Source organism: Lytechinus pictus, chromosome 12 (assembly GCF_037042905.1).
Source record: "Lytechinus pictus isolate F3 Inbred chromosome 12, Lp3.0, whole genome shotgun sequence".
Lineage (NCBI taxonomy): Eukaryota > Metazoa > Echinodermata > Echinoidea > Temnopleuroida > Toxopneustidae > Lytechinus > Lytechinus pictus.
In genome coordinates this window covers 25,841,975-25,894,879 of record NC_087256.1, presented here as the reverse complement: position 1 = coordinate 25,894,879, position 52,905 = coordinate 25,841,975, and the positions used below count along the sequence as shown (strand labels likewise).

The 52,905-nt window shown below is 37.5% G+C and overlaps 4 protein-coding genes across 6 annotated transcripts in view; 3 read left to right on the top strand and 1 right to left on the bottom strand.

Moving 5' to 3' along the window:
- The first annotated feature begins 1,483 nt into the window (after positions 1 to 1,483).
- LOC129272333 (methylated-DNA--protein-cysteine methyltransferase-like) lies at positions 1,484 to 8,343 on the top strand. Its single transcript, XM_064107249.1, has 4 exons — positions 1,484 to 1,648; positions 3,013 to 3,159; positions 3,942 to 4,084; positions 4,567 to 8,343. Exons 2-4 carry the CDS (start codon positions 3,014 to 3,016, stop codon positions 4,827 to 4,829), a joined length of 552 nt encoding a protein of 183 aa, XP_063963319.1. The 5' UTR covers positions 1,484 to 1,648; position 3,013; the 3' UTR covers positions 4,830 to 8,343.
- A 696-nt stretch (positions 8,344 to 9,039) lies between these two features.
- LOC129272332 (small ribosomal subunit protein mS26-like) lies at positions 9,040 to 18,361 on the bottom strand. The gene is made up of 4 exons (XM_054909482.2): positions 17,982 to 18,361; positions 14,078 to 14,224; positions 13,501 to 13,624; positions 9,040 to 11,866 (listed from the first exon to the last, which is right to left on the bottom strand). Exons 1-4 carry the CDS (start codon positions 18,221 to 18,223, stop codon positions 11,642 to 11,644), a joined length of 738 nt encoding a protein of 245 aa, XP_054765457.2. The 5' UTR covers positions 18,224 to 18,361; the 3' UTR covers positions 9,040 to 11,641.
- A 148-nt stretch (positions 18,362 to 18,509) lies between these two features.
- Positions 18,510 to 33,078, top strand: LOC129272331 (N-acetyl-D-glucosamine kinase-like). 2 transcript variants are annotated; one of them, XR_010295206.1, is made up of 11 exons: positions 18,510 to 18,697; positions 19,254 to 19,338; positions 20,919 to 21,017; positions 22,029 to 22,170; positions 23,152 to 23,262; positions 24,961 to 25,073; positions 26,088 to 26,175; positions 27,308 to 27,408; positions 28,724 to 28,802; positions 29,899 to 30,908; positions 30,981 to 31,929. XR_010295206.1 is itself a non-coding variant. In XM_064107248.1 (10 exons), the coding sequence occupies exons 1-10, from the start codon at positions 18,657 to 18,659 to the stop codon at positions 30,078 to 30,080; spliced, it is 1,041 nt and encodes a 346-aa protein (XP_063963318.1). In that variant the 5' UTR covers positions 18,510 to 18,656; the 3' UTR covers positions 30,081 to 33,078. The 2 variants fall into 2 exon arrangements, 1 of the variants encoding a protein (XP_063963318.1); XM_064107248.1 differs by having other exon boundaries at positions 29,899 to 33,078.
- Positions 33,079 to 38,756: 5,678 nt separating this feature from the next.
- Positions 38,757 to 52,905, top strand: part of LOC129272330 (NFX1-type zinc finger-containing protein 1-like) — an 18,800-nt gene continuing 4,651 nt past the window's right edge. Inside the window, exons 1-5 of one of the 2 annotated variants that reach the window (XM_054909479.2) lie at positions 38,757 to 38,944; positions 46,237 to 46,753; positions 47,529 to 47,957; positions 48,831 to 49,080; positions 49,747 to 52,905. The exon at positions 49,747 to 52,905 is cut by the window's right edge and continues 807 nt beyond it. In XM_054909479.2, coding sequence (XP_054765454.2) covers positions 46,282 to 46,753; positions 47,529 to 47,957; positions 48,831 to 49,080; positions 49,747 to 52,905 — 4,310 coding nt within the window. In that variant the 5' untranslated portion in view covers positions 38,757 to 38,944; positions 46,237 to 46,281. Of the gene's footprint in view, positions 38,945 to 46,236; positions 46,754 to 47,528; positions 47,964 to 48,830; positions 49,081 to 49,746 lie in introns of both variants that reach the window. The other variant, XM_064107523.1, reaches the window with a different exon arrangement.

The following is a 52,905-nucleotide window of genomic DNA, read 5'->3' as shown; positions in this document are numbered from 1 at the left end:
AATTATGACCAGTATAAGGAGGGCCCTGTAATGATCATGATGGTGGTATAGTGCAGATCAATACGCATGGCACCTCATTTTTTCTGGTAATTTATCTATATGTTTTTTTTTTTTTTTTTAGTGAAACCGTTCCTTTCGAAAACTGTTATAAACAGATGGAAGGGGAAAAAAAATCCACGATGAACGAGAATGAAATGCTATAATGTTGACGTTTTAATCATCTCGATCTACCCTCCCCGGGGGGGGGGGCACTCAGTATATAATGCATAGTGGGTATGTGCCGCGGAGGGGACCCCCATTTTTACACTCAAATTTCCGTTCCAAGGCATAGCATTTTTGTCTTATTGAGAAAAAGAACAAAGAAAGCCGCTCCAAAGCTTCGCATATTTTTCGTTACGCCGTTCCGGTCGCATTGATCCGCTACAATTTTGGTGAAAAGCGGCCGTAGAGCGCTTTTCGACCAGCATCGGCTAAGCGCGAGCGCACCCGGCGGAGGCCGCGCTAGCTGCGTTATGCACGATTGCCCGTTCCATATGGATGCATACGCACTCACAGAGATACGGAGATCCGTTCCGAGGACCCCCGTTTTCACAAACATTTGTAGTTCCGAAGCCTGTTCCGAGGACCCTCCTTTTTAAAATAAGCCCGCTCCAAGGCCCCCGTTTTTTGCCTCGCCCGCGGCACACCCCTACCACTTTTTTGGTCGAGTGCATGCCCCCCCCCCCCGGGCTCCCCTCCCTGCAAACAAGCGCATGTGGTAGGCCTACTTGTGCCCCCCTTGTGCCCTAGCTGGCCATTTACCAATTTTTAAAATGCATTTTGCCCGACAGGCCTGCCTCCCCCCATATCATTTGTTTTGCTCATTACATCACTGAACCCCCTATAAAACCTTTAAAAAACCTTCCCACTGATGAAAAGAACAATATTTGTGTAAGTCATCTCCGCCAACCACGATTGTCAATCGACACGGGATCGACACCCATGTGTATACCTCTAAAAAAACACGCCCATAGAAAAAAAAGTCCGACATTCGGCTTATACAATATATAGAGAGTTCCCATGAGCAAGACATGTTGGAGGGCAAACAATAAGAAACCTGTGCATAAAACCATATTAAATCGTCATTTATGTTTTATCACTATTTATTATATACCCCTCCTCTATTACACACAGCAAAAAAATATTTGTCCCTATTTGCTCTCCATAGCTGTATGTTGTTTTTATTTTTGATAGGCCGACATAGGAATGGTTAGTTTGATCGAAGTCCATTTGATATATTTAAAATAATCTATAAATCTCTTTGATCAAATCAGAGTAAAATATACTGATGCATGGAAAAAGATGATAAATTGAAATTTATTTATCACACCAATAATTACTCGATATTATCTATGCATTTGTTAGAGAAAAAGTATGAATGTTGAATACCTAGATTTATGGACACAAGACTAAAATATTTAATAAACAAAACAAGCCAGCATGCATGATGATGCAGTGCCAGTGATGGCGTATGTATCGGTATCAGACCCAACGTGACTCTGATTAATTTTTGCAAGGCTTAAAATCCGCAGTCGATTCAACAGCTTGTTGTTCATTCATTGATAACTAATAACTGAAGTCGCTACCCGATCTCGAGTAAACAGACAAGGTAAATCGAGTCAAACTTTAAGTCAAACTAGCTCATTTTTTTCACACGCCACAGACAGTACGAACAGGCGCGATCGCTGACCCCCCGCGCCCCCGGGCTGCCCACCGCTTAATTCCGACCCGTGGCCGTATACCCGACCCCAGGCCCACTCAAACTCAATTAGGCATAATTTAACAAGTTAGTTTATGCACTGTTTCGTTACTAACCAATACTCAATAGCCTGTAACACTGGTTTGTTTCGCACAAGATGGGAATATATTACAAACATGCAATTGCTTGAGGAATAAATCTGACTTGAATGGATATTATTATATCACGACACATTTTCCTGCATGCGTTTCACATCCCATCATTCATAATTCATGTCCACATAGACTGATAATTCCGCTGTTTCGGAGGAGTTTTTCAACATTTTCTGATTTTTTTCCCTCCTAGTCCTATTGACGGAGGGGATGCCGCAGAGCCAGACGAAGTCTCAGCGGAGCAAATCCCTGATCTGACAGAAATACATGTAGACCTAATGTCCACACTGCCTGAATAATTAATATTTCTAAGACAAATGACTAAAGCCTAAAGGCCAGTGGCAGTGATTTTATCCATTCAAATAATGATGTAGATCAAGAATATTTCAATATACCATCAGCGTCGTCAGATCAGGCATCATCCAATTAAATGTATCTTTGACAGTAGACAAGTTATGCATGGTTGGATTATTAAAGGTCAAGTCCACTCAGGAAAATAGAAAAATCAAACTAGCATAGTGCTGAAAATTTCATCAAAATCGGATGTAAAATAAGAAAGTTATGACATTTTTAAGTTTCACTTATTTTTCACAAAACAGTGATATGCACAACTAGGTGAGTCAGTTGATGTCCATCACTCACTATTTCTTTTGTTTTTTATTGTTTGAATTATACAATATTTCAATTTTTTTAAGCTTTGACAATAAGGACCAACTTGACTGAAACATATAGTATTAAACAATGCTAATTCCACATGTTCAGGGAGGAATTAATCGCTGTATCACTTGACAATGAGGAGAAAATTAGAATATTTCATATTTCGTATAATAAAATACAAAAGAAATAGTGAGTGGATGACGTCATCAGTCTCCTCAATTGCATACCAACCAGGATGTGCATATACCGGTAACTGTTTTGTGAAATCAAGCGAAAATTTTAAATATCATAACTTTCTTATTTTACATCCGATTTTCATGAAATTTTCAGTGTTATGCTTGTTGGATTTTTCTCTTTTTATTCAAATCAACTCTTTGTTGGGGTGGACTTGTCCTTTAAATAATCATTTTTAATTGTTTTCAACTTTCTTTTCTTTTTCTTTATTATTTTTTTACATTTTTACAGCATGCCTTCCCTTAAGAAAGTAGCCTGTGACATGGCAACAGTTGTCCTGTCAACACCAATTGGTCATGTGACAGTGACCGGATGTGATGTCGGTGTGCACAAGATTAGTTTGACAGCTGCAAAGACATTGCCAAAACAGAGCACAAAGTGAGTACGGTATTACAAATTGTGGGAGCGGGGGGGGGGGGGCTTTGCTATTGGTGTGCTTTTGAATTTGCATGCCAAATCATACTATGTTTTCTCTTTGAATGTGATTTCAGCGGAAGAGTTGTGAAAAAAGCTGCAAGTTAATGTGCTAAAGAGTAAAATTAATAAATGATCACTTCTGAATCAACAGGGCAGCAACAGGGGCCTTATCAAGCTGACCCCCCCCCCCCCCCAATTAAAAAATAAAATATTTGGCTTGATTGTATGCTTCGTATCTTGTATTTTGTGTTCTAGGCATAGTTTGTATCTCAGACTTTTTTAGATTTGTTTGATAATATTAATAATCCTTTCTCATGAACAGAAGGATCTGTAACTTGGTACTTGATTATTATAAGACATTGTACAGTAGTTTGAAACGTGTGCATATTCATTTGATGAATCGGTTGTCAGAGTAGACTCATTTTCATGAAATAATAAAAGCATCATCACAGTTTAACTGTAGTGTACCTTAAAAAAGTAAATGACTTCAGACATTTTTTGTGTGAAATTTTTCCCCAAGAATAATAATTATAAAAGAAAACAAATATTAGGGGGGGGGGTGGGGGTATACCGGTAATTATGGATTTCAAAACATCAATGATCATTCAAAAAATTAATTTCATGCCACCATTTTAATGAATTTTTAAATAAGATTCTCTACCCATTTGGAAATCTTTAGATCTCCACACCACAAATCTCTGCAAAATAATCATTTTATTAAAATTTCCATACCTTCTGATCAGAATAATTGAAGTATTTGAGGAACCAAGCCATTGGTCAGCTTCCCTGAAGGAGTGCTCTGATTGGCTGAGAAAATATTTTGAAGATGCTAGTTCTATCACGAGCCTTCCCCTTCCTCCTCTGCATATTACAGAATTCAAATCAGGTAAATTGTGATTCATCTTAAAATCAGATTTATGTTTGAAACTTGTCCTAATCAATATAAAAACCTGAAGATGAAGTGCATGAATGATTTATTATGCCAGTTGATATAATTCAAAATTGCCGCAGTTGACTTCCAAATTAATTTTTTAGCCGTCCTCAAAGACATTTCCTAAAATCTTCCCATGTTTGACAAACAAAATATCAGAAATATTGTTATGTTAAAGTATCTTTTTTATAGAGATTTTTTTCCTGTAGAATATGTTAGTAAGATATAATTTAAAATTGCAATTTATGTGATGGTTAAATCTTTGTAAAACAGGAACTGTATTACCAAAGTTTACTGGTATGTTAATTGTACGAGAAAGAAGTTTTAAACATATTGTGCAAATTAAGAATGACTTAGAAATTAGGCTTACCACTAGTATCCTCTGTTTATGGTTTACTTGTAAATTGATGAAAGTCCACTTTGTTTGATTATTACAGACTCTTTCTCATCTCAAGTTTGGAAGAAGCTTGCATCCGATGTCCGAGCAGGACAGACCGTGACCTACGGAGAGCTCGCCGCTATGCTAGGCAATCCTCATGGTGCTAGGGCAGTGGGCGGGGCAATGAGGCACAACCCCACCCCATTGGTGGTACCATGTCACAGGGTACTGGGAAGCGGAGGTAAGCTGGGAGGCTTCATGTCTGATAAGGGGATCGTCCTGAAGGAGTGGCTCTTGAAACATGAAGGAGCTAGTTATTGAGCGTAACTTCATCGAATTATGATATTTCAGATGATATGTTAATGGCTTTGGTTCACCCAAACAATGAGTCGATTGAATAGAGATAAGAATAAGCACAACCCTGAAAATGTCATCTAATGCGGATATGAACTAATAGAGTAATGATATTTTAACGTACATGTATTGCTGACTGGTAAATAACAGCACAACACGTGGTGGATGCTCAAAATGAAAGATTCGATGACGTCACCTGCTGTTAATTTTTTGTAAAAATTCTGAATTATCAAAATCAAACATGGTCTTATTCCTCCATGCTCATGTGCCAAATTAAATGTAGAGCTTCTGCATCTTTAAGTCTACAAAATTTTGTAAATTTCTTTGAAATATCATAACTTCCTATTTTACATCTAATGTTGATGACATTTCATGTGTTTTGTTCACAAATGTTTTTGTGCACTACTTTGAACAATGTAAACTTTTCTGTCTCTTTGAGTTTGGACAAAATTTTGTCCTGTTCCTTTTTTAATTTGACTTTACGTGTAAATAAAAATGAATGATCTTCAAAAGTTAACTGAAATATTAAGTGTAGTTGAGAGAATTTATGCCTCTAGACTTGTTGTTTATTTGTTTGTTCATTTCTTTAATATTTCAAAGATTCAATTTTGAAACCAGATACTTGTACTGCCGAGTTGTTTTATCATTTGATAGATATCAACTGATTACTGTATCTTTTTATTGTTTAAGATTATTAACTTACAGATTGGGTCTTGGTGGACCATGGACCATAAGTTCCACAACCAAGAAAAAGAAGGGGGGGATGATTAAAAAGAGGATAAAATATGATATAATATTCTGACAAATCTATCACAAAATTGGAATTTCATTTTAAAACAGGTGATAATTTTTGCTTGCTCACTACTAATACAGATCTTATTCTGTATAAAGTGGTGTGGCCCTAAGTTTTTGGCTTGTTATGCCACTGTATAAGATATATTGGCCGGTGTTATGAACTCTGGTTTAACTTTGGACATGGTGTACATGTAAGTCTGGGCTAAAGTTATGGAAAGCTGTAAATGTCAAACATTTGTTTACACTGCCTGCTCTCTTGTGAGTTAAAGGAGATCTTTCCAATGATTTAACGATTATGAAAATAATTGTATTTATTGATAATTTGCAATGCTTAGAGTGTGAGACCAGAGTAACAGAGTTAAAGGTCCTATGAAATACAGCAAAGATGCTGGTTTATTCGTTAGCTTAGTGGTTACTAATAACGATTCCATCAAAATTTTACCCGAAAAACATCCCACATCAGGTTCAAAGGCAGTTTTATATTGAAAATCGAGCCAAATTCGCCACGCCCACAAAAAATTCAGCCCGATATGGTTTCGTATATCACGGGACAATTATGACGTCAGGGGAAGAATCTGCTGAGTGTTGTTGACGTTTGGAGCATGAAGTGCCTATTGTGGTTGCACGTGTGGATTCAAAGTAAATAAATTGAACTGCTGGAATAATATTCAGAACCTGAATCTTCAAAGTCTGAAGAATATCAGACGTAGCTGATGACGATGCTGCAGCCATGATCAAAACCTCATAAAAATCTTTAAAATCTGTTAAGGATGAGCTCGGTCGAAACAGCAACTACACGAGAAACATGTGCAATAACTAGGGGTACGGCTGCACAGATGAGAAAGCTTTCTTTCGATGACGTCACAATGATTGACAGGTCGATCGACCGACTTTTTCTAAAATTTTAGTTGGCGTTATCGTTGTAGTTCATGTCCATGGAATAACTCAACACCGGTTCGTCGTACACAGAAACAGATGGCAAATTCGTATTTTTCAAGTAAAACTACCCAAGAATAGATATATATCCAAAATAAGATGGTTTTTGTGTCATAGGACCTTTAAACTAATACAGGGCCCTGGGAACGATTTTTTGACTGGGGGTGCCGATGTCAATTTGACAAGAAGAAAAAAAAAAGGTTTCACCTCAAAAAATTGTAATTTTTGTCCCGAGCAATTTGACAAGCAAAAAAAAAAAGGATTTCTGTACAAAAAATAGGTCCTTTTGGTTACATTTCTCCATTTTTTGTCACACCGTCAAGAATTCCTGGGGGTGCTGCCTAGTGGAAAATAATACACACAGCACCCCCAAGGAAATAGGCCATTGATTTGTAATTTCTTGCTTGAAATTTCAGCAGAATTATGGATCTTGGGGATTCTTGGCTACTGCTTTCTAATGACTGAAAGAGTAATTTTGGAATGGTATACTGGAAATGAAATCACTGAAAGGAAAACATGTGTCTCTCTGTAGTATTTATATCAATCATGTCAGCCCAGATGCTTTCCATCAGTTCACTGTCTACTTGGAAGTCTACTGTTCATTTATTTTGTTTTAAAAATTATCATATTTTACCGTTGTCTCAAATCTAAGGCTAAGCCATTCCTGTGGTCCATAATTGCCCCACATTTAATAGGTACATGTAGAGCTGAAATTTCTTGTAATGTGTGAGAGTAGTACTAGAGAGAAGGAACCATTGTTCTCTTCTGTTTTTGTAATCATACAGCTCCTGCCTTATTCCTTGCTGATAATTTTGTGTATGTGATCATTCGTTGGTGATCTTCGAGTACAATTATAGGTTCAATGTTAGAATTTATCATTTTTTGTTCAGTACAGTACTAAATGATCTTTTCAACTGTTTATCAAATTAGCATGTTGTAATTAAAAATTAGCAAAGGATTGCTCCCCTCTCACTCTCCTTTCTCTCTCACTCTCCTCTCTCTCTCATCCCCCCTACTCTTGCTTTCCTTTACCTGGTTTATTTGGTTATGATAGAAAGTAGATACAAGTTCTACAAGAATTTGTCATAGCCTAATCACTTTGGGCAAACGGGTCAATAAACAGTACATATAATTTTTCTCATTTTCATTAGATACATTTGTAATGAAAATACAGGATACTTGTAACCACTTTAAATAGAAAATAGAGAACATTTTTTTGTGTAATAGCTGGGCAAAATTTTTTTTTTTCATTTTCTTCACTTTCTGTAATATCCTTTTATGATACATACAGTATAAGAAAGAAAAAAATAATGTGCATAATGAATATTTAATCTTCCCAGACTTTTTCATTTATTGGCTGCTGAGCTGTGATGTCTTCTTGCATAAAATATGTACTTCATGTTTTCAAGAATGTGTAAAATTCAGGATTTTATCTAGTAAACTTAAAATCCGGATTTATTACATTCTTTTCATTGCTGCACTTGATTTTATCAGCTGATGATATGCTACCCCGAGATACTTGTAAAGGTAGCCTTTTGACATTGTTTTTTGTAGATGAGTGTTCAGAAAGATTTGATTTATATTTTGTATGATACCAGATGTGTAATATTAATGTAAAATGTTCATAATTCAAGTATATGGAGACAAAGTTTGCCAAATAGAACATATTCTTATATTCAACCTTTCTTACATGCTATGTTTCTTAATTTTCATGTACTTGATTTCAGAATAAATATTTTTATATTGGAAATAGTTCTATACCTGTAATTCATTATTTCATGCGTTTTTTTTTTTTTTTTTACAATTTTTTTTATTATTTTCTACACAATTCAACCGTGATAACTATTATGGTAGCTTGTTATCACAATGGGAGCCCAAAGCTATGCAGGTCCTAAAGCTACGCACCACTCATCGTGCATACAATTTCAATGGCAAAATGCGCACTCTGTGTGTGGAACTGTGACTGCAGAGTGACGAACGATTCCTATTCAATTATTCTAGAGGCTGCAATAAATATCTAAATGCAGAGAAAACTTTCCCTTTAAGAAGGGTTTTTTAGTTCTAGGAGGATGGGACAGCAAAAGAAGACATGGAAGAGGAAAGCGGAAGAGAGTAGGAAGGTTGGGTTTCAGATGGGAAATGCACTGATTTTTTTAAAATGAAGGGGTTCCATGTGATTGCCGTGAGTGATAGGTGAAAACGGCCACCCCCTTTCTAACGGACAAAACTGGATTTAGTTCTTTGGACTATTGACTGAGTGACTGACTGCAGTTTCCCACTTTAATAAGCCAAAGGAAAAACAACTTGATTTGCGTGATTTTAACCTGTATGAAGCCTAGACTAAATAGGAATTTCATTTTCAGTTAGTCCACATCTCTATTGAATGTTACATGAAGAATTCAGATAAACCATCTTCCATATTTCATATTCAGGACCAAGAGAGTTTACCAAAGAATTCACCGAAATTCAATTTATTGTCACATCTTTTTTTTTTTTCATTTAATTACAATTCATTTTTCATGCACTATTTGCAGAAGGATAAAAATAATCTGTACTTATATTGGATGGCAACAAACTTCATGATAGTGCAGTTTGAGAGATAAGTTATCAGGGGCCCGTAGAAGAAAGAGTTGCAATCAAACGCAACTCAAAAAATCTTGCACAACTTGATTATCAGCCAATGAAGCACCCGTATTCGGGACTTGCGCTTGATATTTTGACTTGCGTTTAAGGACGTTCCACAGTTATGTTTGTGCGCATTATGATCTGCGCATAGTTTACACTCTGCGCGCTGACGTCACAATGGATGAACAGGTGATTAATTAGCTGCGGGTATGAGCTGATTTTTCTCATCTTCTGCACTTTAACTGCAGATCCGATGCGTTATTTCATGAAGATAAAAAATGGAATTATTCCATGGACCATTCAAAAAAATATTATCTACAATTTCAAAATACTTTACTCTGCAGGGCTGCCAAGAATCACGAATATTACCCCGAGTTTGAATAAATGGTAGAGTGGTTTTGATTTTTTCTTCACATAGATACTAAGCATTCGGCGCATTTTTGGTGTTTTAAAAAGCACATTTGCTCTGATAAAAATGCTGATAGTTTAAAAACAAGCACATGAACCCCTATTTTTTAATGTTTGTACCTCTAAGGTATACCTTCCTCTACAACTCTGCAAATTTTGGTGAAAATGACATGGATTTTGAATAAAGTGCAGCATTTATTGTACGTTTGTAGTTTGTTACTGAAATTTTACATTTTTTAGATTGGGATTTTGTTATCTTTTACGCCATTTTTAAGAACTGACAGTGCTGTTAAACTTAAATTTGCAAACAAATAGCACTATAAATAGATTCTCCATTCTAACGATACAATTATTAACTCTCTTGCGAAATTTGATGACTTTTTCATGTATTTTTACTGAGTAATAGAGGTTTAAACTCATTGTAGTAATCTTGGGCGGTCTAAAAATGCCCAATTTTTTTGAATGCGCAATTCTTAAAAACGTCAATTTGGGTGAACTTTGAAGCTCTGTAGCAAAAAATCAAGCACATGGACCTATGTTAATTTTTGCATATTTCGAATATTATGGTTCTTAAGTATCTATGTGCAAAGTTTGGTGAAAATGACATGGATTTCACTTTAACTGTGGAACGTCCTTAAACGCAACTCTTTCTGCAACAGGCCCCTGATAACATTGGGAAATTGCAGTTGAGTTTACATAAATTATGGCAACTACCAAGGAAAACTTAATTGTGATTGGCTGCTGTGACCTGATACCATGGTAGTAAGTAGTCATAAAAGCAATGTTACCTCTGTGAAAAAACAATTATGAAATGGGCCTCAAATTGTGCATATCATGTGACATATCCCTTAAAGATCAACATTCCTTGACACTTTCATTATTTTTTTGGTCACTTTTATTTAAAGGCATCATTCACCGACAATTTTTGTCAGCCCTTATGATTGGCTGCACAGTTTAGAAGTTCATGTTACTATGGTAAATGTGGCGTCTTGAAAGAGATGACAGTTATAACAAGTGCCCGGGTACGCAGTTACGAAATGATGCAACATTATGTAAATGCATGTCAGACCCAAAACTGCTCAAAAACGTGAATTCATGTACAAATCTAGATGGGTCCAAATAACCCGGCTCTTTTATGGTTTAACGCAACTCTTTGTGTAACAGGCCCCAGGTCCCTCTTGCAGTGCCTGGTCTCATTATGTGCTTCTGCTATAACATTTTTTTAGTGCTGACATCCACATCTCTGGGCCCTGTTTCACAGGGTTGTCATCCCTGACAAGGAGCCATTCATTCAACAGTTTCAGTATTTACCTTGGTTCCGATTGGTTGAAGTGTTATTATCCCCTCCCCAGGGCTGTTGCATAAAACTATTTACAATAAAACAAAACTCAAGAACATACAAGTTGAAAACTCATTGTGGCAAATTGGTAATGCCATTGACTCTAACACATGAAGAAACTAGTATTAAAACTAGTGTTTATAATGAGGCTTCTGCAGTTTAAAAAGATTTACACTACTGGGGGCAGATCTCTCATTCAAATAAAGTACAAAAATTTAGTGTTAATCTCACGATTAACGATCCTGATTCAATTACATTAATGTAAGTTTTCTGTCACAAACCATTAACTTTTTTCACCCATTTCATTTCCACCTATAGAAGTTCAATCGCTCACATTTTGAACAGAAATATATGTTCATCTCCCAAAATACACAAAATGTGATACGATACAACTCTTTCACAAATCAGCATCAAACTTCTTCAACCGTCAATGTTTTGAATAGCAGACCAAAGGTGGGATAGAACAAAAATGTGCCTTTTTCACTGTCAATGAATTGGGCTTTTTCGGTATGCTCTGTTCCTTGGTTCCTTCAAAAGTCTAAACCGAGAACACGATCCATAAGCCAACATTTACCCACGGATACAGAAAACAGTGTGATCCCAACATGACGCCTGTGGCACTTCTCCAATTCAGAAGTCAAAGAGGTAACGTATCGACAGGGCCGAATGTCAAAGGTCAATTCTCTGCTGATTTGACCTGATTTTCATCTCCTCCATCTGCTACAAACTCCTCATCCTTGGCTTTCATTGTCCTTTCTTTGAAACTTTCCCAAGCGGTATCCTCAGGCAGGATGGGTTCTCCGCTCTTCTTGATGAGGAAGTCGTAATTCTTGGGGTTGTCTAAAGCCTCGTTGATGGCAGCTTCCATGGTTTCCATGGTAATGAACGTCTTACTGGCCTCCTATAAAACAGAGTGAGATTAACGTGGGATGAGAATATCAGTGATCATAAATGGAGAAGTCATTCCATTAAAATTCAGGTGAATCATGCCACAGAAATTGGACTTGGAAGATGTACCAGTAAATGACATTTAATCTATGCTCTGTACATTCTGGTCTGAAAAAAAAAATCTACTAATGAAGACTAACTGGATATTTTGGGGTTATTCTTTAATTAAGTTATCACAAAATTTCCAGCTGATTTGTATGAACTGTCACTTGTTTATCACAATGGGTGTAAGTAAAAAGGCTTCTTGAACATACATCCTAAATTAATCATTAAATAAAGTAATATATATATGAAACACCCCCATCACACTTATTCCGAATCAAGCAGAATTGGCCAGAATGAAAGGATTATTGTTCGATCACCAGTTGGTGATTAAAATTTACTTTGAACACTGTTCGAAAATACCCCTTGAATGTTTTGAACATGACCAAAATCTTTGGGACAGCTAAAAGAAATGACAAAACTATTTCGAATGCAGTCAGAATATTTAGAATGTCCAAGAATGTAGCACAAGTTATCAATCTGACTCCATTGCGATTCATTTTGACTAGTGTATGACGATTCACCTGGTCAATTTACTGAATTTCAACTCCAGTTTGGTGAATTCATAAGTTCCTCCTAAAAATTTATAGATTTTTTCATTATTTTTTTCGTTCCAGCTTCTGCTTGATTCCTGCTGATTCCGAATAAGTGTGATGGGGGCTTAAAATCAATGAATGAAATGATATAAAAAGTGGAGCGCCTCCAGCAGTCTCACCTGCATTACGCGATTCAATATAGCAAAAAAAAAAAAAAAAACACCATTGTATAATAGTATAATGATACAATACGTTCATTGACTCTAAATGACATTTGACCTTGATCATGTGACCTAAGACTTCTCAGTGATACTTGACTACCCCTACGTCCACAATTCATAAACTATATCCATAAACTTTGAAAGTTATGACAGCAATTTAATAATTACCTCCAACATGGCCAAAGTTCATTGACCTTAATGACCTTTGACCTTGTTCATGTGACCTGAAACTCGCACAGGATGTTCAGTGATACTTGATTACTCTTATGTTCAAGTTTTATGAATCAGATCCACAAACTTTCAAAGTTATCATGGTAATTCAACAAATATCCCCAACTTGGCCAAAGTTCATTGCCTTTAATGACCTTTGAACTCGGTAATGTGACCTGAAACTCACACAGGGTGTTCAGTAATATTTGATTACCCTTATGGCCAAGTTTCATTATTCCATATACTTTCCAACTTATGATGACATTTCACAAACTTAACCTTGTTAAGATTTTGATATTGACTCCCCCAACATGGTCTAAGTTCATTGACCCTAAATGACATTTGACCTTAGTCATGTGACCTGAAACCCAGGCAGGATGTTCAGTAACACTTGATTAACCTTATGTCCATGTTTCATGAACTAGGTCCATATACTTTTTAAGTTGTGCTTCATTTCAGAAACTTAACATTCGGTAAACCTTCACCTATAGTCTCACTCTGCTATGCAGGTGAGACAAAAATTGAAGAAAATAATTCAAGAATAGAAAAAATAATTTCAAAAGGATTAAAAATTGTACCTGTTCCTGCAATACAAGCTGTCGCATTCTTTCAATTTCTTCTGCCTCCTGCTCTTCCTTTCTCAGCAACCTCTGTAGATTTTCTTCTTCGATCTCCTTAGCCTTAGCAGCAAGTTTCTCTTTCCTTTAATAAGATGATATTACAGAATATAGTTTTACCCCAGAATTACATACATCTGCCAAAGTATGGGACCACAGTATTCACCATAAGCAAAATTTTACTTAGAAGTTCTATATAACATCCTTGCATACTTCTAGCCTAAAGGCCTTTGGCAAATATTCAAATTATAGAAAGTTTACTCTTAAGTCTTCTACATCTCATATATTAACTCACAATTGTTGCAAACATGATACAACCAACCAAGCCATCTTGCCATGTGAAGACAAATAATTAAAGATAAAAAACAAACTGCATTTGTCATAAAGACTCTTGAATGTTAATTTCCTGAAATGAGGATAAAAAGGGGATATTGCGTCCTCAAATTTGACGATTGCTCTCTTTTCCTTGAATTCATAATTTGTCCCTGCGAAATACAGAGTATTAGCAAAAAATCACTTAGACACCAATGGTAATTACCTTCTTGCATTAATCTTGGCATTCTCCTGTTCATTCCACTTCAAAAGTTGCCTAAACTCTTCTTCCTCTTCCCTTTCTTGTTCCACACTTGATAGACCCTCTGCCGTTTCATCCTTTTTCCTCTCAAGTTCCTCATTGAATAAGTGCCTACAATTAAGTAGATAAATGTATCAATGCAATAATGACTTCTTTTTCAAAGCTATCTTTAAAAAAAGACAATGCAAGAAATGACACATCGACATTTTTATTGATTTGAAAACCCAATTTTATTTTGAATTTAATATAACTAGTCATCTACACAGTCTAAGTCAGGGATTCTCAAATGGTGGCGCGCGCGCCACTTGTGGCGCACCGAGCCTTGCGGAGTGGCGCTTGGAAGCCGGTATAAAAAGTAAAAATAAAGAAAAATTAGGGAGATAAAAATGTATCTACCAGTAACCTGGAAATAAGGATTTGGGGATCATTTCAATTCAAAGAGAAAACAAAAACTCTTTACTTGACACTTAATTGATTTCCTCAAATTTTGTCCAATTTAGCACTCGATAACCTCTATTATAGAGGATCAATGTTGTTCTTTTTTATTTATTCTATGCTGTACAAAGTTTGTGCCACACAAGTGATTTGAAAACCCCGTTTGTAGGATTTCTATTTCAATGGCGAGAAATTTTGCATTTCCAGAGTATCCTTTTTGTTTAAGAGTTAAACATCAAATAATGTGATATTCAAAGAGCATCCTGATCATAAAAGATTATGAACTTGGGACATAACAAGCAGAAACTTTGTTTCCGAAGCCGATTAAAATCCGAAGTTGTAAAAGTGAAATACATGTATGCTCAGATGTATTGCCTGCCGTGATTGCCTGCATGCACTCTTGCTTAACACAAACTGAATGAATGATACTGCACTTGAGTTGTAGAGAGAGAGGGGCAGTTTGGGGCGCTAGTGCAAAACAACGCCTAATTTTCAGCCCTTGCAAAATCGGGGAACGTAACTTTAGCCACTGGCGTACAGATGGGGGCGGGATTGGGGCCCCCAAGTGTTTCACGGCCAAGAAAACAAAAGGAGAAAAGGAAAGGGAAATATTGTATTATTATCTTAATATTACGTCAAAATATAGATTTTTGTATTGAAAAGTTCAATATTTTTGCTTCAGCTGCCATATCTAGCCCCCTCATTTTTTTTACTCATTACGCCACTTGCTTCAGCCAATAGATCTGGTGCAGAACAGTCTGAACTAGTGGTATGTTGTGAAAAAGTCACTGGTCATTTTTCTTTTAATATTGTGTAGTTTGTTGGCATTTGTATTTCTTCTGTTGATATTAATTAGAGCCCCTCTGGCCAATTTAAAAGGCCTCATATTCCAACTTCTGGGGGCTCTGCCCCCTCGACCCCCACCAGGAGCCTCTGGGCCACCCTCCGCTGATACATTGCTGGTTTGCGTAATGGATAGTGGAGCATTACAGATTCTCAACAAGAAATGTGGCACAATCACTCAATCACCGTCAGCGCAGCTACAGCTGAGCGTACAAATGTGCCAGCCTATCTGCTGGCGCGTCCGCACTCTCAGCCGTAGCTGACGGCAATCGAAGAAGAACCTGGCTGATCCTGATCTGTTTGTCATCAAAATTTGTTATTTTCCAGCATACTTTTTTGAAAGGTGGTATAAAGCTGATTGTATTTCATATAAATGTATCTTTTTTATTTCTTCCTTTTTCCCGTCAAAAAGCAATATCCAAAACAAAACCAAAGATGTTATACTTCTCTTCTATACACAAAAAGATGAATGAAAGATGAATGAGCCAGGCATTTCGGGGGCAAAATATGACCAAAGAGGTATATCAGACAAAAATTTTGACATTTTCATTACAATTTATACAAAGATTGAATTTTGGGATAGATTCTGACATAATATTCAGAAAATGATATCATTTTTTGGAAATGATAACTTTCCGAAAAACTTCCTGGAATTTCTCACTTCCCGAAATGATCTTGGAAAATAGCAAAACTTCCCGAAATTTCCTGGATTTCGGAAAGAGTGGGAGCATTGACTTGTTAAGCAAGGTGGGAGTCAGTGTACCTCGAGTGAAGTTCGTGCAGGCTCCACTCCACTTCACTACCGCTACACTACACTCCACCTACCCGAACTTCGAGAGGGTGAACTCGATCGAACATTCAGAGTCACAAAGGTGGGATGGAAATCATGTTTATTGTAAAAATGGAAATCATGTTTATTGTAAAAATTAAAGAAAAAAAATATAACGAGAAAGATAAACAACTTAATATCTTACTCATCACCCGTATTTCACTCCATGTCCATCCTCCGGTTATCCTCAAAATTGGTGATTTGGGGCCAGTCCTAGTATCTTTTTCCTTACACGTATCATTCACGGCTGATTTAAAAACATCGCATCGCGATCGGTCGCAGGTCAAACCGTTCGCGATCACATGCGATGTTTTGAAATCAGCCTTGAATAATAGTTAATACGTGTGAGGAAAAAGATACTGGCCCAAAATCACAAATTTTGAGGAAAACCGGAGGATGGACACGGAGTGAAATATGGGTGAAGAGTAAGATATTAAGTTGTTTATCTTTCTCGTTATATTTTTGTCTTTAATTTTTACAATAAACATGATTTCCATCCCACCTTGCTCGGAATGTTCGATCGAGTTCTCCGTCTCTAAGTTCGGGTAGGTGGAGTGGAGCCTGCAAGAACTTCGCTCGAGGTAGAGTCGGTGTATCTTGTATCTTAGAATCTCCAAAACAGTGGAGGGATCACCTAAGAGAGAGAGAGGTGGAGCTCCATCATTTACGAGCGCGAGCACAATGGCCATCATCCGTCTGTGTACTGTAGGACACATAAAAAAATCAGTAAATGTTGAAAAACTCCTCTGAAACAGCCGATTTATCGTATCAGCAACAGCAACAATACGCAGCCCATCATGTATGGTGAGACTACCATATATCGACCACCTCGCGTGCGTTAAAATTATTGCGTATTACAAGCGATACGCGCGGGAGAGTAGCCAGGAGGCTTCTAGAGAGTAAAAATCATTTACTAACGTAAGGTTACTCTCATACGAAGCCAGGTCTTCCTTCCTATACTTTTGCGTGTACCACCACAAAAATTGAACCTTTCGCCCACGAGATTTCTACTTTCTTTCTAAAAGATCTAGCCCTAATTCATCATGTACATGGGATACAACTTCATTACCGACATTTCTACGCTATGGATTTTATTTCTAGACAAGAATTCATTTTTAAAAAAATGAGGAAAATATCATGAATAGACGGAAGAGACTTGCCCGATGTTTACGCCGCCATCTTGTTTTCTATTGTTCTTCACCCACGATACGGACGCTTGCGTCGCGAAACGTTGGGGAAGAACAATCTGCTCAATTTTCTGCACAAATGAGACGAAAACTGGGTAAAATTGATGAATATCTTCGCAAATATGATGCTTAGAAGATTAGGTTGTCGATAAGGGGTAGTTCCAACCATATCATTCATATCATGTTATTCGACTCTATTTCGAGTAGGATGGGGGATCGGGTGTCCGGACACTTTATATTTTTGAAGCCTTCTTTCTTGTCTTTGGATTACACTAAAAATATGAATTCAATAGTTGTAATCATCTTCCATTTTGTTCTCCATAATATTTCCTTACATTTTGTACAAAAAATTGATGAAACTTAGCTTGTAAATTTTTCCAAATGACTTTCTAAAATTGATCGTCCGGACACACAACCTGTCCGGACACACAACAACTGGGTATACTGAGTAGACCCCCCGAACCACTCACCAACACCAGTTCCAGTATGTGGGACCACGGAAATTGCCAAAAGTTTTAAGAACATCAAGCAACATTTCCACAGTTCGCATGGCTAGAATATGAATACAAATTACCTAACAGCATTCATTGTTGACCTATAATGAGGCATTTTCTCTACCAAAAAATCACGCTCCCATGGATCAAAAGGTGTGGGTTCCCGAACCCTTCCAATTTTCGATTTGGCCTTCGGATCCGTTCTTCGTTTTCTCCATCTGACTTGCTGAATTTGTAGAGATCCTGTGGCATTAATTGGCTCCCACGACCGCTGTAATGCTCTTAAATATGGCGAGTAAGTTCTTACAATACCATACATCATTTATCTTTGCTGAAGCCGTCTCTCGAATTATAAGTCCAATCAGCAAAAGAGAATATTTGAACCGAAATCCAAGATAGAAGATCCTTGTTCGGATTTACAACGAGGTAACGTCAAACGTTAATGAGGGCGGCGTTTTGTGCGGAAATACGGGCTTGAAAACGCCACATCGGGCCCTTTGTAAGCCAGAGTAAAATTACCGTTTGTGCACATACGAACGAGGAAGGCGTAGACACGCCCACTTTTTGCGTTTAGCTCCAAGCCATTTATCGCCAAATAAATTGCGCATGTACACTGTGTTATGAATATGAGATGAGCTGATGATTAGACGAAATGAGGAATTTCCAGCTGTTGTTTTGACTCAATTCAACTTGTTAGTTCAGTAACAAACAAATAATCAACCCTTTTCATTTTCAGACCTTTGGCTACAGCTAAGATGGGTGATTCTGGAAAAGCATATTATGGAGGAATAGAAGGGTGAGTCTAAGCCAAATACAGAAAGAATTTAAGGTTGGTTAGCCAGATTTGTGATGTCAGAACTCAGATATTCCTAAAAATCCTAATCCAGTAAAAAGTGTCATTTTAATTCATCATCCATATTCTATCAAACTTCAAAGATTGAGAGTTGTCAAGACTAGAGTGAACAAATATACCATAATATATTTTGCATTTTATAAGTTGAAATAGAAAGGCTGCAGATCTTACTAAGGCTAAGCTGATATGCAAATAAATTAGACCTAAATAGTACGTAAACGGTTAGTGTTGAGTGTTTAATTTGCTGGTTGGAATCACAATATTTTTTTCAAAGCCCATGGCATAAATTAACTTAAGTCTTAAGTTTCGAGTTTTCTTGCAAAGTGAAAAATGATGCTTGCCTTTGAGTAACATGTATAATTTTCTGGCTATACATTCATGAGTTAAAACTGAGTCACGACTCGAGTGTTGAGTTTTGATTGCAACAAATAATACTTTTAATAGGATAATCAATTTGTTAAATTTTTTTATTCTTGTTTTTTCTTTTCTTTCCCTGAAGAGGGGCCACCCACTCAAAGATGGTGATTATGGATGAAACTGGATCCATACTAGCTTGGAGTGAAGAACAGAGTACCAATCACTGGGTGAGATTAAACTAATCATGACAATTTGAAAAAACTTGATGTTCATTCTAATAAATAATTGTCACGGTCATAAAGTAAAAATTACTATAAATACCCGGTACTTATCTTAGCTGATGATGAAGAGGAGGGGGAGGTGGAGGATCAAGGGTGGTGATAGTGATGATGATCCTAATGATGATGATGGTGGTGGTGGTGGGGGTGGTGATGATGATGATGGTGGTGATGATGATGATGATAATCATAATGATGATAAATGCTGCTGCTGATGTAGACCAAAAGCCTCGGTCTCTGTTATGTTGGTTGTTCAGCTGAACTCCGTTGGCTTCACTCACCAAATACAGAGACCGAAGTTCTAGCGCGATCTGTACAGGGGACTCAATGGCCATATGTTTATGTATTATAAGTTCGGATAAAACAGGGAGGTGAAGTTGCGCGACAGCCGAGGTAAGTCACTGTTTTTGTTCCTTTTAATTTTTCCCCGTTTTTTGGCAATTAATGCCCGGAGGGAATATTAATTTGCATTTCGGACACGTTAATTTTCAAAAGTTTGATTCATTAAAGACAAAAATTGAAGAGCCCCGACGGGGGGATACTGCATTGTAAGTCCCCTAATGGTGGCTGCCGGATAGCGAGCAAAATAAAAAAACTCCTCGAAACAGACAGCTGCCAGCTGTCTACTGCTGATGATGATAATGGTGATGATCATGATCAAACATGATGGTGATGATTGATAATTGGGATGATGATGTAACTTGTGATAATAATGATGGTGATGAACATGATGGTGGTGGTGGTGGTGATGATGAGGATGATGATGATCGATGATGATGGTAATGATGATGATTGATGATGAATATGATGTTAATGATAAATATTGTTGTGATGCTAATGATGTTGCATGATGATGATTGATAGTGATGATGATGATGATGATTGTGGTGATGATGTTGATGATTATGATGATATTGATGATGATGATGATGATTCTAATGATGATTATGATGATGAGTAATGTTGCATGATGATAATATGATGATGAACAACATGTAGTAATTTCTGAGAAAACCAAATTATTTTATCAATTATTTGTAGTAGTAGTAGAAGAAGTAGTAGTAGGAGTTGTTGTATTAGTTAGTTGTAGAAGTGGTGGTGGTGGTGGTCACAGTAGTAGGGTAGTACTGTAGTAGACGTTGAAGTAGTTGTAGTATTATTACTACTACTACTAGTAGTAGTAAAATTAGTAGTAGTAGTCGTAGTAGTAGTAATAGTAGTAGTAGTAGTAGTAGTAGTAATAATAGTAGTAGTAGTAGTAGTAGTAGGTAAGTAGTAGTAGTTGTTGTTGAAACAATTTCATCAAAATCATGCAAGAATTCAGTTTTTTTTTCATCTGATTTTGATGATTTTTGTGTATGTTTTTCTTGAGTTTGATTTTACTCTGTTTATTAAAAAAACATATTACCTTCAGCCTCCATAATCCCTATAATATAGCTCTCACAATGGACCATAATTTCCTACATACATTTCATATTAAAACATGTTACTTATTCCAATCTTGAACATATTTTCTTTTTTTTTACCAGTTGATAGGTATCAACCTGTGTCTGGAAAGAATCAACAGCATGGCAGAGGAAGCGAAGAAGAAGGCCGGTATTGATACTCAAACTCCACTTGAGGCACTGGTAAGAAGAAGAGGGAGTATTTCACAAAGACATTGGTTGGGTTTACTTCTTCCCATAGGAATGCATGCTCATAATGTAGATCCACTTTCATGAAGTATTATCAATATATCTTGAGGTTTCAAAACCACACTCCGGGGCCCTGTTTTACAAAGAGCTACGATTGATCCAATCGATTTCAACTTATGGAAATCCATCTACATGTATACCATAATTTTTTTTCTACAGGAAATTTACTCAATTTCCTTAGTAAACAAAAAGAATCACACTGAATCTTCAAGAAAATAAAAATAATGAATGTATGACTATACATCATATCTAGAAAATATTTTTAACAAACATGCATTTTAGATGATGACGTTGCTGGCCGTCCATTGTTGTGGTTGATCGAATCAATCGCAACTCTTTGTAAAGACGGGGCCCGGATGATTCATTCACCTGGAAGGAGAGGTCGAGTTGTGATGCGTGCTTCTTGTACGGAGTATTCTCTTGTTTTACTCAAACAGGAAATGCATTTACGCATCAACATAATGTGAATGCATAAACAGAGTTGGTGTTGCTTTTAAGCATCGCTAGAAACATTTTGAATGTAAATTAGCAAGGACACGGCTGGGTTTTGAACTAAAACATAACAAAAGGATAATTGTGGTCTGAAAAATGGAAACATAAGCCAAGCTGTACCGGAAGGGCTCGAATTAAGAATTAAATTGAAAACACAATTTTTTAATAGGGCCCTTGGGGCATCCAAGGCCATTAAAAGGGGCATCAAGAGTAAAATTTACTTTTCAATGGGACACTATGGATTACCATAGTGTACCAAGGTTTTCGTTAAAAAGGGCACTTATTTTGGCCTGTGTAGTCTATTTAGAAGGGTATCAAGGCCATTCTGGGGACACCAGAGGCCATGGCCTTTGGTGGCCTTGTGTTAATAGGAGCCCTGTACCGGTATTCTATTTTCTTTCTTTTTTTAGCCTTGATTATTCTTTGACTTATTGTAATATTCCTATTTTTTAGGGTCTTTCTCTGAGTGGTGGCGAGCAAAAGGAAGGTCAGCGTAAGGTCATCGATGGAATGAAGGGAACCTTTCCGTATGTCAGCAAGAATTATCACATGTGCACTGATACATATGGAGCCATCGCCACTGCTTGTAAAGCTGGTGAGTGAATAAAGTCATAGGCCGGAATTCAGGGTCCAGTGTTACAAAGAGTTGCGATCGATCCGATTAATCACTACTATGACAAGCCAGCGATGCCAGGTAACATCTAGAATGCTAGATGTCTGTTCAAAGTATTTTCTAACTAGGGTTTGTACGCGTGCTTTCATTATTCTCTTGATAAATCTGTGTTCCTCCTTGTTTCCAAATGGACATTGTATTTATTTTCTGTACATGTGAAGAAATATGACCTTGTTGGATTTCCATAGTTCGGATTGACTGGATCAATCACAACCTTTGTAAGATGGTGTCTTGGTGTGGCCTAGAATTTAAATTCTGATCTAAAGTTGGGGGTAAATATGGATATAAACCAACAATGACACAAATCTCTAACAGTACAATTTGTCACACCACATTTTGGTGCTCATTTCAATCATAACTGTCCAGGGGGCCGTTTCATAAAGCTGTTCGTAAGTTAAGAGCGACTTTAAGAACGACTGGTGATCCTTTCTTACGCACTAACCCATCGCCAATTAATCTACCATTTACAACAAGAAAGGATCACCAGTCGTTCTTAAAGTCGCTCTTAACTTACAAACAGCTTTATGAAACACCCACCGGGAGTAGTAACTAAAATAGTTCTCACTGCTAGCTTATCAAACCTGATGAAATATATGGTCTGTAGTTATTGTTTAGTCTCTCAAAAGTTTTCCCCCTTATTTCACATTGTTCCCTGTAATGTAGTCTCTAATTTACCTACCGCATGTCAGTGCCATTGTATATTTTTTCACTCTGCGTGAACTGCAAGCACACACTATACACTGTTAGCTTATGAACCCTGATGGACGGAGCGCTCCATACATGTAGCTACTCTTCCTAAAGGCTAATCTGTCACATGTAAGTTCAGTATCTTATCCTTTTTCATCCTGTTGTTATAATTTATTTATTTTTTTTTTTTTCACTCTACATGAATTGTCCACACAGGAGGCATAGTGCTAATCTCTGGTACTGGTTCGAACTGCCAGCTGATCAATCCTGATGGAACGGTCCATGGCTGCGGAGGATGGGGTCATATGCTTGGTGATGAAAGCTCAGGTGGGTAAAGATTAACTTTTGAATCTGAAAAGGGACTTGACCTGTGTTATTGTATGTATTCTTGTTGCGTTTTTATTGGATGTGAATAAACAGAATTTGACATTTGAATTCAATGAGTTCATTTGGAGATTAGTGAACAAAACTTCACAAAGTAAGCATAAGATATGCCAGTAAGCGTCTCTTTTAGGGTCGCATCTTTTTGTATTTCACCCCATTCTTTCTGCGCAACAGATTTGGCATTGATTTCTTCAACTCTTCTTGCTCATCATTTTATAAACTATTCATATCATATTTGGCATCAACATTTTTATGATGATGTGAATGAGAGACCATAAATTATTTGGCTATGTTAAAAAAAAAAAAGACTGGGAATCCTGGTTACCTTTTTTGTGGGATGCTTTTCCAACTATTCCTTCTCCTTCTCACCTACCCTCTTTCTTATATGCTTTTCACACTGCATTTCCTTAACCCCAATATTTTTATTGGTATCACACTGTCTTTCTTAACCCCATACTATTTGCTTAGCCGGGGTTAACGCCTTAACCCCGGACTATCGCGCAACTCATGAATATTGATGATTTTGCCACACAGAGCGTCATTAACATGCAATTTTGACTGTTGTGATTGGCTAACGCTTAGCCCCACTTTTCCCTAGCCCGGTTTCGTTTCACACTGCATCTCTTAGCACTGCAATTGTGGTGCTAGCACTGCAATTAGCCCGCTAACCCTGCTTTTTGTCAGGGCTAGATAGTATTGTACTATTTACCGTGCTAGCCCACTTTGCTAAAAACGTAATGTGAAAACAAAGTGGGCTGAGACCCCTCCCCCCCTTAGCCCCACCAATTTCCTGGGGTTAAGGAAAATATATGTGCAGCGTGAAAAGCATATTAGTTTCCCCACTGTCCTCGATCCTTTTTTACTCTAACTTTCCTAATCACTTCATGCCAGCAACACTGCTTTTTAATTAGCCATAATTGAGGCATATACAGTAGTCATAGTTATAGTTTGCACAATTTTTCAGGGAAAAAAAATTACTAGCAGGACACTTCAGGGAATTTGTTACCCCATCCACAAATGTGAAACAAATCTTTCTGTCACTTCTGAGTGAGCCTGCAACACTCCAATAGTTCTTTCAGCCATGTCATGCCAAAGCTCAGCCGTAGTATTTCATGTTCATTTCATATTTCAAAGTCAATGGAAAAGGAAATGTAAAAATATGTGATACAAATTATGGCTTTAAAAAAAATATTTTGTGATACTTGTACGTCTAAAAAAAAAAGCAACCAAACAAATAAGATTAAGACAAGATCATTTTCCAGAGTTGCACACACAAACTTGTGATATCCAATAAACAAGGTTTAAACTTTCATGGCTAATCTCATCCATTAACCCTAATTTCATCAATCTCAACAATGCAATCCGGGCCTGTCTTACTAAAGCAGCGTTATTTATTTGACTTGATCTATGGAAAGCCAGCATTCTTGAATTTCATGTGTTTACATATTATGGCATATTACATATTATGGCATTGCTGGCTCTCAATAGTTGAGGTTAAATCAAACAAATAACACTTCAGTGGAACAGGCTCAGATTGATGAAATATATTTTCATTTGTATTTCCTATTCAGCATACTAGGTATCACATCAAACTGTAAAGAATCATTGAATTTTCTGTATTTCGTTACATTTCCCATTTAGCGTATTGGATATCACAGAAAGCTGTTAAGACTGTCTTTGATGCTCTAGATAATCTAGCACCACCACCGCATGACATAGCATACGTTAAAAAAGCCATGGAGGAATACTATGGGGTAAATTGAATCTTTCTCTCTTCTGAGATCAGTCTTTGCTTAAACTTACGCCATGTTTATGTGTAATTAAGTGTAGTGGTTAAATGTCTTTTATCGGTAGTGACCTTACTCTACCATGTGCTATTAGCCTTTAATCTACGCAGATTCTAAGGCTATATCTTTGCTGTTACGCTAAGCGTTAGCGATACGCCTGATGCGAAAGAGTACAAACCGGACTTTCAATGATAAAAAAAACAACTATAGCAAGATGGGAGTGAATGGGCAGCATGTTCGCAGTCTTCCGTATCAGACGTATTGCTTACATTTCATGTGACATCATCAGACTTGTAAGAGCATAGACAAAGCTGTAGGCTCCATCTACGTAGATTATAGGCTATGCACCTATCAATTTGCTGGCGATGCAGCGTTCTCCTCTACCGCACCCAGGCTGTAAAGAATAAGCTCCCTCCTCTTAAATCTTTCAAATTTAAACAAAATAAGACCTACCTATTCTGATGTCCTCTCTTATGCACTGTCTAGTATTAATCTGTATTGATATTCTGTATCCCCTATGCTGACCAGGAATGGCATCTCAAAGTAGTTTGTTTCTTGTTAAAAAAAAAAGTTCATGCCCTTGCATTTTCATAAAGAGTTACAACTGTTGTAACTTTGCCATTATGGCAACTACCATGGCAACCTTGATTTTGATTGGCTGCTGAGCCCTGTTACCATGGTAGTTGCCATGATGGCAAAGTTACAACAGTTGCAAGTCCTTTATGAAACGGGCCTCAGGAGTTTTGAGGTCTGCCAGAATTTTCAGATGGTTTAAATAAGTAGAATTGGCAACATGTTAGGGGGATTCAGCAACTAGCCATGAGTATACAAGTGCATGAACAGAAAGACCAAAACACTCACACACACAAGATTCAGCCATAATATAGTAAGGGCGCCTCATAGTTTTTGTATATTCAATTTATTTTTGTATCATTCCATTTGTAACCATTTTCAGTCTCTTGTTTACTTTTCCTTTTTCAGATTTCTGAGAGATTTGGCCTTTTAGACCAAGTTTATACCAACTTCGACAAATCAAAGTTCGCTGGCTTCTGCAAGCGGCTATCCGTAGGTAAAGACACATTCTGTTCATTTTTTCAGATTTCACTACATGTTTATGGCATAAAAAGTTGATTTCAGTCAAAAATTGAATCACCACCCCCCCCCCTCTTCTTGATCTTATGCAATGTTTCCTGGTCCAGATGAATCTGGATACCCCTCTTATCTTCCAAAGACAATCCAGTATTGATATACAGAAGGAGTACCAGATTTAAGGTATCTGCCATTATTTGCATTTCTCTGTAACTCTCACTATGGCCCAAGATACACATACGTTTAAAGTGGACTGAGGCCGGCCCTGGAGGCAGTAACATCACCTCACTATTTTTGATTGCCAGACTAGACTGAGTCCACCTTAAATGCGATGCGAGTCTTGCAATTACCCCCAAGGCGGCTTAACCACTGAACTAGATAAAGGGAACGATTTTCATGGCTAACAAACAATAGAAAATATTGATGTAAGAAGACAGGCACATGAGTCACTTGAAAAGGCGACATGGATAAAGAATCTCAGAGGGTTTCAGTCTACTCCAGTCTACACCTGGTGGGTGTTTCATAAAGCTGTTCATAAAGTTACGCAAGACTTTACGCACGACTGGTGGCACGACTTGTGCCACACTATCCCTATGTAGCTCACTTAGCACCTTAGATCATGTTCCAGTCGTACGTAAAGTTGTGGGTAACTTTACGAACAGCTTTATGAAACACCCACCTTGATGTATGTGTAACACCACCCAAATAACAGGGTTGAGGCTGGCTTGAAAGCCCGCGTTGGAGAGGGATTCAAACCCGACACATGTGTGTCTCTGGCGCATGTCAAAATTGCCATTTGGCCCCATATAATAATACGCATACATGAATAAGTCGACAATATTTTTTTCATTTCCAAGGGGGATCCATACTTTACAAGCTTTGCTTTTAGTGGACCCCCATCATTTCCATTTATGCTCAATTTTATACTGTTTTTTTTTATGAAGTAAGAATGTTCATCTGTAAAATTGTATCTGATTTATATTACTTTGTATTATGTTTTGAATGGAAATGAAATAAAGAATTGAATTGAATAGAATCAACGTAATTCACATTGAGCTGTATAGGATTCTTCCGACATAATAAGAGTAAGCCTTCGTTGTCACATCTTTCAGGAGCTCGAGATGACGCCGACCCTCTGTGTCTATGGCTGTTTCACGAAGCAGGAAGACTACTAGGGAGGCACATCGTAGCTGTATCTCCAAAGATAGATAAGGTGAGCTCAGTCACTATTTAGTCCTTAAAGAATTGTTTCCATGGTGACATGTAATGATGTTTCTGTTGTGTCATAACTCCCGAGGAACCCGGCAGTGCAGCTTTCTACCGCATTTACACCATACTATTATCTTAGCATTAGCACCGTTACCGTGATCAGGTGCTAGAGTATTTAAGGACTTCTTTCTTACCGGGTACCCATTTACTTCACCTGGATGGAGGGTGGCAAATGTAGGTAGATGCCTTGCTAAAGGATGCGAGTGCCATGGTGCGGCTTATTTATACTTATACCTACAAATCTGTCTTTTAACTTATTTTTTGAGGAATCCACACTCAACAAGCCCTGCTTTTTAGTGGATCCTTCCATTTCCTCAGCATTTATTTAAATAGTAAAGATGAATAAAAGAAGTTATATGCAAAATGCTTTATCATTATCATGATTATCTAGTTCATTGTAAATATCATTATTGATATGATTATCATATTGTTTAGTGTCTATTGTAAATATTTATTTATCTATTTCATATTGTCATACTGTATATATTTGTTTATATGACACCTAGAAGGATCCTTGTGATTTGATTGGTTGTTTGATATCGTTCATTCAGCCCATTTTGCGATGACGTCATCAACCATGCAATTTTGGATCCATACGATTTTGTCCATTGCACGCGCGCACCGAGACTGCAGCTGCAGGCACCAGCAGTGCGCATGTTGTAATGACGTAACAATCAACAGATGGAACTCTCACTGCATGAGCATGTTTTGCATCGAAATTCATAAATTTCATATGAAAAAAGTACATTTGTTGGTGTCATATAAACCAAATAATGAATGTTTTTTCATTCATGCAATGGACAGAATACTTCATTTGGTGAAATATGAAATAATGATCCATTCAACTCGGCTACGCTTCGTTGAATGGATCATTTCATCTTTCACATCATGAAGTATTCTGTCCATTGCACTCATAAACATTCATTATTTGTATAACATTCATTTATATCTTTGTAATGATTTCTTTTGCTGTTAAATTAACTCAAGTTGAAATGAAAATATACCAAACTGAACTGAACTGGGTTTGAACCCTGCACCCTGTGGTGTGGTTAAAGTCTGGAGACTTATCCACTAAGCCACAACACCTCCTTATGGTAGGAAGATAAATTGAAAAATGTACAAATCAAATGAATAAAGATGTTGTGCAAATGGAAATTAATTGGTCATTCCCCCTGATTGTGGATTCATTCTCATGATCAAGAATCATTAATTTTTGTTAAAGAGTTGTTTTGTAGCATTTTCCTATTTTATCTTTGCAGACACTGTTAAATGGTGAAGGTGGATTGAGGATCGTCTGTGTTGGATCTGTTTGGAAAAGCTGGGATCTATTAAAGGAAGGTAACCAAGATTCTCTTCATGTTGAATAATAGTTTTGAAGATTAAAGGGCACATTTTATCACATTCTTTTTATGGTGTGAAATTGTGCATTTGTTATTTTGGATGAATGATAGTTTTGAAGAATAAAGGGCACATTTCACAACTCTCTCTTTGTATGAAATACTGTGGCCATTTATGAAACAGGCCTAGTCTCAGCATTGGCTTTCCAGCCTTGCCCATGAAATGAATAAAAAGAGAAAAATCCAACAAGCATAACACTGAAAATTCCATCAAAATCGTATGTAAAATGAGAAAGTTATGACATTTTAAAGTTTTGCTTAATTTCATAAAACAGTTAAATGCACATCCTGGTCAGTATGCAAATAAGGAGACTGATGACGTCATCCACTCACTATTTCTTTTGTATTTTATTATATGAAATATTCTAATTTTCTCCTTAAAGTCAAGTGAAACAACGATTAATTCCTCCTGAACATGTGGAATTTAGCATTGTTTGATACTATATGGTTCAGTCAAGTTGGTCCTTATTGTCAAATCTGTAAAAAATTAAATATTGTATAATTCAAACAATAAAAAGAAAAGAAATAGTGAGTGAGTGACATCATCGACTCTCAATTGCATGTCACTGAGTTGTGCATATGACTGTTTTGTAAAAAAAATAAGTGAAACTTTAAAATGCCATAACTTTCTTATTTTACATCCGATTTTGATGAAATTTTCAGTGTTCTGATAGATTGATTTTTCTCTATTTATGCAAATAAACATTTTTCTGGGGTGGACTTGACCTTTAAGAAAAAGTCTTAAATTGGAATTGAAAATTCAAGGTGAATTCCTATCATAAAATCCCATAATAATGATAATAATAATAATAATAATGATTGTTCATTATATTGCGCAATTTCTATTTGTATATACTCAAAGGTAAAATAGTTTTGATAAAAGGAAGTTGTTGTATATGTATGACGTAGGTTAAGAATGGACCAGCACAAGCAAGACAAATATAAACACATTTAGGGAGGATGCACCAAAGCTTATACAGACAGGCTTTAAACTATTTCCTTATCTTTTCTCCCATCCACTGCCCTTTGTTATGAAGGTTTTCTGGCCGGCTTAGCGAGACCTGACGATTCTTACCCAGACATCCAGGAATTCACTCTACTCAAGCTGAAGGAGTCCTCGGCCATTGGGGCAGCCAGGCTAGGAGCCCAGGTCCTCGACTTCGACCTCCAGGTCGACTACGAATCCACTGTTGACGTCCTCTACCAACACAAACCATAAATTCCGGACAGTCCTATTGATATTTATATTTAGGTAGATGAAATCGATATTTATACGTCCATGTGAACATGTATGTCAGTTGTGAAAGTCTGTCTTTGCGCAGTGTTTTTTGTGTATGATGTATTCTTGCACTCATCATTACGCATTGCATATGAGAAATATGTGGTATTGATACCCAGCTGCCAGTACTAATGTAAAACGTTCTTTTTTCTTACATGTGAGTATCAATATTAGTGTTTTTAAAAGTGGTTTGTGGTCTATTCCTTATAAGGGAGTTCTAACCCCGAAATATGTTTATTTCGAATGAAAGAGAAAATCAAATTTGAAGAAGCAAAAGTTGAAATTATTGGAATTGGATGAAAAGGATGAAAGAAATCATATCAAGAAACTGCATTGTTTGAAAAATATGGTGTCATGATGGGCAGGACTGTCAACATATTAGGTAACTATTAAGAACTATTAAACTGCAGATAATATAGCATATATGTATATTACCAAATTTTCTCTTTTATAAGTTTTAAGAATGAGCCTATGTCTGCCAACTTGGTAAAATGTGATGTCATAACTTGCCCCTAGAATAATAATGATTATAAGTAGAAATAGTGGATATTAAAAAAACCATCTGGTTTGGTAGATTGTACATATGCCATCTAGTCCTGGGTATCTTTGGCATATGCCACAACGGGTAATGACACTATATGAAACTGTGGCCAGTAAAAAAATGATGTATTTCATGCCATCTATAGAACCTCATAAATGTCACACTAGAATCATTCTGTTGCTATCTATATCAGAAATAACTTATCAATTCTATACTTATCAATTTTTGTTTTACCATTGTGAGTTATTCTCTTTACTCTGAACTTAACAGTCGACAGTACATGTAGTAGTGAACTGTAGATGGAAATATTACTTTAGGCTTGATGCAAATCCTTTGCAATAAAACTCATGGAAAGATAGAGAGACTCTCACCAGGGGTGGCAAAAGAGGGGTGGGGCTGGGTGGCATTTCTGGCCCAACCCCCCCCCCCCCCCCAAAAAAAAAAAAAAAAAAGACGAAAAGAGGAAAAAGAAAGAAAAAATATTTTGGAGAGAATATGGCATAATTTTTTTTTTTTTTCGCCACACAATTTGCATGCAAATAAGTTATCTCAATTGGCATTCCACATGCAGCTTTTAACAGAGCTGTAGCTTAAGCCGGCAAAGCTGAAAGGGGAAATTCAACCTGATGAAAAAGTTTGTTGTAAATATAAATTAAGATATAAAGATAAAGAAAGTTATTAGAATTGAAAGATTTTTGCTGTCCGATATGTTATGTACTATAAAATGCATGAATTTCACGTTTGTAATGGTTCGTGATGACTCTTTTTTTTTCAGGAGCGGGAATGAAATCATTTTTCTAATGATATACTAAAGGCACAATACCAGTTTACTGAGAAAACTATGTATTGATATTGTACCGTACGATATGTGGGAAAGCTGCTCGCATATGACGTCATAAATCATAAAGATAAAATTCTTAATAACTTTTTTAATTCTCTGATGGGTTTTCCTCAAACCTTCATGAATATTTTATATTTTTTCTACTTTTTTTACAATAAACTTTTTATCAGGGTGACTTCCCCTTACAGTCACAATTAAGTGAGCACGTGTGCATAGCTGCTGAAAGCTGGATGGGCACAGTCGCTTCAGAAGTGTCGGGGGGGGGGGGCAGGTTCATTCTATAATACTCTTTGATAACCAGTGGTGTACGTGTGGAATGTATTAGACATTATTTCGTGCAAATGTTACACTATTTTTTTATGATTTGTGACATCATCTGCGAGCTGCTTCCTCATATGTCTTGTAGTAAAAAAAAAATCAATGAAAATGTCATCTCAACATTTGAAAATGTTTCTTATCTAAGGTACCTTCAGTATATCGACATACAAAACATATCACACCAGTTCCTGAAATTATTATTCTTACATTGTACTTGTTCATGGTTCTTGTGTAGTATTTATATAAATTTCTAAAAAATCTCATTTTTTCCATTGTAAAAGAGAACTGTTGCTCGGCTAGCGCCATGAGCGTCTACTGACGGTGTGCGCGCTCTACAAATATACACTATTATTATTATTATTATTAATAATATTGCTAGTCATCATAAACCATTAAACAGATTAAAATCTATGCATTTTATGTTGATGGGGCAGTTGTATGATGTCACAAATAAAAAGAAAATTAAGTTCAAATAACTTTCTCAATCTTTAATGGATCTTCCTCAAACCTTCAACAGTTTTACCACTTTTGCTTGTATTTTTACAACAAACTTTTCTTCAGGAGAAGAATGAATGGTGAACTTCCCTTTAAATTGTTTTGACTGTAGACATAAAATCAGGACCGTTTTTCATTCTCACTTGCATGTTGCAAAGCTCCGATATTCTAGATGTTGGGACAGTACTGTATACTATTGACTGCCTACAAGCTTCAAGCTGATTTTCAAATAATGCAAATGGTTTTATATACCTTTGATACCCAGTTTTCACCCTTGATTATTGTATTAACCAAGTTACATATCTTGTGTAAACAAGTTCGAGGAAGGAATAAATCGGGGGCCTTGGAACCCCCCCCCCCACAAACTTTTATCAATATAGTCATCCCTTTTCAAAACCATTCCGCGGCCCCTGGTTATCATAAATTAAGGCTAAAAAAAAAAATGCAGCTACATGTATCCAGATGTCTTGTTAAGTTGTTTAATTTGTATGGATCATTCCGTATTATTTGTAATTAAGGAAATGTGTTGAATTGACTTCAAGACGTTTCCCAATTTCTAGTGATTTATTTTTTTATCATAGGTAAATATATATTTTTGTAATTTTCATGATATGTATATCATTGCCACTTGAAACTATTCATTTGAATGAGTTTTTTATATTTTCATTTGTTAGTGTCTTGATGGCACTTCATTGTGAGCAAGCAGCAAATATATTTGTGAAATATAATACCGCAAAACCTGTTTCTATTATTTTTTTTTGTTAACATGTTATTTTATAGTATGTATAATTAGGGTATGATTAAAAGAGAATCAAACTTTGGTAATAATTAATGATTTTTGCAGGAGAAAAAAAAAAGAATAGTGAAATTTTGAAAGAAATAGGACAAAAATTGTAATGGCTTTTCAGAAATTCATTAAAAAAAAAGAAAAGAACAAAGTAAGAAGAGTGAAAATGAGTGGGAGGGAGCCCGCAATTAGAGCTGCTTTCCTTAAAAGGTCAAGCCCACCCCAGAAAAATGTTGATTTTAATAAATAGAGAAAAATCAAGCTAGCAAAACACTGAAAATTTCATCGAAATCGGATGTAAAATAAGAAAGTTATGACATTTTAAAGTTTTGCTTATTTTTCACAAAACAGTGATATGCACAACTCAAATGAGACAGTCAGTGATGTCCCTCACTCACTATTTCTTTTGTTTTTTTTTGTTTGAATTATATATTTCATTTTTTATAGATTTGACAATAAGGACCAGCTTGATTAAATCATATAGTATAAAACAATGCTCATTCCACATGTTCAGGGAGGAATTAATCGTTGTTTCACTTGACAATGAGGAGAAAAATAGAATATTCCCTATTTCATATAAAAAAATATAAAAGAAATAGTGAGTGGATGACGTCATCAGTCTCCTCATTTGCATACCCACCAGGATGTGCATATAACTGTTTTGGGAAATTAAGCAAAACTTATAAATGTCATATCTTTCTTGTTTAACATCGATTTTGATGAAATTTTCAGCGTTATGCTAATTGGATTTTTCTCTTTTTATTCAAATCAACTTTTTGTTGGGGTGGTCTTGTCCTTTAAACCTAGCGTGTGGGTCCTCTTAGTCATATCTGGCCGAAGCGGCCACGCTCGATCCCCACATCCCGTATTGGCTGCACAAAAAAGGAGAAAAACAGGGAAAAGAAGGATCTGGATCCATCTATGCTTAGTCTGCAGGCACATACCTTGATTGAAACTTTGATCAACAACCGTGTCTCCATGCAAAGACTAGCACATACAGAACTTGCTGTGGGCCTTCATGACACAAGGCATGAGTAGGCTGCACATTCAGACCCTGGACTCAATTAAGTGAAGGGTTTGCGCAGAAAGAGTCGTTTTAGTATAGTAGTGGTGTACAGATAGAGTAGCAGTGGAGAGAATCGTAGTATATATAGAAGTGGTGGAGAAAGTCATTGTAGTATACCGGTACAGGGGCGGATCCAGCCTTCGCCAATAGGGGGGGACCCGGAATTTTTTTAGCCATATTCTCCCCGGCCGCTCGAAGATGATTTTTGGTTTCTTTGAAGGGGTAGTCCTAATAGTCACTTCTTATCTTTATTCTGACTTGTAAATCAACATAAATATATAATATCATAATCCTTATTTATTTAATGTGAGCGCGAAGCGCGAGCTAATTTTTTTGTTAATCATGCATTTTTACCTAAAATTTGAACATTCTGGGCAATGCTTGTTATCCTGAAAAAGATGTGTATGCAATAAATAATTACTACAAATGTGAAGCAGAAATGATCTGATGGAAAAGGTACCTGTTAAAGACTGCATGCAGTTAGCCATGAAGATGTTACATATTTTAAAAATCAAATGATGCGAAGTGCGAGCTGAAATCTTTCGACATTTTTTACCTGAAGAATGGAAATTCTAAGCACTTTTTGCAAGTTAAACAGAATAGGTATATAACTAAACATCGATGCAAGCGCGAGCGGAAAATTTCAAGAATTAGACCTGAACGAGACTCTCTATTCATGTTTTGTAAATCATGAAAAGGATGAGTAATTGGGTATCTTTCTTACATTAATGATGTGAGCGCAAAGCGCGAGCAGAAAATTTTTATATACGTTTTGAACTGATCGAAAAGGTACCTGTTAAGGACTACTTGCACAAAGCCATGAAGACGTTATATTTCAACAATCAAATAATGCTAGCGCAAAGCGCGAGCTGAAAAAAAAGACATTTCTACATAAAGAATGGAAAATTTTAATAAATTTTTGTAATCGTGAACAGGATAGCTATATAACTTATCAATTGATGCGAGCGCGAAGCGCGATAGGAAAAAAATGGAGATTTAGACCTAACAACGGGACACTATTCGTGTTTTGTAAATCATGAAACGAATGAGTAATAGGGGAGATTCCTACATTAATAATGCGAGCACAAAACGCGAGCAGAAAATTTTTGATACAGTGATCTGAAACTGGATAATAATTTAAATAGAGAACAAGTTGGGTATCTGGAGAAACATGCGCGCGTGTTTAATATTTAGACCAAGAATCTAGGCATTATAAATACATCTTTTATCATGAAAATCAAAGCGAGGGCGAAGCGCGAGCTTAAGCTATTTGATATTCCGATCTAAAAAAGTGTCAATTTCAGCTCTATATTTCTAGCACTTTGTGGGAAATTTGTGAGGGGGATATGGATCGCATTTAATATAAAGAGCTGATATTTCTCATTATTATTACTTTGAGTTTTGACATAGGACAGGGACATCCTTAGTCCATGTCATCATATGAAAATTATGACTATCTTCCTATTTCTCTTGCTAAGCGCGAGATGAAACAAAGGGACAATTAATTATTAAATTAACATCTTATTAATATGCTCAATGAGGGCGCGAAATCTGATATTATGACCTGAAAACTTGACATTTCAAGCACTTTTGTAATTAAAAATAGGATGCATCAGTTAATATATTTTAACCATTAATGCGAGCGCAAATTGCGAGCCAATTTTTTTTTATAAACTGTCATGAAAAGGGTATTTTAAGTAGTTTGCTGTATAATCAATATTGAGACACATTAATCGCCAATCAAAATGCGAGCGTGCAGCGCTAGTTGATACGTTTTTACAACCAGACCTGAAAAGGGATGTTCTTAAAACTTTATTGAATACACGAAAGTAATAGGTACCTGATAAATAAAAATTTGCGAGCGCGCAGCGCGAGCAGAAAATGTTAATAGTCAGACCATAAAAGTTAAAACTGACATTTTTACAGAGCACTTTTAAAAAATCAATTTGTAAAGCACACAAAATAATGAAAGTTCGATTTCCGAGGTGAAATATTTTTTGTATATTGACTTCTAAACTTGATATTTAAACTACTTATTGAACAAGAATAGAAAATCACCTAACAGCTAGGCAATGCGAGCGCGAAGCGCGAGCGAAATTTTTTAGTGACATGAAAGATTCTCATTTTCCAAGTCTTCCCCCCATCTTATTTTATTCACTCGTCTTTCTCTGCTTTTTTTTTCTCTTTTGCTCCGCCAATAGGGGGGGGGGGCGGGGCCCCTCGGCCCCCCTGGATCCGCCTATGGTATATAGAAACTCATGGTATATACTATAAGAGTGGAGGACAGTCGTAGCTGTATAGTAGATAGAGAGAGTCATAGTATAGTGGTAGAGAGTCGTAGTATAATAGTGCATGGTAGGCATGGTAGGGAGAGTATATAGTTGTAGCATATATAGTAGGTGTGGAGAGTTGTAGCTATAATATTTCTTGTAGAGAGAGAGTCACAGTATAGGTTGGGTGAGTCGTACTAATAATGGTAGAGAGAATCGTTGTAGCAGGGGCGGATCCAGGATTTTCAAAAAGGGGGGCACATTTTTCCAAGGAAAGCAAAAAAAAAGTAGAGGGATTCAAAAGAGTGCATTGCGCACCACAACCACTCCCCCATACACCAAGGCCATCGTGACGATATTTGCTTTACACTGAGCTGTGATTTACATGAAATGGCTTAAGCTTGATTTTCATTTTGTTAATCATTGTCGAGCTTGGGAAAAGTGTGGACAAATGAGTATTAAATGAAAAATGAAATGTAAACCCACTTTAAATGATAAAAACTTAGTGAAAAAATGCTGGAGAAGTCTCATGTAAACTTATGTTCAGATTCACTTATGTCCTCAGATCCAGCTAGCACAAAAAGGTAAAGGTTGTGCTTACTAAGTGTTGAAATTTCAATTTGGGTGGCAAACTTGTTACAAAATGCTTGAATGTATCCGTTTTATTTCAATTGACTTAAAGTGCAAGGGAAATGTATGAGAAATGTTTCACAGGGTAAGTTTGATTTCGCCCTTCCCCCTTGACACAGCGTGAAAATCAAGCCTAAGCCATTTCATGTAAATCACAGCTCAGTGTGAAGCAAATATCGTCACGATGGCCTCGGTGTGTGGGGGAGCGGGGTGGAGCGCAATTCACTCTTCGAAGTGTTTTGAGCAAGGAAACAAGTTAAAAAGGTACAAGATATCTTTAAATCAATTTTACTAGCTAAATTGCACATGTTCTTCAAGATTAAGGTCTACTTTTATTCGCATAACTATTTCAAAGTTCTGCGCAAATCATTTTTCACTAACTTTTCAAAAGTAAGTGGTGCTCACTCAAGCGGAAATATTTTTCGACAGTTATATCGTCATTTGCTTATATGGATCTCTACCAATGTTAAAATGAAGAAAAATCACCAGGATATTACCAATTTATAATTTTACAGGATTTTTTCTAAGTGTAAACTTTTTTTGATACGCACTGTATAGTGCACCTGCATGCAGCCTAATATATGCCAGCGCCATTGGCCCGTATTCTGAAGTCAGGTTTAAGTTAAACTCAGGTTTAAAGTTGTGGTTTAAGTATGGACAGCCAAAAGTCCGGGCCAAAAGTATCAATTTTTTTTATTAAGTTGTACGTTTCTTATGTTTGCTGTGCTCTTTCCTCGGATTCATCGATGGTGAAGACAATAATCTATATATACTTCCTAGACAATTATGAATGATTTGAGAGCCACATGAGCTGAAATATTATATCCCTTCTGTTAGTGATTTATGTAACAATTGACTGTCCATACTTAAACCACAACTTTAAACATGAGTTTAAGTTAAACCCGACTTCAGAATACGGGCCAATTGAGTGTAACTCTAGAAGTTAGAACAGCTAGCGGCTCCGCGGGTACCGCGGGGAATCCCCGGCCCAGCATTTCATTGTTTTTTTTTTTTTTCTCTCTCGCTTGCTATTCTGTATAAATTATACAGACCTTTTTGCATAATACATAATGTCTGAAGTAGTAGGCTATATAGATTCTCTTATGTACGCTCTCTCCCTTGCTTAGCCATGTTCGCTAGGAAAGCAGCCGACAGGGCCTCGTCAAATAGCTCCAGCTCCACGTTGGTTTTCCCATGGACCTAAATTATAGGTCCATGGTTTTTCCCACCTCGTTGGGGTTTCCCCAATTTCCCCAGCATTCATTGCGCGACTAACAGGGCGTGGAAACCCTAGTCTACATGCACATACTCAAGTTCGACACTCAAAACAATTATATCAATTTAATCATGTCTCGAGTAAAGGCTAGACTCCAAACTCTCTCTCTCTTGGAGTGCCTGAAGTGCCGTAGTGCGGGGCCTATATAACGATTATAGTATTATACTCGTGAAACAGGCCCCGCGAACGGACATTCTGAGCCATTCAACACAGCAGCGGGGCCTATATCACGAGTATATATAGTGAGCTGAAGTTAGCAACCTAGATATTGAGGTATGATCGATTACAATTTTTTTCTCGAGCGGGGCCTATATCACGAGTATGCCAAAACCCAATGGTCTGTTGATGCAGACTCGGGAAGCTCCGACCTCTCAGACCCGTCGAATTAAAACACGGAACGCAGCATCAGGCGCAGCATATGGATCATCGATCATCAGTAAGGAGCCTCTACTAGAAAATGCATTTGTTCCTGCAGTTACAGGCGTTCTTCATCAGAAATGGCCCTGCTCAGAAATTCATGTTGGAATAGGCCTAGAGTTTTATGAATGCAAGATTAATTTCTCTGGACTCCGGACGAAATGTGAGTACCAGGTACCGTAAGTTAATCTAAAGACTAAACTAAAGTTTAAAGGTCAAGTCCACCCCAGGAAAATGCTGACTTGAATAGATACTAGATAGGCCTAGAGAAAAATCAAACTACCGGTAGCACAGTGCTGAAAATTTCATCAAAATCGGATGTAAAATAAAAAAGTTATGACATATTTTAAATTTTCGCTTATTTTTCACAAAACAGTGATATGCACAATTAGGTGGGTCAGTCGTAGACCAAAAGCTTCAGTCTCTGTTATGTTGGTTGTTCAGCTGAACTCCGTTGGCTTCACTCACCAAATACAGAGACCGAAGTTCTAGCGCGATCTGTACAGGGGACTCAATGGCCATATGTTTATGTACTTAAGGTCGGATAAAACGGGGAAGTGAATTTGCGCGACAGCCGAGGTAAGTCACTGTTTTTGTTCCTTTTAACTTGATTTTCTCCGTTTTTGGGCAATTAATGCCAAGAGGGAATATTAATTTGCATTTTGGTCGCGTTAATTTTCAAAATTTTTATTCATTAAAGACAAAAATTGAAGAGCCCCGACGGGGGGATTTCGCATTGCAAGTCCCCTAATGGTGGCTGCACGCTAGCGAGCCGTCTGTGTACGAGGAGAATAAAAAATTTAAAAAATGTTTAAAAAATCCTCGAAACAGACGGCTGCCAGCTGTCTAGGTCAGTCGATGATGTCCATATCACTCACTATTTTGTTTTTTATTGTTTGAATTATACAATATTTCATTTTTTATAGATTTGACAAGAAGGAGCAACTTGACTGAAACATATACTAGTATTAAACAATGCTAATGCCACATATGTTCAGGGAGGAATTAATTGTTGTATCACTTGCCAATGAGGAGAAAATTAGAATATTTCATATTTGACATAATAAATACAAAAGAAATAGTGAGTGGATGACGTCATAGTCTCCTCATTTGCATACCAGCAAGGATGTGCATATAACTGTTTTGTGAAATTAAGCGAAACTTTAAAATGTCATAACTTTCTTATTTTACATCCGATTTTGGTGAAATTTTCAGTGTTATGCTTGTTGGATTTTTCTCTTTTTATTCAAATCAACTTTTTGTTGGGGTGGACTTGTCCTTTAAAAGTCAAAAGTTAGATCCATGGTAGTGTGAACTAATTCGCGCGTTACCTAATTTTGCGCGATGACGAATACCTCAATACCTAATTAATATTTTGAAAAACTGATATCACAAACAGAAAGAGCGACTTAAAATGACTCAGTAGGCCTAGACCTATAGTTTTCTTGAAGGTATTAAAGGTCTCTATGAATGAAAATATTGGCAAAACATCGGCAAATATTGTTACCTTTTTTTATTTCCCACGGGGGGGCCACTTACGTTGGTGAGTGGATACCATGCGCGACCAAAAAAACACGTAAAAAGGATGTCTTTTTCAAGATGGGAACATTATACGTACGTAACGTAATAAGGGTGTAAAAAACACTAAGATAATGAAAAAAGGGTATCTATTTTCGCTAGGAAAGCTACGTCTTTAGGGTCAAATTTGCGAGGGTGTAAAAAATTAAGACTAAAATGTTTTATAAAGGATGTACTTTTTGCCCCAAGAGTCAACACTTCATGTTTAGAGTACGATTTGCGCGAGGTGTGGGGGGTGCACTGGGGATGAACTAAACCCGATGATGTAGGTAAAGGTAAAACTGATCGACGTCTATAAATATCGCTGCACTTGTTTAGGGGTTCAATTCAGGGAATACTTGCCAATAGAATCGTTTTGTTTCCAATACTTGTTAAGGGTTTTACACGCCAATACTTGTTAAGGGGTGCATTTTCAGTATATGGAAAATACGTGTTTAAGGTACTTTTCGAGACCCCATGGTCGCGCATGGTATCCACTCGTGAACAGAAGTGCCCCCCCCCCCCCCCCCCGGGTCACTCCCAGCCTCAAATGAAACTTGAAAGTGATGTCATTTTGTTAAACACCAATCTACCCTATAATAATTTCTTGACCCTAATTCCACACCCCACTTTTCCCAGGCCTAGCTGTAACAAGAAAAATCATGGGGCATGCAGACTGCTCCATCCATGAATGATCATAATAGGCTAGATCACGTAGTGGCGGATCCAGGGGACCGCGAGCATGCCATGGACCTGGCTTCGGAGGATTATCTATTATACTTGGGGTGATATGACAATGCTCAGCACCCCAGTCAGACTGCAGGTCCCAAGAAAGTGGCTTCTTTCATCCAAGTGATATTCATGACTTGAGATGTTTTGCATATTTAATGAGCTTGATGCGGACCAAAACACCTCTTTTCATTCGGTCATTACTGCTCTAATTGTGCATCAAATTTCATGAATTTGGTACCATTGTAAAGAAGAAGAATCATTCTTTCAGGTCATGTGTTTGAATTATTCAAAGATTTTGTAATATAGGTTAAAATTTTGATCTAAAATATGCTACAAAATAAATATTTTCACCTGACAAAAGCTGCTATTTTCACACTTTATTTTTGTTTGAGCCCAAATGATTTTTATATCATGATAAAGCTGAATATGTATGCTTTGAAATGATATAGGTTTCAAAATAAGAATTGGTTTAATCGGGTCAAGATCACACTTTTCATTTGCCAAGTACATAACACAGTTTGAAAACAAGAATACTGCACTCTGATTGGTCAAAGAGACCACACAATGGCAAATTCCAACGGTCCCAGTGCCTGGGTTCGTGGGAAGATCACACTTCCCATGTGGTAATCTCCTCAAATACCCCGCGCCTGTTGTTCTGTGAATCTTATCCAGCCAATCAGAACTCTGGATTTCTTGCAAGTACAAAATTTCAGAAATCTCGTCTTGTACCTTGGTGGGGAAAGTGTGATCTTGACCCGATTAAAAGGTGCCGCATATCAAGAGTGGCATTGTGAGAAAGTACAGTAGTTCAGCTTTATGGTGATATAGATATCATTGAGGCTCAAAATAAAAAGTTTTGCACAATTTACAAAAGAAAACAGAGGAAGAAAATTCAGTTTTGAGGCACATTTTGAGGCCAGAAATTTACTTATTTAACAAAATATTGTATACAAAATAAATGACCAATATGAAAGAGTAACTTTTACTCTACCTGATGGTGCAATAATATTCCATTTAACTTGAGGTTAAAACAGGTAAATTCTTAGAGAAAGAAAATCTCACGAATCACGAGATTTTGCAAGGAGGAGGATTCAGCCACGAGATGATTTGGATGAATCTGGCCTTTTTGCTCATTAGCATAGGGACCTGCGGTCTGACTAACCCCCAGTAACAACACCCTACAATTATCCTCCATGGACAGGGGCCGGGGGGGGGGGGGGGCACAGCCGGCCTGTTCCCCCCCCCCTTTTGTGAGCGACTATTAAGAGGATACTGTTTTCCAGCAGACCGACCTCCATATTCTGCCGACCTTTCAAACTTGATAGAGGTATTAAAAGTCAATAAAGATCTATGTACTTGCACTCTACAAACATGCACTGAGTAAAAATCTATATTGGGTAGAAATTAAGGGAACATGCATGTTTGCTGGGTAATTTTCCCTCCATATTGGGCAAAATGCATGTTCTAAGGGTAAATTTCAAGGCAACATTGCATAAAATTGACAAAATCTTTGGTATCTTTTTACCCAACAAACATATGCATGTTCCCATTTTACCCAATATTGGGTAAACTTTTTTTTAGAGTGTGTATATAGGCCTACCTGCATGTAAATAAACAAGAAATGAAGGAGGTCTAGGCCTAATGTTGTATGGTTCAGGGTTAGATCCAGGATTTTCTAAAATTAAGGACATTAAATTTCGTCCACGAAAAAATTTGACTAGCAAAAAAAAAATTTCCACTTTCAAAAGGGGAGGGGTTACACTTGTGTCTAAATGGCATTTTTACATAAGGCCTACATATTTTTATTGTGCCTCTCAAAGGGGGGGGGGGGACAAGGGATCCCCCAGTGGTATGGTTGTGTACATGTATGTGTGTGCATATAGTAATGAAGATCGAGTTGAGACTATTTTGATTCTGAGTATTGAAAAAAAATCCATGAATGACACAGGAGACCCAGTTAACAGTACTCTGATCATATTATCTTCCTTTCTGAACGTTTCTGATGAATTGATTTAAGCAAGAGCTGATTTCACGCCTGTTGTGTCTGTATATTATCATTATCACTGGCGGATCAGGGGGGGGGGGGTTACAGCCGGCCCATGCCCCCTGCCCCCTCTTTGAGAAGCAAAATTGACATTTGTAATGTAAAAATGCCGTTAAGTGTGCACCCCCCCCCCTCAAAGTGGGAAAATCCTGGATCCACCCCTGATTATTACATTATTATTATTTATTATTACTACTACTACTACTACTACTACTACTACTACTACTACTACTACTACTACTACTACTACTACTACTACTACTACTACTACTACTACTACTACTACTACTACTACTACTTCTACTACTACTACTAGTATTACTACTACTATTGCTTCTACTATATTAGCATTGTTATTGTGGTCACTATCATTATCATCGATCATGGGTGTTAAATTATCATTATAACTATTTTCATTATTGTTATTGTCTCATTAGGAGAAGCAAGACATTTTTCCACACTACTGTAATTGTCAATTGAATTAGACCTATCTTAACCTAGCTAGTTATGGAATGTCATATCATTATATAAACTTTTATTTCATGAAACCTGGACATAAGGGTAAATCAAGTTTCTGGTGACATGATCATGGTCAAAGTTCAACAGGGTCAATGAACTTGTATTTGTAACAAAAAAGATAACCAAGTTTAAGATTTTGAAATGTCATAACTAATGTGCAAGAATGAAGACATATACAACCACAGTCATGTATCACCTGTCATTTTGCCATAAGTTTTACATCATATGATCAAGGTCAAAGGTCAACATGGTCAATAAACTTTAATATTAAAAACTTAACCAAGCCAGGTTAAGATTTTGTGTGTGGGGGGGGGGGTTCAAGTTCATTTTGGAAATCTTAGTCCCTATTCCATAAAACCGACATGTAATGATCAGCAAAGTGATACAGTAAGTGTAATTTCGGGACACTATATAGGCAGAGGTCAAAGGCCTTTTTAGGGTTAATAAAACTGATATGAACTTAGAAAAATCAGCCAACTGCTTGCCTTCAGATTTGAATTTTCAAGATAATTTTGAAATCATATAGGTCCTTATATAATTTGATATGTAATGCATGGTTATCATGCAGGTGTATATTGTTAGGTTACTGGGGTAAGGTCAAAGGTCAATCAGATCAATTAATTGAATAAACTTTACATTTTTTCATTATTTTAAAAGTATTTAATCATATTAAGTAAAACTTTATAATATACCTATATGAGATGGTTATTGGATCGGTTGGTTGGTGTTGGAGTTAAGTTGGCGCTCTTCAATCTATTAGATTATCTGCGCCATTGAATAATTAATGTGTTTCAAGGTCAAAGGTAGTTTGAGGTCAGTGAATCCAGTGATTTTTATCAAATAAAACAATCTTTCTCTCATTTTGAAAGGTTATTTCTTATATTTGTTTTTGCCTTAATCGTATATGTTTTCATATTCAATGATGCTTGATACATGTATGAAAGCTGTAAGCAATTTCTAAGTGAGGGTGGCATTAAATGTCCCCTTTATTCAAAGGGGGAATAAAAAAGAGAAAAACTTTGAATGTCAATGTCACAGATTCAAAGCTGCTTCTATAATTTGCATAATAAATGAGACAGTAGGGATGATCCACTTTAATGATTATTAAATATTATCATTATTATTATTATTGTTATTATTATATTATAATATATATATTATAATTATTATATTGATATAATTATGATGATTATTATTATTATTATCATTATTAATGTATCATTATCTTAAAGCCTTATGTGTACGGAGGAGCCACATCAGTAGGCATATTATATTCTCCAAAGGGGCCTTGTCACTGTAAATACACAAGGATAAAATACAAAATTACAATACCAAACAGTTTAGGGAGGCGATAGATATGAATATTCATGAGCAGGTATTGATGTCATTTGGTCTCAAGGTGGCGCTCTTCATTTTTTATGTCAATTGTAAAAAAATGCATCCAAAGAAAGCTCACTCAGCAAAACTTCTCATCTATATATTTTTCTTTTGGAGAATAAAAACAGTTCTTTCTGGCAAATGCAATACGTTTTATGGACTCAGAACTTGATTCAGAAAAGCAAAGAGTGAAATTTAAAAGAAAGTTTTGAAATAAACAAATTACTAAGAAATCTTACTGTTCTGGAGAATAGAAATTGTCGGTCTCATCTATTATACTGGCTGTCCAGTGTTGGGTACCTGTGAGGTACCAAAGCTTTGTATTGTCTTTTTATTAGGGGGGGGGGGCACTTCCATTGACGTGTGGATACCATGCACGACCATGGGGTCTCGAAAAAGCATCCTAAACAAGTATTTCCCATATTCTGAAAATGCACCCCTTAACACGTATTGGCCTGTGAAACCCTACTCTTTACAAGTATTGGAAACAAAACTATACCCTTGGCAAATATTCCCTGAATTGAACTCCGAAACAAGTACACTGATATTTTAATTGCTATATGTCACGGATGTTGGTTTTACCTTTACCTACATGTACATCATTGGTTGAGTACGGCCACACCTCGCGCAAATCGGACTCTAAACACGTAGTGTAGACTGCTGGGGCAAAAAGTACATCCTGCAAACATGTTAGTCTTTTTTATACACTCGCAAATTTGACCCTAAACATGTAGCTTTCCTAGCGAAATAGATACCCTTTTTTCATTATTTTAGTGTTTTTGACACCCTTATTTTCTGCCAATCTGCTTTCCTGACCGAATTATCAAATGATGTTCATTATTTTCGCTACCCCACTTCAGGGGCAGATCAAGGATTTTCCAAAGGGGAGGGGGAAGCATTTTGTTCCAGGAAATATTTGACAAGCAAAAAAATAGGGCCTCACTCGCATATACATGCACGACATATGCCCCTAAAAATTTTTTGGGTGTCCCTCAAAAGGGGGACATGGGCCAGATGTGCCCCCACCTGGATCCACCAGTGCCACACCTATATGCACCACATCTCTCTGAAGCTCTTCCCGCTCTCATCTTCATGAGTATACACATGATACTAATGGTTTCTGGAGAGAGCATATATACCATGTTTAAAACCACTAGCAAAGTAACTGAAATCATTTTCAAAAGTCCTTGTCATTGATTAAAATCTACCTCATTACCTTGTTTCAGATTATCTAAGGAGTTGTTACTGAATTCTTTTGTTCGGACACTGCCATGTCATCGCCTGACGAGGCTGCCTACCAAAGTGGAGGGAGGGGTAACAGAGGACGAGGTCGGGGCGGATACAGGGGAAAAGGGGGCCGTGGTGGAGGGCGTGGCGGGAGAGGACCAGATAATCAGCAGGATGGAAGCGAAGGTGGTGATGGGAGTGATAGCAGCGGACAGCGAAGAGGACGTGGCAATAGAGGAAGAGGGGATAGAGGTCGAGGCGATAGAGGAGGCGATAGCGGTCGAGGCTATAGAGGTCGAGGCGGTAGAGGAGGCGATAGAGGTCGAGGCGAAAGAGGAGGTCACCGAGGGAATCAAGGACAACAGGGACACGAAGGTGACAGTGGGGATAAAGGAGGTAATAATCGAGGGCGAGGAGGTCACCGAGGTCGAGGAAAAGAGAGAGGTGGACATCAAGGACCACAGGGCAAACCTACGGATTACAGTGCCGGTGGTGATTCTATAGCATCTGATTCAAGTAAGTCATTGCTATTAACTGTCGAAGTAGCAGATGTGGTAATCAGTAGAGGGCTGTATACAAACATTATCATCCAAGCAGTTCACATTTTATATTCTATTTATGTTTGACATTTACATTTACCCTTCCTAGCTACACAGTTGTTTTAAAAAGAAACTAACTGCAGTGTTTTGATTTAAAAAGTCTTCAAGAATATGGGGAAAGGAGGTCTTCTGATGTATTTGTATATATGGGTACTGGTATGTATATAATTATATGCATGTTTTTCAATCCAATTGTGATTGAGAAATAAATCGCTAAGACTCAAAATAATTTCCCTTGTCAAGTCACATAATCAACTCACTATAGTTTTCCTTTCTCCACCAAATTATCCAAGCGTATTTTCAGGGAACTTGACAGTCTGATGGAATATGCCTAGATCATTTTTTCATTTGAGTAAATTAGTTATGTATCATATCAGTCCAGTGGATCAAAAGTGGTGGCATATGTTTCTTATCTCTATTTTCCAACTTAAATATGAATAAGTCTGATAAGAACTATTCCACTTTAGGGCATTTATCTTTCATGCAGATAAAAGCCTAATCATTGGGTAGCATATATAGGAATGGCATTGTCTCTGGTATTTAAATCAAGAAAAGTTTGGAAACCAAAGTGATGTAAAGTTTGATACATGATTGGTGATAATAGTCTAGTTCAGACATTTCTCATTCATGATAATCATTCAAAACTAATCAGGAGGCTCTCATTCCCTCCTTTTCACATTTGTTGCTTCAAGGACAAGACACAGAATACATTCCAGCCCTGATGAATCCTTCTGCAGGCTGCATCCCTGGACAAACACAACGGGGTGGACCGCCCATGAGCTACCCGTTCCCTCCGCCTCCTCCAAGGTCTCCTTTTGGAAATCCACCCCTAAATCAGTATGGTCCGCGCGGACCACCCGGTGGCTTTGTACCCCTAGGACCAGTGCCTCCACCCCAAATGAGATATCAAATGGCACCTCCACCGCAAGGCTTCCAGGGTGGAAGACCACCTGGGGTTCCCCAACAAGGCCACTTCATGAACCCCCAGCAACCGCCTCCACGGATGCAGAATGCAAATGCCCAACAAAGAAAGCAAGTTCCGATGGGTGTGGTGCCCCCGGTGCAGCAGCAACAACAGCAGCAACAACACCAACAGCAACATCAGCAGTATCAACAGCAAGGTAAATGTAGGTGCATTGACTACCATGTTATTGACAGGATGGAAGGAACCTAATTGTCCACTTTTTAAGAAAAGCTTAATAATATTTGAACAATGTATCATTGTGCAATCTGGTCATATTCTGACATTGCATTTTTGAATTCATTTTACATTTGTATTACAATACATGAACAGTGAAAAGGCATGGAGTTTAACCAAAGCAGAGAATGCTTTGAGGGGAAAGGCCATTTTGATACGATTTGTAAAAAAGTAACTTATTAAAAAGTAAATGATTAGATATAATACAAAAAAAAATGTATACTGAAGAAAAAGCATTAGAAGTAGAATTGATTTATAAAAGTGGGACTTGCAACTTGTAAATTTCTTGAACCTTGAAAAAGTATGCAGACTCTGTCCTGGAGGGGTTGAGCTGTATGTTGCTCCAGGGGAGCGTTTCATAAACATTTTTTCTCCGACAAGTTGTCTGATCTGATAACTTTCCTTGATTCCGATTGGCTGAGAGACACTGTTACTATGGTAACACGGATAAAACACGACTTGTCGGATAAAACGTCCGACAAGTCCTTTCATGAAATGCTCCCCAGGTGTTGTGATGAGTTGTGATGACCCTGCAGTAGTCTCCTTGGTGCCGAGTGTGCTGGGTGCAGCATGCGGGTGTTTTTTTGCAGGCAAAACAATTTTCTTGAATAACTATGGAATGCTCTCCAGACTCAATAATGGAAGTTGAAGTTACAGCTTTGCTTCGGGAAAGTGAGTGAAAAAAATTAATAAAGCAGTCGTTTCCTGTAAATGTCTATGTTCAATACCCAATGCTCTTAAAGATGATCTCACAATCTTAACGTCATGAAATTCATCATTTGTTTTATGTGAATAGGTCAGAGGAAGGATTACAGGAAAGACCGTGGCCGTGGCCAACGCTCTCGTGGAAGACAGCGAGGAGGACCAAGGCGTCGACGTGACACCTCCGATCAGGGATCTGTCGTCGATGAATGTGAGAGCCTGGTAGGGAGTGATGACGATGACTGCGGATCGATCATGGGTGATGACTTCTTTGATGAGGATGAAGCAACAGAAATGCTTGATGATCTGAAGATCACTCCAGATGAAGCAAATTCATTAGCAAAGTATGAGCCAGATTATTACGTTTCATCTGCTATTTTGCTAGTTTGGTTTTTATTCCTGTTTTTAAGTAGAGTTGAACTTATTTGTCTAAAACTTGACAGACGTTGGAAAGACTAATCAAGCCTTTAGAAAAAATAGAACTTAAAATAACAATCTCCTTGGCCAGTCAGGTAGATTTCTGATATAAAAATTTGATGCACAATTGAATAGATATGATTTGAAAATCAGCACAAGACAATACACTCTGTTATTTGTGTTCTGGCATTAAACTTGTTTGTCTAAAACTTGACAGACATTGGAAAGACTAATCAAGCCTTAAGAAAAAATTTGAATTGATGTGAAGGTCTTCAATGAATTAATTAAACAATTGTTCACTGTTCATTAAAAACCAGAATCTATGTCTTCTACTAAATTGAATAAGAAAACAGTTTTATAAAGGCTGAAAGAGAGTTCTTTAGTTTTCTGGATTTGTTTATTTGTTCATGAAATATATCAAGGCATCATCAGCACCTCTCAGATTATATAAGGTCAGTTCATGATGCAAAAATATTTTTTACTTCCATTGTCTTTTTAGTTAAATGATTAATTATCGATTACAGCAAATAAAGTATTCAAGAGGTTTATATTTCTCATTTTTGCTTTTTCTCTTCACATTTTTCCTGATGTAGATACCCTGACTTGCAGCTGATGCTTATTAAAGAATGGATGATCAAGAAGCCATCGGACAGTATGGCAAAGCTCTTGGAAAATAAGGGAAGTCTACAAAAACTCCTCCATGAACGCGAAATATCAAATGAGATGTTGAATTGTTTGATATCTTTGCTTACAAAGGTATTCCAAGAGCAAGGGGATGGTGTCCAGGAGATTGCAAAAGCAATCATCAGTCAGTCAAAGTTTCTTAAGTTGCATATTCCTCAATACATCATGCGCATCAGGATCAATATCGAGGGTGAGACTACAGAGAAACTTCTCCAGCAGACTGTAGATTTGACAACAATTCTGAAACAGATTGTGCACTGTATGACAAGAAAGCAGGCTTCTGAGATCCTTCCACCTCTTGTCCTCATCGGAGATGTGCACAGAGATATGGAGTCAAGGAACATACCAGTCATTGAGTCGGCTAAAGAAGCCTTGAAGGAATGTTTCAAGAAACAGAAGGACCTGTCTGAATCTCCTGCAAATGGTGTCTCCAAGAATGCAGTAAAGAAGGAAAGGTCTAAGGATGCACTACTGACAGAGTTTCCTTCCTCGGGAGAAATAAAAGAGGGATCACCTCCTGATCTGTCTGCCCCGGCTGAGACTGGCAAATACAAGAACACAGAAGCAATCATTGCAACACAGTTCCAGCTGTTGAGGGAACTAATTGCACAGCCAATCCGTGAAAATGTGTCGAAGTATTACCGTATTCGTGAAGGAAAGAAGAAGCTGACAGACGAACACTTGCATGAAATACCAGTCTATCAGTACGTGAACGTGAAAGGCATCAGCTCAAAGGCTGACCTTGGTCTGGTCTACCTAATGCAGTTTGAGGCAAAATATTTCCAACGTGATCACTGGGACTCAAATATTCACTTAGCTGAAGGATCTGTTGTATGCATGTCTGTTGATCATTTCAACACTCTCATCTATGGCATTGTTCATGAGCGGCAGTCAAGTGTACTTCAGGAAGGATTTGTAGATCTTTACATGCCAAGGGCAGAAGATGTTGCTCTGCTTCTGACCAGCTACAATTTCCTCATGATTGACTGTAAGCAAACTATAGAAGGTGTCCTAGATGTCCTGTCAACACTGCGACACATTACTGATGTCACCATGCCTATGCAGCAACATTTTATTGACATGAGTCACTCTGCTAAGCAGGCCATCTTTTGTGAAGGAGACCAAATTTGTTCTTATGATCTTGATTCTCTGGTGTCAGATGATGCCCTAAACAGATCAGCGAAAGCACAGGCAATGAATGTACCTCTCACAGATTTTGACCACTGGCCCAGCAATGATTCTGTGCTTCTGGATGGTAATCAGTATGATGCTGTGAAATCCGCCCTCACACAGGAACTTTCAGTTATCACAGGTGGACCAGCCACTGGCAAAACAAATGTAGGTCAAGCAATTATCAGAGTTCTCCTCCAAAATCGTCACAAATGGGGTGTCAATTTAGCCGACAGAACTCTTGGCCGTACCGACGTTGATAGTGGGCCTATACTTGTACTTGCTCCAGATAAAGTCACTCTTGATCACTTCTTGAAAGGAGTAGAAAGCAAGGGTACTGTCAGCTTAGACCAGCAGAATGAAGCAAAGAAGAGAGCATCAACAATTAGAAGTAGTGGTCCTGGTGGAGCAGAGCTAGAGGGATTCCAGAAGAGAATTTCAAACATTCAAGCCAACATTATCTCTTCGCGGAAGAGCATCATTAACGTTGGGTCTTTGAAACAAGTCATGAGTGCATCACATGCTGACAGTATCTCGCAGAAAGGTGGTATGGGAGTATGGCTCATGCCCGACTCTAGCCAGAAGGCTCCAAATCCTGCCAGTGTTGGGCTGGGTTCTTTTGACATAGGAGATGAATGGGTGGAAGATCCATTCCATATAGATTACGACCCAAGCAAGAAGGCCTCAGAACCTGCTGAACATGAGCTTTCCGAAAAGGACCTACGATTACGTATTCGTCTCACTGAGCGCATGAAGAAGCAGCAGGAGGAAGCTGTTCAAGACCCATGGGCTTTGCAGAATGATCACCGATGGCGACTCTACCGATTTTGGTTGCGGGAGTTCTGGAATACAGCTGATCGACGCCTACGTCTGATATCTAAGGAGATAGAAAACGTAGTTCAACAGCACCGGGTAAAATCTGAGAAATCAGATTTTGTGATATACCAGAATGCTTCCATACTTGGAGTAACATCTTCTTGTGCAATTACGCACCATCGTATTCTGAGGTATGTCCAGCCCAGGATCATAATGATTCTCCAAGCTGCAGATGTTATGGAGGCTGTTGTTATAGCATCATTGTCACAAAACTGCCGACAGTTGATCATGATTGGGGAAAACAAATCCATCTTGGAGCAGAATGCTGCCATTGCAGCTCTTGCAAGAACAGGTGGTGTGATGTTGTCCTCCTTCTGTCGGTTCATTGAGGGAAAGTATGCCACTTCAAGATTAACAAGGCAACATCGCATGGCACCCGCTATCTCCAGGTTCATCAAACTGGACAACAAAGAGCTTGAAGACCATCCCCAGGTGACAAGACTTGATGAAGTGCAAGGAATTCCCCGTCGGGTTTACCTCATGAATCATGGTTTGCCACGTTTCAATGCAAGTACGCATGAGTTTGAGTTTCTATCAAAGCTCTGTGTGTACCTACTTAAGCAAGGACATCTGGAAAGTGAGATTAGCATCCTTTCCACTTCTGTTGGGCTACGTGATCGTTTCAGGAAGATTAAGGAATTGTCTAAGGTCAGTTCTGAACTGGTAGATGATTTCCTCGGAGATAATGATATCATATTGTTGGCCACTTTCCAGATGGATGAACCTGGACGTCTCAAAACAAAGGATCGGTTGATAAAGGCTCTTTCAGTGGCAAAAAAAGGTTTCTACGCAGTCGGCAATTTTGATTTACTTCGTACGCAATGTGATCAAGTACTTCAAGATGCTGAACGTCTGGAAGCGTTGGGCAAGCAACTACCTTTGACTTGCCGCTATCATGAGAACCAACATGATGTTGCTACGAAAGCAGCAGATATCCAGAAGCGGATCGATACTGGTGGATGCAGTCGTGAGTGTATGGCACGTCTACTGTGTGGCCATAGCTGTAAGCAACCATGCCATAA

Coding starts and splice junctions, on each gene's coding strand:
- LOC129272333 (XM_064107249.1), top strand. CDS start 3,014: ATGCCTTCCCTTAAGAAAGTAGCCTGTGACATGGCAACAGTTGTCCTG. Junction 3,160..3,941: donor TTGCCAAAACAGAGCACAAA/GTGAGTACGGTA, acceptor CCTTCTGATCAG/AATAATTGAAGTATTTGAGG. Junction 4,085..4,566: donor TATTACAGAATTCAAATCAG/GTAAATTGTGAT, acceptor TGATTATTACAG/ACTCTTTCTCATCTCAAGTT.
- LOC129272331 (XM_064107248.1), top strand. CDS start 18,657: ATGGGTGATTCTGGAAAAGCATATTATGGAGGAATAGAAGG. Junction 22,171..23,151: donor CGCCACTGCTTGTAAAGCTG/GTGAGTGAATAA, acceptor TTGTCCACACAG/GAGGCATAGTGCTAATCTCT. Junction 28,803..29,898: donor CTGGGATCTATTAAAGGAAG/GTAACCAAGATT, acceptor TTTGTTATGAAG/GTTTTCTGGCCGGCTTAGCG.
- LOC129272332 (XM_054909482.2), bottom strand. CDS start 18,223: ATGATGTATGGTATTGTAAGAACTTACTCGCCATATTTAAGAGCATTA. Junction 13,625..14,077: donor GCCAAGATTAATGCAAGAAG/GTAATTACCATT, acceptor ATCTTATTAAAG/GAAAGAGAAACTTGCTGCTA. Junction 11,867..13,500: donor AGCTTGTATTGCAGGAACAG/GTACAATTTTTA, acceptor TCTGTTTTATAG/GAGGCCAGTAAGACGTTCAT.